Below are 72,089 nucleotides of genomic sequence, written 5' to 3'. Positions count from 1 at the left end.
TGTGCACTTACTCCTCTTGTAGGACCTCTGTCCTTAATGTACTGTGCAATGTGATTTAATGCTATAACTAGTACTCAAACAGTATTTTTCACTTTGTGTTTCTATGTGGGTGCAAACTGTTGAAATCTCTACTTAATATATACTAAACTGATCTTCTGTATATAAAGAGAATTGAAAATGAAGCTTGATGTGAATGGAAGGGGAGAAAGAGTGGGGTGTGGGAGGGAAGCTATGGGGGGAAGCCATTGTAATTCATAAGCTGTACTTTGGAAATTATATTCATTAAATAAAAGTTAAAAAAATAAAGCAGATTTGACAAAAAAAGGATTAAATCTAATGGTTAACAGATTAATGGTGGAGGTGATATAATTATGGCATCTAGAAGGTAGGCCCAGTGGGAAGTCATTAGATCACTGGGAGCTTTTCTTTGTAAGGCAGTTCTCATGAAAGAATTGATTATTTAAGCCACGTTTGGCCTACCTTCCCTCTCTTCCTGATTGACCATGCGACCCTCTCTCTACACATGTCATCAGACACCAGATTCATGAGGCTGTTTGATATTGGACTGTGAACTTCTGAAACTGTTAGCTGAAATAAACCTTCTTTCTTCCTAAGAAGCTCCTCTTATGTATTTTAGTAGTAATAGCAAAACACTAAGATACTTCCCATATTTATTATTTCTTTATGATGAGAACATTTAAGATCTATTCTTTTTTTTAACTTTTATTTAATGAATATAAATTTCCAGTATACAGCTTATGGATTACAATGGCTTCCACTTCCCATAATTTCCCTCCCACCCGCAACCCTCCCCTCTCCCGCTCCCTCTCCCTTTCCATTAGATCTATTCTTAACAATTTTTAAATATATAATACATTGCTATTTAATATGGCCACCATGCTCTACAATAGATCTCCAGCCCTTATTTCTCCTGTCTATTTAAAAATTTGTAGAGAATGACCAACATCACTCCATTTCCCTCTCTCCCTAACCCCAGTCCCTGGTAACCACCATTCTGCTTTCATTTCTATGAGTTTCAGTTTTTCAGAATCCACATATAAGTGAGATCACATAATATTTGTCCTCTGCCTGGCTTATTTCACTTAACAGAATGTCCTCCAGGTTCATCCATTTTGTTGCAAATGGCAAAATTTCCATCTTTTTGAAGGCTGAATAATAATATTCCCCTCTATCTACATACAATTCTTTAACTATTCATCTGTTGATGTATTCTTAGTTTGATTCCATGTCTTAGCTATTGTGAATAATGCTAATGTCATTCTTATTAAAATCTAAATATATAAGAACTCAAATATTTTTCATTTTCATATATCACAGTACAAATTAATGTGATTTTAGAGTATTTAACTTAATTTTAGAAGGAGAGAGAGCGGGAAAGAAATCCCATCAACTGTTTCATTCCCCAAATGCTTGCAACGGTTGGAGCTAGGCTGGAGCCAGAGACAGGATCCAGACCTACAATCCAGGTGTCCCACATAGATGGCAGGAACCAAATCACTTGAGATATAGCTATTACCTCCCAGGATCTGCACTGGTAGAAAGTTGGAGTCAGGAGTTGGAGCTGGAAAGTGAACCCAGCAACTCTGATGTGGAATGTGGCCTAAATGTCCATTCCCAAGGTGATGTTAATAGGAAGGAACACCCCTAAATTATTTACAGAGAAATTAGTTTAGTCCTTTGTAGACCTGCATGCTATAAACCATTTTATTGATACCCATACCCTAAAACTGGTATAGTTTTCTCATTTAAAGCTATAAAAATAGTTATCACTGACAAGAATTTTCTTTTTATTATTCCAAGAAATCTTTATTTAAGGAATACAAATTTCATGCATTTCATAAATACAACTTTACATAGTGATTTTTCCCACCCTACCCACCCTCCCACCCACACTCCAACCCTTTTTTCTCCTCCCTCTCCTATTCCCATTCTTATTTTTTACTAAGATCTATTGTCAATTAACTTTATACAAATATGATTGACTCTATAATATGTAAAGAGTTCAACAAATAGAATGAAAAAAAAACTGTTCCTCAATAGTCAAGACAAGGACTGTTCAAAATCATTGCATCCTAAAGTGTCAATTTTACTTCTATAGATTATTTACATACACTGTTATCACAGATCAGGGAGCACATACGGTATTTGTTCTTTTGTGACTGGCTTATTTCACTAAATATAATGTTTTCCAGTTTCATCCAATTTGCTGCAAATGACAGGATTTCATTTTTTTACCACTGTGTAGTATTCCATAGTGTACATATCTCATAATTTTTTTATCCATTCTTCAGTTGACAGACATTTGGGTTGATTTAATATCTTAGCTATTGTGAATTGAGCTGCAGTAAACATGGGGGTACAGCTAACTCTTTCATATACTGATTTCATTTCCTTTGGGTAAATTCAAAAAGTGGATGGCTGGGTCATATGGTAAGTCTATATTTGGGTTTCTGAGATATCTCCATAATGTCTTCCACAGTGGCTACACCAGCTTACATTCCCACCAACACTGGATTAAGGTAAATTTTTCCCCACATCCACACCAGCATTTGTTGTTTGTTGATTTTTGTATGAAAGCCATTCTAAATGGGATGAGGTGAAACCTCATTGTGGTTTTCATTTTCATTTCCATTACAGCTAGTGATCCTGAGCATTTTTTAATGTGTCTGTTGGCCATTTGGATTCTCCCTTTTGAAAAATGCCTGTTTAAATTATTTGCCCATTTCTTAACTGGGTTGATTGTTTTGTTGTAGTTGAGTTTCTTGATCTCTTTATATATTCTGATTATTAATTTTTTTCTTATGGTACAGTTTTTATTTGTTTCTTTCCTATTCCTTTATTTTTTTATTTAATGAATGCATTTTTTGACAAGCGGAGTGGACAGTGAGAGAGAGAGAGACAGAGAGAAAGGTCTTCCTTTACCATTGGTTCACCCTCCAACGGCCTCCGTGGCCAGCACACTGTGGCCGGTGCACCGCACTGATCCAAAGCCAGGAGCCAGGTGCTTCTCCTGGTCTCCCATGGGGTGCAGGGCCCAAGGACTTGGACCATCCTCCACTGCCCTCCCGGGCCACAGCAGAGAGCTGGCCTGGAAGAGGGGCAACTGGGACAGAATCCAGCACCCCGACTGGGACTAGAACCAGGTGTTCTGCTGATGCAGGTGGAGGATTAGCCTATTAAGCTGTGGCGCCGGCCTAATGAATGCATTTTTACATAGATATAACTTTAGGAATACAGTGGTCCTTTCCCCCATGCCCCCCATCCCGTTTCCATCCCACCTCTCATTCCCTCTCCTATCTCCTTCTTCATTATAGATAATTTTTAGTATGACTTTATATATAGAGGACCAACTCTATGCTAATCATAGATTTCAACAATTTGCCCCCATACCCACACACAACATATAGAGTACAGTTTGGGGAGAGAATTTGCAGTCAATTCTCATATTGCAATTCAATAGGGACAGAGGTCCTACCTGGGGAGCAAGTGCACAGTGACTACTGTTGTTCCTTTAACAATTACTGGTTATTAATTCTTTATCAGTTACATGGTTAGCAAATAATTTCTCCCATTTTGTTGGTTGCCTCTTCACTTTGCTGAGTGTTTCTTTTGCAGTGCAGAGGCTTTTCAATTTGTTATAATCCCATTTGTCAATTTTGGGTTGGTTGTCAGTGCCTCCAGGGTTTTTCCCAAGAATTCTTTGCCTATACCAATATCTTGCAGGGTTTCCACAATGTTTTCTAATAATTTTATGGTATTGAGTCATAGATTTAGGTTTTTGATCCATTTTGAGAGGATTTTTATGTAAGGTGTAAGGTAGAAGTCTTGCTTCATACTTCTGCATGTGGAGATCCAGTTTCCCCAGCACCATTTGTTGAAGATATTGTCCTTACTCCAGGGGTTGATTTTAGCTCCTTTGTCAAAGATAAGTTGGTTGTAGATGCATGGGTTGATTTCTGGAGTTTCTATTCTGTTCCATTGGTGTACCCATCTGTTTTTTTGTACCAGTACAAGCTGTTTTGATTATAACTGCCCTTTAGTAGGTCTTGAAATCTAGTATTGTGATGCCTCCAGCTTTGTTTTTGTTGTATAAGATTCCTTTAGCTATTTGAAGTCTTCTGTATTTCCATAAGAATTTCAGCATCCTTTTTCTATATCTGAGAAGACTGTTGTTGGTATTTTGATTGGGATTGCATTGAATCTATAAATTACTTTTGATAGTATGGACATTTTGATGATATTGATTCTTCCAATCTGTGAACCAGGAACATTTTTCCATTTTTGTATCTTCTTTTATTTTTTTTTTTAATGTTTTGTAATTCTCATCATGGAGCTCTTTGACATCCTTGGTTAAATTTACTCCAAGGTATTTGATTTTTTGTAGCTATTGTGAATTGGATTGATCTTAGAAGTTGCTTCTCAAGGTCAGCATTGTGGCTCAGCAGGTTAAAGCACCAGCCTGTAGTGCTGGTATCCCTATAGGCTCCAGTTCAAGTCCCAGCTGCTCCATTTCCCATCCTGCTCCCTGGTAATGCACCTGGGAAAGAAGTAGAGGATGGCCCAAATCTTTGGGCCCCTGAACCCATCTGAAAGACCTGGAAGAAGCTCTTGGCTCCTGGCTTCAGATTTGTTCACCTCCAGCCATTGCAGGCATGTGGGGAATGAACCAGTGTATGGAAGACCCTGCTCTCTCTCTCTCTCTCTCTCTCTCTCTGACTCTTGCTCTCTCTGTAACTCTGTCTTTCAAATAAATAAAATAAATGCTTAGAAATTCTTTCTCAGCCGTGGCATTGCTTCTGTATACCAAGGCTATTGATTTTTGTGTTGATTTTATACCCTACCACATTACCAAACTCTTCTATGAGTTCCGATAGTCTCTTAGTCGAGTATTTTGGATCCCCTATATATAGAATCATGTTATATACAAATTGGGATAGTTTGACTTCTTCCTTTCCAATTTGTATCTCTTTGATTTCTTTTTCTTGCCTAATGGCTCTGGCTAAAACTTCCAGAATTATATTGAATAACAATGGTGAGAGTGGGCATCCTCATCTGGTTCTGGATCTTAGTGGGAATGCTTCCAACTTTTCCCCATTCAATAGGATGCTGGATGTGGGTGCTAAGGTTTTTCATCCTCATGTCTGTGGGTCATGATTAGGAATTTTCCCCTTTGCAGAATTTCAAATGTGGAAATAGGTGAACCACATTACTTTCAACCAACTCATCTTCTACCTTGTGTTTTATCTGGACATTGTTGACAAATAGAATATGAGTTTCTTGAAAGAAATTGCATTTTTATAAGATATTATGACATTGGTTTTGAAAGTATTGAAGACAGTATTTTATTTTTTAAAATTTAAATGTATACTTATTTGAAATGAATTGGGAAAGAATGGAAGAAAGAATGAGAGCAAGAGTGAGAGAGAATTATCTTCTCTCCACTGGTTTACCCCCCAAGTACCCACAACAACCAGGGCTAGGCCAGGCCAAAGCCAGGAGCCAGGAACTCAATTCAGGTCTTGTACTGAAGATATCTTTTAAAAATTAATCATATTTTCCAATATAATTGGACAGTGTGGGTGCTCCCACAGAGGAAAGACCATATTAGAACACAGGCAGAAGGCAGGTATCTGCAAGCCAAGAAGAAAGGTGTCAAGGGAAACTAAACTTGTCAATACCTTGATCTTGAACACCTAACTTCCAGAATTATGAAAAAACACACTTCTGTTGTTTATGCAGTCTGTAGCATTTTGTTTTGGTAGCTTTAGCAAACTGTCTACACACAAAAATTGTTGTGGGCCTCCTTTTAATTCCTAATAGGAAAAAGGCACAGTTGTCAGAGCAAGCTGTGTAGAGAGAAGTCTAACTCTGATAAGCAACACACTGACTTCTGAGGTAAATGGCAGCCCCAATATTTCTTGTCTAGATAACTTTTATTGTCATCCCAAATGTGTAAGGCCTAAAATTATTGCTAAATGTTATGTGCTGCCTTGCTTTCTGTCAAAATTGGAGATCCTTGACTGGCCTAAACACAATTTCCTCTTCCACACTCTACTGCTGTATATAAGAACCCATAGACAAACCACCTCATTTATCCAGGGGATCAGACATTTCTACTATCTCTTCTGTTTAAGCCACACAGTCTTTCAGGTCTCCACCAGTCTGCAGATTTATTCAAATAAGCAAATCACTTTCTACCATGGGTGCCAGGGGCACCTCATCTCAGTGATAATATAAAACCTGCCTCCTATAGATGCTGCCTACTTACTTTGTTCCTCAATGTGGTCCTTTTTGGTATACCATGTCTTCATCACTAAGACTGTGAGTGTAGGTGATTAATAAGCCGCTGTTGCTCTCCTCTACCAACCCAACAACGTTTGACAATCCCCACAACTCTAAGATGTAAATCTCTCCCTAACAAATAATAGGAGGCTATTAGAACACCCACCACAAGAAGCTAGATCCAGCTCAGTTCAGCCTATGTAGCCAAAATTTGACCTGAGTCTCCTTTGGTACTTGAGATCTATGTACACTGGATGAGTCCCCAAAATATCAGGCTTGGCCAAAGGCCACCCAATCAGTTCAATTAAACAAGCAATTGCTGAACACCTACTAACTGCCAGCCTTATTTTACTAGGCACTGCCGTATAGGAATGAATGCCATCTTAAAAGAGACAGATATGTAGTCAGTTCTTTCAATTCACTAAATAAGGGCTCAGGAAGAGGTATGCTACAATAAGGTGGGGCTAGAAGATGGCTTTCTGGAGGAGTGAATATTTGAAGGATTTGAAGGACAAAAATACAAACAGAAACAGACTAAGTTTAGAGGGTGGTCCAGAGAAGGTTAGACTCTGGGGATCAAGTGATCAGGTGTAGTGTAGGACCTCTAAATATGATCTCAGAAACAACCTGGTAGACAGAATGCCTTCTCTCTGGTCCAGCCCTCTCTCCCATTTCTTCATTAATTTAAAGACGTTTGCTGAATACCCACTTGACCTATGCTAGTCAATATTCTAGTTTTCTAGTCAATATTCTAGTTGCTGGAGTATATATAGGGAGAAACACACAATAAAACATAAGAAAAGTTCAGACTGGGATTAATCTATGAAAGAATTTAATGATGCCATAGAGAGAAATTCACTTGAGGGACACAAATTTAAATAGATTGTTCATGGATGGAGTTCTGGTTAGTTATAGATATATAACAAACCAACCCAAACTTAGTTATAAAAATGAGAAAAATCACTATTGTTTTATACAGCTCTGGGGATTAGTTTGGCTTAGTGAGGGGTTTTTAATTAGGATCTCTTCATGTGGTTGCTGTCAGATGCCAGCTGGAGCCAGTCATCTTCAAGACTTCATCCATATGTCTGCCACTTATGTTGAAAGGCACAAACAGCTAGGGGCTCCTTCAGCATCTCCTGTTACTTCTATGTTGTCTCTCCATGTGGTATTTCTAGCATGGTGGCTTCAGATAGATTTAATTTTATGTGGTAGGATGGGGTTCCAAGGAGCATGTACCCAGAGAATGACACACAGAAGCTTTAAATTTTTTTAAAGATTTATTTATTTATTTATTTATTTGAAAGGCAGAGTTACAGAGAGGCAGAGGCAAAAAGAGAGAGAGGGACAAAGAGAGAGAGAGAGAGGCATTCCATCCACCAGTTCACACCTCACATGGCCTCAACAGCTGGAGCTGCACCTATCCAAAGCCAAGAGCCAGGAGCTTCTTCCGGGTCTCCCACGCAAGTGCAGGGGCCAAGGTTTTGGGTCATCTTCTACTGCTTTTCCATGTCATAGAAGAGAGCTGGATGGGAAGTGGAGCAGCTGGGACTCAAACCAGTGCACATATGGGATTCTGGCACTGCAGGAGGAGGCCCCTAAAAATTTTTATAACCTAACCATAGAAATCACACAATCTCACTTTTCCCACATTCTATACATTAAGGCAGTCACGAAAACCCTCCCAGTTTCAAGTGGATGGGATATAGAGTCCTGCAGTTGATTGCAAAGTGTCAAAGGATATGAATGAATTTTAAAAAAACACTTCAGCTGCCAGCGCTGTGTCTCAGCAGGTTAATGCTCTGGCCTTAGGCGCCGGCATCCCATATGGGCGCTGGTTCAAGACCCGGCTACTCCACTTCCGATTCAGCTCTCTGCTGTGGCCTGGGAAAGCAGTAGAAGATGGCCCAAGTCCTTGGGCCCCTGCACCCATGTGGGAGGGAAGAGGCTCCTGGTTCCTGGCTTCAGATCTGCGCAGCTCCATCTGTTGCGGCCAATTGGGGAGTGAACCATCGGATGGAAGACCTCTCTCTCTCTCTTTCTCTCTGCCTCTCTTCTCTCTGTGTAACTGACTTTCAAATAAATAAATTTAAAAAAACACTTCAGCAGGATTAATTAAAAAGATGGCATTTGAGCTGAGACTTGAAAAAAAAATTTTAAACTCTCCCCCGTTTTGCTTTATTATTTTATGTCTTGACACAGCTTTATAGCATACATTTTAAAAATTTGTTTATTTATATATTTGAAAGACAGAGAGAGACGGAAGCTTTCCATCCCTGGTTCACTCCCCAAATGCTGCAATGGCCAGGGTTAGGCCAGGCCAAAGTCAGGAGCCTGGAACTGCATGTGGTTCTCCCATGTGGGTGGCACAAGCACTTGGGCCACTTACAGGCTCATTAGCAAGGAACTGGATCAGAAGTGGAGCAGCCAGCACTTGTACCAGTGCTCATGATATGGGATGCCAGTATTGTAAGTGGTGGCTTAACCTGTTGAGCCACAATGCCATCTCCAAACATGATTGCATTTCATACATTTTTGTTCATGTATTATATACCATATTTTTATCTTCCCAGTATAATGAATTGATTTTTATTAACAATAAACATTTAAATAAAATACACACTTTCTCCCCAGTATATTTTAAATAAAGAAAATAAATGAATAGAATATACTTTACCTGTCCAATATGAAAATATATTACACAAGCAAAAATATATTACATGTAGTTCAATTTACCCAAATTCTCTTGCTCTTTTCTCATAAAAACAGAAACCATCAAAATTTCATGCAAGGTCAAGAAAATCATATTCCTACCCCCTACTTTATGTCTTTAAGATTTGAAAATATTATGTCTTGCTAGTCTGTACTTTGTACAACCACTTCTCAGGTTGTGAGCCATACCTACTGGCTTCTGAGGCCCACAGTCCCCCTAGTAACATGGGAATTACCACTGTCTCTGTAGCTACAGGCAAGCATTTTCTAACCACTTCTGATTTTTCTTGTCTAGCCCAATGTCATATAGACTCCTCAGGTCTTCTGATTCTCAGTTGAATCTATCTTTCTATATATTTGGTTGATTTTCCACTGATAATTGTTAGTTAATGATGCCATATGAAATTTAGTCAATACTACTTACTATTAGTCAATACTATTCACTACTGAAATTTTGTATATGTTTTGATTATTTCACTTTTTTAAAAAAATTGCCATTTCTTAAGATGTAGTTTGAACATTACTAGGTACAGGACATATATTTTGCCTTCCAGCTAGTCATGAAATGTATAAGAATATAAATGTAGGGTATTTAGTATTGATTTTCATAGTAAATATTGACTTCTTTTCCTCCTGAATAGGTCATTATCCAACTTTTAGAGGTGATGGATCATCTGCATAGAGGGGAATTGGTTGCTGCAATACTCCGTAACTGGTATATTCATGGAAACAATTTACTATATGTTCTCTAACATGTCTCACTACCTATTTATATACCTAACCTAGCAGGTACTTGGCAAATATTTGTTGAATACCTGGTGTCACATAAGAAATATTTTCTATGTGAGTGAATAAGAGACTAAGTGACAAACAAATAGAACAAAGCGGATGCTAGTCTATCCTGAGCTAATGAAAAAACAGAGACTATAATTAGAAAACACAATTGATATAAATTGAACACCTGGAATATAGTCAATGGTGATTTCTCTAGTATTAAAAGCATATCTGTGAATAAATACCGGTTTCCATAGCTTGAGTCCTGGTTGCTCCACTTCCAATTCAGCTCTCTGCTAATGTGTCTTGGAAAGCAGTGGAAGATGACCCAAGAGACTTGGATGAAGCTCCTGACTCCTGGTCTCAGCCTGGCCTAGCCCTGGCCATTGTGTCCATTTGGGGAGTGAACCAGCAGATGAAAGATCTCTCTCTCTCTCTCTCTCCCTCCCTCTCCCACATGCAGTGTGCCAGTGTCTGTGTGTGTGTGTGTCTCCTTCTCTCTGTGTATCTCTGACTTTCAAATTAAATGTTTAAAAAATTTCCATGATAATAATTCCTGAAATTTTGGCTAAGACTGTGCTGAATCTTCAGATCAATTTTTTAAAAATTTATCTTATTTATTTGAAAGACAGAGTTACAGAGAGAGGTAGGGACAGAGAGAGAGGTCTTCCATCTGCTGGTTCACTCCCCAGATGGCCGCAACAGCCGGAACTGTGCCAATCCAAAGCTAGGAGTCAAGAGCTTCCTCTAGGTCTCCCACGTAGATGCAGGGGCTCAAGTACTTGGACCATCTTCTCTTGCTTTCCCAGGCCACAGAAGAGAGCTGGATTGGAAGAGGAGCAGCCAGAACCCGGCGCCCATATGGGATGGTGGTGCTTCAGGCCAGGGCTTTAACCCACTGCGCCACAGCACCAGCCTCAATTTTTTTAAAGATCTATTTTTTAAAGATTTATTTTATTTATTTGACAGGCCCAATTTTGAGAAATTATTTTCTTAATAACATTGAGTCTTCTAATCCACAGATAAGGAATATTTCTTCACTTATTTTTTTCTCCTTGTATTTCTCTGAGCGAAGTTTTTTGTTTCCAGTTTGTGGGACTTGCATGTATTTATTTAAATTTACCCCTATATATTTGATGTTTTTCATGCCATTTTAAATGACCTTTGGAACACTTTAATTTACAGTGATTTATTGTTATATATCGAAATCCAGTTGAAGCTGAGTGTTGATCTTGTATTGTGTGACCTTCCTAAACTCACTCTTATTTTTGGTTGCTTTATCTTGCAGATATCTGAGGATGTTCTACATATACAGGTATGTCATTTGGAAATAAAGAGTTTTGCCTCTTTTTCCAACCTGTAAGCTTTTAGGTTTTTTTCCCACTATTTTTGTCTTTATTAGGTTGCTAGGATCTCTTGTATAATGTTAAACATGAGTGGTGGCAGTGGTCAACCTTGTCTTGTTCTTGATCTTAGGGTGGGGACAGGGGAATATTTAGTCTTTCAACATTAATCATGATGTTAACTGCATTTAAAAATGTATATGCTGGGTCCAGCATTGTGGTACAGCTAGTTAAGCCACATGCTTCTGACGCCAGTATCCTATATCAGAGTGCTGGTTTGAGTCTCAGTTGCTCCACTTCATATCCAGCTCCCTGCTGGTGTACCTGGGAAAGCAGCAGAAGATGGCCCAAATCTCTGGGCCCTTGAATACCCATGTGGGAGATTAGGACAGCTCCTGGCTTCAGCCTGGCTCAGCCATATGGCTCTTTTGACCATTTAAGGAGTGAAACAGCAGATGGAAGAGCTTTCTATTCTCTGTTTTTCATTCTCTCTCTCTCTCTCTCTCTCTCTCTCTCTTTCAAATAAATATTTTAAAAAATAGATGTCTTACTCTGGTAAAAAAAAAATGAGCTAAATGAAAGGTCTCTGTGAGTGAGATCCCAGTGGAAAGAACAGGTCATCAAAGAAGGAGGTACCTTTCTCTGAAGGGAGGAGAGAACTTCCACTTTGACTATGGCCTTGTCGAAATAAGATCAAAGTCAGCGATCTCAGGGGGCTTCCATGGCCTTGGCAACTCATGACTAGTGCCTGGGGAGATTGCTGACGCCTTAAACAAGAGTGTCAATTTGTTAAGTCAACAACAGGAGTCACTGTGCCCTTAGTCCCCATGTAGGATCTCTGTCCTTAATGTGTAGTTCAATGTGAATTAATGATATGACTAGTGCTCAAACAGTATTTGGCAATTTGTGTTCCATGTGGGGGCAAACTGATGAAATCTTTACTTAATATATACTAAATTGATCTTCTGTATATAAAAATAATTGAAAATGAATCTTGATGTGAATGGAATGGGAGAGGGAGCAAGAGATGGGAGGGTTGTGGGTGGGTGGGAAGTTATGGGGGGGAAGCCATTGTAATCCATAAACTGTACTTTGGAAATTTATATCTACTAAATAAAAGTTTTAAAAAAAAGTTCATCTTGGGGCCAAGCTTATGGCACAGCAGGTTGAAGCACAGCCTGTAGCTCCAGTATCCCATATGGGCATCAGTTCAAGTCCTGGCTGTTCTTCCAATCCAGCTCCCTGATGGTGTGCCTAGGAAACCAATAGAAGATGGTCCAGATCCTTGTGTCCCTGTACCCACTTGGGAGACCTGGAAGAACCTCCTAGATTCTGGTTTCAGACTGGTCCAGTCCAAGTTATTGTGGCCATTTGAGGAATGAATCAGCAGATGGAGGGTGTCTCTTTGTCTCTCCTTCTCTCAGGATATAATCTACCTTTCAAATAAATAAATAAATATTTAAAAAGCTGGAAAAAATAGATGTCTTCCCTTAGGTCAATAAATTTCTCCTTTAATTCTAGTTTACTGAGAGTTTTTTTCTTATCATTAATTAATGTTGAATTTTGCCAAATAATTTTTCTGCATCCCTTGAGATGACCAGAGATTTTCCCTTATGTTGTCTCATTATAGTAAATTGCAATATTTTTATGGTAAACTTATCTTGTAATCTTGAGATAAACCTCATTTAGTCATGGTGCTAATAATTTTTATATATTGCTGAATTTGCTTAGCTAAAATTTTTTTTAACTGTTGTGATCATGAAAAATATTGGTTGACCACTTTTTATCTGGTTTGGTATCAGCATAAGGCAGACCTCATGAAATGGAAGCTTGTATAGCGCTGATATAAATTCTCCTTTAAATATTTGATGGAATTCAGTGGTGAAACCTAGAGTTTTCTTTTGATAATGTTTTTTAAAGATTTATTTATTTATTTGAAAGGCAGAGTTACAGAGAGGCAGAGGGAGAGGGAGAGGGAGAAGGGGAGGGAGAGGGGGAGGGAGAGAGAGAGAGAGAGAGAGAAAGGGAGGGAGAAATCTTCCATTCACTGGTCCACTCCCCGAATGGCCATAACAGCCAGAGCTGGGGTGATCCAAAGCCAGGAGTCAGGAGCTTCTACTGGGTCTCCTATGCAGGTGCAAAGGTCCAAGGATCTGGGCCATCTTTCATTGCTTTCCCAGGCCATAGCAGAGAGCTTTATAGGAAGTGGAGCAGCCAGTCTCCAACCAGCATCCACATGGGAGGCCAGCGGTGCAGGTGGTAGCTTTACCTGCTACGCCACAGGGCCAGCCCCCCTTGATAATGTTTTAACATATGAATATAATTTCTTTTTTTAAGATTCATTTTATTTATTTGAAAGACAGGGTTACAGAGAGAGGTAGAGACAGAGAGAGAGGTCTTCCATCCACTGGTTCACTCCCCAGATGGCCGCAATGGCCAGAGCTGCGCCGATCAAAAGCCAGGAGTCAACAGCTTCTTCCGGGTCTTCCCATGTGGGTGCAGGAGCCCAAGGACTTGGGCCATCTTCTCCTGCTTTCCCAGGCCACAGCAGAGAGCTGGATTGGAAGAGGAACAGCCGGGACTAGAACCGGCGCCCATATGGGATGGTGGCACTTCAGGCCAGGGCTTTAACCCGTTACGCCACAGCGCCAGCCCCATATGAATATAATTTCTTTAGTAGTTGCAGGATTCTTTAAAATGTTTTATTTATTTAAAAACTAACAGAATTATTTATTGAAAAGCAGAGAGACAGGGACACACAGACAGAGATCTTCCATCTGCTGCTGGTTTGCTCTTCAATTTCCCACAACAGCTGGTGCTGGACCAGGTAGAGTCCAGGAACTCAATCTGAGTCTGCCGCGTGGGTATCAGGAACTCAACTACTTGATCCTTCATCTGCTGCCTTCCAAGATGCACATAAGCAGGAAGCTGGAATTGAGAGTGGAGCCTGGACTGGAATCCAGGTGCTCTAACATGGGATGTAAGTGTCCCAAGTGATGCCATAACTATTATGCCAAATGCTCAACCTTATTTATTTGAAAGGGAGGGAGGGAGGGAGAAAAAGAGAGAGAGAGAGAGAGGGAGAGATTCTCTTTCACTGGTTCACTCCTCAAAGTCCCACAACTGTCGGGGCCAGGCCTTCAATCCAGATCTCCCTGGCAGGTGGTAGGGACTCAACTACTTGAGCCATCAACTGCTGTCATACAAACCGTGCATTAGTAGAGTGACATTGGAACTCAAACCTAGTTACTTTGATGTGTCACATGGGTGTTTCAACTAAAGCATTACAGCTGCTGGGCCAACACCTATCCTAGAACTATTTGTTTGCTATTTCTTTCTTGGTCAGTTTTGGTAAATAATACTGTACCAAAAAAAGTCTAGTTCATTTAAATCATGGGATTTATTGACATATCATAGAATTTCCTTATGATTTTAATGTTGGTAGTACTATCAATGACACACTTGTATTCCTGATCTTGGAAATTGACATTTTTTTTCCTTTTCTTACTTGATCAGTCCAACTAGAAGTATATACATTTTATTTACCTTAAAATACTTAACTTTTGGTATTATTTGCTTTTCTGTTTTTTCATCATCTTTTATTTCTGCTCTTTTCGCTTTGTTATTTCCTTTCATTTACCACTTTTCATCCTCTTTTCCTAACTCATATGGTTGTCATTTCCTGTGGTTTTCATTCATTTGTGAAGATCAGTGATTTTCGGGGGTTGTGATATTGCCACCTGAAACAAATTTCATGTATTTCATATATTTGTCAATAGTACCATGGTATAGAACTCCTGATATAGACCAAAGATTATATTTGATGTTATTGCCCTTCTTCCCAAAGAAATCCCTTTAGCGTTCTTATAGTGTGATCTGCTGGTGATGAATTCTTTGTCTTTCTTTATCTGAAAAAGTAGACAAATTATTTATCATCCACATTTAAAGATATTTTTGCTAGTTACATGATTCCAAGTTAATTGCTAGCTTTTTCTATCAGAACTGTAAAAACATTATTTTACTGTTTTCTAGTGTGCATAGCTTCTGAAAGGAGGTCCATGATAATTATTAAATTCTTCCTTTGTTGGGGCTGGCATTATGGCATAGTGAATAAAGCCACCACCTGAGATGATGGCATCCCTGTGGCTCCCGCTAGTGTCCCAGCTGCTCCACTTCCAATCCAGCCTCCTGCTAATGCACCTGGGAAAGCAGTAGAAGGTCCGAGTACTTGGGTCCCTGCACCCACATAGGTGACCAGGAAAAAGTTCCTGGCTCTTGTCGGGCTCGCCCCTGGTCTTTGCAGTCATTTGGGTAGTTAACTAATGGATTGAATCTCTCTGTGTGTGTTTGTGTGTGTGTGTGTCTCCTTCAATCTCTGTAACTCTGCCTTTCAAAAAATTAAAAAATCTTTTTTTAAAAAAAAGGGAGAAAAAATTGTTCCTTTGTATATATTAAGTCTTTTTTCTCTGGTCATTTTTTTTTTTTGCCACGGTGTCTTGGCTTTCCATGCCTGAAATACTCTCATGGGCTTTTTAGCCGGATCCAAATGCCTTAAGGGCTGATTCTGAGGCCAGAGTGCTGTTTAGGACATCTGCCCTTCTATGAGTCTGCTGTGTATCCTGCTTCCCATGTTGAATCGTTCTCTCCTTTTTAATTCTATCAGTTAGTATTCACAGACACTAGTCTTGTTTGTGTGATCCCTTTGACTCTTAAGCCTATCATTATGATCAACTATGAACTGAAACTGATCACTTTGACTAGTGAAATGGCATTGGTACATGCCACCTTGATGGGATTGAATTGGAATCCCCTGGCACGTTTCTAACTCTACCGTTTGGGGCAAGTCCAATTGAGCATGTGCCAAACTGTACATCTCCTCCCTCTCTTATTCCCACTCTTATATTTAGCAGGGCTCACTTTTCAGTTAAATTTAAACACCTAAGGATAATTGTGTGTTAATTACAGAGTTCAACCAATAGTATTAAGTAGAACGAAAAAAAAAAATACTAAAAGGGATAAAGTATTAAGTTGTTCCTCGACAGTCAAGACAAGGGCTGATCAATGACCTAAATGAAAGATCTCTGCGAGTGAGATCTCAGCCGAAAGAACAGGCCATCAAGGAAGGAGGTACCTTTCTCTGAAGGGAGGAGAGAACTTCCACTTTGACTATGGTCTTGTCTAGATAAGATAGGAGTTGGCGAACTCAAGAGGCTTCCATAGCCTTGGCAGCTCATGACAAGAGCCTCGGGTGATTACTGACGTCATAAATAAGAGTTTCAATTGTTAAGTCAACAACAGGAGTCACTGTGCACCTACTCCCCATGTAGGATCTCTGTCCTTAATGTGTTGTACTATGTGAATTAATGGTATAACTAGTACTCAAACAGTACTTTATACTTTGTGTTTCTGTGTGGGTGCAAACTGTTGAAATCTTTACTTAGTATATACTAAATTGATCTTATGTATAAAAAAAGATAATTGAAAAATGAATCTTGATGTGAATGAGATGGGAGAGGGAGCGGGAGATGGGATGGTTGCGGGTGGGAAGAAGGTTATGGGGGGAAAAAGTCATTGTAATCCAAAAGCTGTACTTTTGATATTTATATTTATTAAATAAAAATTTTTAAAAAGCTCTTTTCATCTGGCTAAAAGGCCCATGAGAGTCTCACAGGCATGGAAAGCCAAGACACTGTGGCAGAAACAACCTGAATGAAAGATCCTGGTGAACAAGACCCCAGCAGAAAGAACGGTCCATCAAAGAAGGAGGCACCTTTCTCTGAAGGGAGGAAGGAACCTTCACTGTGATACGGCCTTGACTGAACAAGTTGAGTTGGTGAACTCAAGGAGCCTCCATAGCCTCGACAGCTCATGACAAGAGCCTCGGGTGATTAGTGACGTCATAAATAAGACTGTCATTGTTAAATCAACAACAGGAGTCACTGGGCACATGCTCCCCACGTAGGATCTCTGTCCTCATTGTGTTTTACTATAAGAGTTAACGATAACACTACTAGTCGAACAGTACTCTATATCTTGTGCGGTTGTGTGGGCGCTGTCTGTTGAAACCTTTGCTTAGTATATACTAAGTTGATCTTCTGTATATAAAGATAATTGAAAATGAAACTTGATGAAGAGTGGGATGGGAAAAGGAGTGGGAGATGGGAGGGTTGCGAGAGGGAGGGAGGTGGGGGGGTGAAGCCACAACAATGCAAAAGTTGCACTTTGTAAATTCACATTTATTAAATAAAAAAAATCCTTGGAGAGCTTTACTTGGGGGAACATTATTAACTTACTTACATTTTTAAAGATTATTTTGATGTCTATGGAGAAAATAGAGAGTAGTGGGTTGAGAAACAGAGAGAACAATGACAGGAACATTATCATAGTGAAGGTAGGGGATGCTTATGGCCTTGTCTAGAGTTTGGTTGTGGAGATGGAGCAAAGTGGTCAAACTGATACTATGTTCAGCAATGGGTCCAGAGACACATCCCACTGGCTTATATTTGCAGTATGAAGGAAATAAGAACAATAAGGAAATCATTCATTTCCTGTTATCCTTGCTCATCAGATCTAGAGGGAACACTGGGGATACAGCATCCTTGGGAATTGCCTAGATTTCTTAGCCTGTTTGTATCCCATGGACAGCTGAGAGCTCAGAGGTTGTTTTTTTTTTTTTAAGTCTCTTTTCTCTGAATTATTTTAAAATTTTAAAATTTTCTTTCTTTAATGCTGGTTTTCAGGAATTTTTAATGATATGATGTGCCTTGATATGGTTTGCATTTTTATATTACTTGGTGTTTGTGGATATTGGGATCATACACATCAAAAAATTTGGTTTTCAAGCTGCTTCCTCCAAATATGTTTCTTTTCCTCATTTTGTTCTGGGACTCCAATGACTTTTATCTTTGATTACTTGCGTCACTGAAGCTCTACTGTCCTACTTTTCAGTATTTTGCTCTTCTTGCTCCATTTTGGCTACTTTCTATTGCTGTTTCTTCAGGTTTACTGTTGTTTTCTTTAACCATGTCTAATATGCTCTTAACCCATCCAGTGAATTGATCTTTTCAAATATATTTTGTTACTAGAACTTCCATTTGTTTATATTTTCAATCTTTGAGTTTTCTCATCACTATATTCATGGTTTCCTTTCTGTTAAGTAATTTTTTTCCTTTTTGTAAGTTACTTTCTCATACCTTTGAGATTACTTAATAGATTTTCATAGGCTGTTGGACACTTGAAATTTCATTTTGTAGGATGTTTGGACGTTGATGTCTTCCTTCAAAGAATGCTGTGCTCTTTTTCTGGTAGTGGTTTAGTTATATGTTTAGTTTCATACTTGTTTGCTTTTAAGCTGTGCTAGCTCAAGTCTACAATAACCTTTACTCTAGTGATGGTTAACTCACATTATAAGGCACCATCCTACTGGATTCTCTGAGCAATCAATAAGGATTCTGTATTCTTGCTAGTCATATCTCAAATGTCTTCCAAACTTCGGTGAACTCTGGCAACTGTTCTGATTAGAGTTCTCATTTCTTCTTTGCCAATCTCTAGCAGATTCCTTCTTTGCATGCATGTGTTGATAGTCAACATAAACTTAAGAGGATCCCTACACAAATTTCTGCAGCTCATTTATTTGTGTAATTTTGACCCACAATTTGCAGTTGCATCAATACCCCTCTGGCCTCCCCTTCATCAACTCGGTCTTCAGGGCCTTACTTGACCCTTCCTAGTTTAAGGTCCAGAATACCAAGGCAATTTGAGGGTTCATCACATTTTAAAAATCTCAACTAGGGATCAAATTCCCATGCTGCCTCTTCTTTAATGTCTGAAAAATACTATTTTATATATTTTCTATTTACATATGATTAGGGTGGGGTATAGCCTGGTCCATGTTACTTTATCATGACTGAAGGTGGATATCCTCAACGTTATACCTTTGAAGTATATGTAACAGTAGTTCATTAATTTTACCACTGTATTCAAATGTATAAGTACATATATTCCAACTTTTTATTCATTCTTCTGTGGCTGGACATCATGGTTGTTTTCATATTTTTTGAAATTAAAAATAAGTCTGATATTCTCTCTTCTGCTTCGCCCATTCTGTTTTTAAGGCTCTCTAATGTGTTTGTCATTTGATCTATTGAACTCTTCATTTCATTATGATTTCTAGTCACTATCAGAGTTTCTTGTTCCAGTAGTTGTTTCATTTCATTTTGATTCCTCCTTAATATTTCACTTTCAAGAGAGAGATTTTCTATCTTGTCCATGAAGGATTTCTGTATTTCAAGAATTTGTTTTTGAGAACTTCTTAATGTTCTTATCAATTTTTTGAGATCCGTTTCTTGCATTTCTTCGATCTCATCATCTTCATAATCTTGAATTGGGGTGTCTTTTTCATTTGGGGGCGTCATAGTTTCTTCCTTGTTCTTGTTAGCTTGGTTTTTGCGTTTGTTGTTTGGCATGTTGGAGATATTTGGTTTCTTCACTGTGGTGTTTTTTCTTGTTACACTATGGCTCTATATTAAGTGGACTGTCTGCTTTCGGTGGAGCCTTAGAGGCTTGAGATGAGTGTGGACTGAGAGCTGTGTTTGGTTCCTCAGGGTTGAGGGTGTGTTAAGGATGAAATTAAAAATAAATTGTTTTTGATCATTTTAATAAATGCATCCTGGTGTGCATGTGAAAGAGATTGTCTGAATAGGCATTTCTAAAAGTGTTATTCATGGACTCTTGGGGCTTCCCAAGTTTCATTCAGGATGTCTTTAAGGTCAACACTATTTTTATAATAATATCAAGGTGGTATTTGTCTTTTTCTCCTGTTGACATTTGCACTGATATTTTGAAAGCATTGATGGGTGAAACTGGTGCTTAGCATGAATTAAGGCAATGGCTCCAAACTGTATTAAAAAGCATTTTATTCTTTACCACCACACACACATAGTGAAAAATAGTCTGTTTCATTTAAGCTTGTCTTTGATGAAGCAATAAAAGTTCTTAATTTTAGTACATTTCAACCCTTCAGTGTCTTTTTTAATATTCTGTGTGATGAAACAGGAAGTCTGTAGAGAGCACTTTTGTGTATTGAAATATAATGGCTATCTTGAGAAAAAAGCACTTGTGTGATTTTTTTTTTCAGTTGTGAGATGAACTAGAAACTTTTATTTTATTTTTTAAAGCTTGAGAAAATGCTGTACAGGCAAACTACGGTTATTCAAATTTGACTATTAGGAAGAAATTCTCTCAGATGAACAAAAATAGGTTTATTACTTAAAAAGAAAGACAATTGTTGGGAGTAGGTGTTTAGTCAAATGAGTAAGACATCCAAATCCTGCATGGCAGTGCTTGTGTTCTATGCCTGGCTCTGACTCCTGAATCCAGCTTCCTACCAATCCAGACCTTGGGATGTGGCAGTGATGGCTCAAGTAATTTAGTTCCTGCCACCGAAGTGGAAGACCTGGATTGAGTTTGCAGTTATGGCTCTGGACTTGGTCCAGCCCCAACCATTACAGGCATTAAGGGACTAAGTCAGCAAATGGGAGCCCTTTCTCCCTGTGTCTCAAATAACAAAAAGAGAAAAACAATTGTTAGTGTTTGATGATGATAATTATAAAATGTGAACTTCCAGGCAAAAGTAAAGTTTTTGAAATATTGTATCTGCCACTAGAACTTGACATCTTCCCAATATTTAAAGAGGTTTTCAATAAGAGAATGGTATAAACAACCTTTAATTGTTTTATTTATCTTAAGTTTCTTTAAAAACAGTTTAGTGAGTTATGATTTACATAACATACATTTCACTTCTTTTTAGTGTACAATTCAATATTTTTTCTCTATTTACAGAGTTCTGTAATTATCACAATACAACTTTAGAATGTGTTTAATACCACCAAAATATTCCTTATGCAGCAATACTCCATTTGTCCCAATGCCCCATCTCCACCATAGCCCTATGCAATCTCTAATATATATTTTTAAATATTTTCAGGTTTGTTTTTCTGGACATTTAATAAAAATGGAATCATATAGTATGTGATGTTTTGTGTCTGACTTGTTTTACTTAGCACAATGTATTTGAAGTTCATTCATGTTGTAGCACACAGCAGTGTTTCATTTCTTCTGATTGGGAACAGCATTCCATTGTATGGATATATTGTCTTTTGTTTTTCCATTCACCAGATTACAGACATTTGAATTATCTACAGTTTATACCCTTTTTTAGATGTTATGAATAGTGCTGCTATGGACATTCTGCTGCTAGTCTCCATGTTGACACATGTTTTTGTCTTGTATAGAAAACTAAGTGTAGAATTATCTTATTTTTATTGAAGAGGAAATGGAAGCCCAGTGAGGACAAATGCCTTGCTCCTGGTGACCTACCTTATTATTAGTTTACACAGAACCAGATCCTAGAACTATTGGTTCCATCATTCTCTCCGCAGGGATAGAATCACATTACCACTTTTTACTTGTGCTGTGGGACACTTTCCCAAAGGTCTTCAGGTAAATGATTTATGCCACTTGTACAGTTTATAATCATAGAACTCACTCTTTGATTCTACTTTTTAATAGTCACCTAAAGGCTGAGTGTCATAATGACATCTAAATGACTTCTGTTCATTACTACATGTACAGATTGAGGAAGAGTAAAAGACTGCCAAGGGCATTAGGGAAAAGTGAAACAGTGTGACAGGGGTGAGGAAAAGCCATCATAGCTTATAAAGCATCAGGAAGCATAATTCTAAGACCGCAGTGATTTTGATACAGTGAGAAAAATAAAGTCATTATGAATAGTGGTTTTAAAGGATGCTTGTGCCAAGATAGTCTAAGGTGAGGGTGAAGAATTTGATCAGGGTTAGATCCTGAAAGGCCTTATAAGCCATCATAGGGAGTTTGGATTGTAATCTGAAGAAAATGGAGAGCCACTAAGGGCTTAAAGAGGAATGTAGTAAAAAAAAAATGGGGTAGAATCTTTATTTTATGAAAAAATACAATAAAGTTTAGGCATAATGAGGGAGAAAGAAAAATAGGACAAGCCAATATAGCCAAAATAAACAAGCCTATATCTATACATTTATACACACACATACACACATGTACACATACGCACTCATATATATATATGCACATATATATATATATATATGAGCAGTTCAAAAAGTTCGTGGTAAATGGAATTAAATTTGAATTTATTTGGGGGCAAACATTTTTTAAATCAGGCATAGATTTTTCATAACACTTATTTTCTATGAACTTTTTGAGGACCCTTCACAATTAACAATAAAGATGAAAGACAGATGAAGCAATTATCTGCAGAATATATGGAAAAAATAAATTAACAATTGTTGAAAATTTTTAACATACTTTTTGTATTACTCAGCTTTTTCATTACTATAAAGAAAATGCATGAAGCAACTAACTTTTTAAAGAAAAGAGGTGGATTTTGGCTTGCGATTTTGGAAATTCACACAATTGGGTGAGCTCCATTGATTTGATCTCTGGTCATTTCTGCTGGCAAAGTCCCAAGGTTGCACAGAACATCACATGACAACTGGGAGCACAGGTATCTATTTATATGTCTACATGGTTTCTTATGAAGTCACCAGCATTTAATCATGGGAACTCTACCCTAACAACCCAATCCAATCCAGTCGCTTCCCAATGGTCCTACCTCCAAAAACCATAATTGGACTAAATTTCTACTGTCTTAGCACCATTTACATAAAATTTGGGGGACCAAACCTTTAACACGGGGGCCTTTGGGGAACACTTTCATTTTACATCTGAACTAATAACTAAATTACAGCACTCTCAAACACTAATTATTAAGCAGATTAAAAATTAAGAGGAAATAAGGACAAATCACATCACAGGACACAGGAGCCAACCTGAAAATGACTTCCAATGGTCAACTCAGCTTCCGCTAATGTGCATCCTGGGAAGCAACAAGTTATGTCTCAAGTACTTGAGCTCCTGTCACTCATGTGGAAAACCAAAATTGAGTTATTTGCTCCTGGATTCATCCTGGCCCATTCTCACCTATTGTGGGCATTTCAGAAGTGAACCGGCAATGGAAGATACCTTTCTTTATCTATGTCTCCCTGGCTTTTCAAGTAAAATTTTAAAATTAAAACAATAATAGGCCGGCGCCGCAGCTCACTAGGCTAATCCTCCGCCTGTGGCGCCGGCACCCCAGGTTCTAGTCCTGATCAGTGCTCCGGATTCTGTCCCGGTTGCCCCTCTTCCTGTCCAGCTCTCTACAGTGGCCTGGGAGTTCAGTGGAGGATGGCCCAAGTCCTTGGGCCCTGCACTCGCATGGGAGACCAGGAGAAGTACCTGGCTCCTTGCTTTGGATCAGCGCGGTGTGCCGGCAGCAGCGTGCCAGCCAGAGCGGCCATTAGGGGGTGAACCAACGTTTAGGCAGCAGTCTTTCAGTTCTTGCTTCGCATCTCATCCCAGCCCTCTTCCTTATAAATTCCTTATAAATTCCTGGAGGAATGGGGCCCACTAATGTATTAACAGTACCAACTGAGAGAAAGTATGGTTAACTGAGGTTACTAAAAACAAAAAGCAATTCAAATCAATTGGCAATCTACAAAAAGAGTTAAAGATTTTAAAAGCTATTATTAAAATTGCTATATTGGTCTACTATGTTATGTTATATGTGTGTACATATTGTATGTCCACATGGGGAAATTTTATTAAGAGTTTTATTTTAAATGGCTTATAGATAAGATTGTCCATAAATTTAAGCTGCTAAAATCAATCAAAGATACATTTTAATTTGTGTGACCTGAATCTGTGTATCATATGTTTTAAACTTGTTGGTAGAAGGAAACTAAAAACATTTTATATGGTTGTGCTTAAGTTTACTGGCTAAACAAACTACACCATGTTAGATATTTAAGAGGTGTTTTCAAATACATGATTCTTAAAATTTATAGAAGGCATTGGACCTTCTGGTAAATGTTTTCTTAAGTTGTTATCTAAAGGTAGAAACTGTTTGCTAAGTATTCATGTAATATTGCTATTGTCAGCAAGCGATCTAGGACTTGCTCCCTCATTTCTCTATTCTAAGCCCAACTTGTTCTTTCATTTCTCTATTCTCTTCAAGGTAGGAAACTAATTCTATTATGAAGGAATCTGTAGGATGCACAATTTAATCTTTAGACCTTATAAAAGAGATGGCTAACATTTTTCTGTAATAGCATAGCCAAAATAAGAACTTAAATAATAATCTCATAGCTAGATTCACTTCGCCATCAGCGAAGTATACAGTAAGTAGAAAAAATACCTCCCTTTCAGACCAAAGGGAAAGAAAGTTTTTAAGTGAGAATATAATTTTCCTCATGGGCATTGTCCACCTTAGAAAAACTACTACAGAACATGCCTGTGACTATAGACTTGTAGTTCAGGCCACCGAAGATTAGAGATGGGACACGGGCACTCCCTTGACTTGCATCCTCTGGTCTGCTTGAACACAAACCAGGAGGAAAAGAAAGCTAGGCATCAGAAGCAATGGGTGGCAGGCCTATTAATGGCTGATCTGTACAGTGATCTGCCCTCAAGGAGACCCAACAGGCCAGTCCACTGCAGTGGCTTTCAAAGTGGTAATCCTGGGCTTCAGCAGAAGTCAGCTTGTGAAGAGCCCTGGCAGCTCTGCCAAGAGTTGGATCACTGGAAATGGACCTGCCCTGGAGTCGAAGGATGCCCAGGTCAGAGCCACAGATCTTCTTGGCTCTAAGCTGAAAAGCCCTTCACTCAGCCCAACTTCCAAAGTGACCACTGCAGCTGAGGGGATGGCCAAGTAGGGTCAGCAACATTGCAGGCAGAACTGTAGATTTCTTGTTAGAGATGCCCTCTGCCTTGACCTGGCCAGCTCTCCTCCCAGGCCAGCCAAGTAATGAAAGTCAACAGAGTGCCTTCCCCTAGGAGGTTCACACCTCCCTTAGGACATACCCCATGTGAAGAGATAGGTAGGTCTGGGCCTGTTAACTTACAAGGCCTAAAGCCCACCAGATTATTATCAAGCCCCTTCTGTCAGGTTCTACTTGCCTCTCAATCAGAAAACTTAATTGTAGCTTAGACAGCACCTTTCTTAGCTCCTCTAACAATGACTCTGTCCTTTTTTCTAGACCCTGTCTAGCACACTTGGGTCTCATTCCTTTGTAATCATAACCTCTACTCTACCACCAATGGCTCTACTCCCAACCTGTGTGTACTGATGGTCCTCTTCCCCACTTAATGCTGTATAATTGTTCAAACCTGGTAAATGCCACTCTTAGGATCCTTGGTTACTATCCTCACTCTGTCTTTTATGACCTTGTCTAAATATGATCAGAGCCGGCAAACTTGGAAGGCTTCCATAGCCTTGGCAACTCATGACGACACCCTAGGGTGGTTACTGGGGCCATAAACTAGAGTGTCAATTTGTTGGGTCAACAACAGGAGTCACTGTGCACTTGCTCCTCATGTGGGATCTCTGTCCTTAATGTGCTGTACATTGTGATTTAATGCTATAACTAGTACTCAAACAGTATGTTTCACTTTGTGTTTCTATGTGGGTGCAAACTGTTGAAATCTTTATACTAAATTGATCTTCTGTATATAAAGAGAACTGAAAATGAATCTTGATGCAAATGGAAGGGGAGAGGGAGTGGGAGAGGGGAGGGTTGCGGGTGGGAGGGAAGTTATGGGAGGGGGAAGCCATTGTAATCCATAAGCTGTACACTGGAAATTTATATTCATTAAATAAAAGTTAAAAAAAAAGAATATATGCCTTATAGCTAAATAGATCTTTAATTGAATCCATGCTCTACCATTACTAGCTGTGTAATGTCTGCTGAGCCTTTCATTGCTCACATTTAAAAAGGGTATGATAGTTTCTTGTAGAATTCTTATGATTTAAATGTAATAACAGTCTGGAATTCAGTTTTCCTATTTATAAAGTTTACCAGATCTTTTTTTTTATTTTTTTTAACTTTTATTTAATGAATATAAATTTCCAAAGTACAGCTTATGGGTTACAATGGCTTCCCCCTCCCAAAACTTCCCTCCCACCCGCAACCCTCCCCTTTCCCGCTCCCTCTCCCCTTCCATTCACATCATGATTCATTTTCAATTCTCTTTATATACAGAAGATCAGTTTAGTATATATTAGGTAACGATTTCAACAGTTTGCCCCCACATAGCAACACATAGTGAAAAAAAAATACTGTTGGAGTACTAGTTATAGCATTAAATAAGAGTGTACAGCACATTAAAGACTGAGATCCTACATAATATTTTTTTAAAAAAATTAATTAATTTTCTATGCCATTTCCAATTTAAAACCAGGTTTTTTTTTCATTTTCAATTCTCTTTATATACAGAAGAACGATTCAGTATATAATTAGTAAAGATCTCATCAGTTTGTACCCACGCAGAAACACAAAGTGTAAAAATACTGTTTCAATACTAGTTATAGCATCACTGCACACTAGATAACACATTAAGGACAGATCCCACATGGGATGTAAGTACACAGTGACTCCTGTTGCTGACTTAACAATTTGACACTCCTGTTCATGGCGTCAGTAATCTCCCTAGGCTCTAGTCATGAGTTGCCAGGGCTATGGAAGCCTTTAGAGTTCGTTGACTTTGATCTTATTCCGACAGGGTCATAGTCAAAGTGGAAGTTCTCTAGCAGACACTTGTCTTGTTTGTGTGATCCCTTTGATTCTTAGACCTATCAGAGCCATCGGTTGTGAACTGAAATTAATCACTTGGACTACTGAGATGGCATTGAAAGTTTACCAGATCTTAGGAACTATCTTATGTCTTACTTTTGATGATTTTTTTGAGTGATTCTTTTTTTTCCCTGAACCTTTTTTTTTTTTTTTTTTTTGGACAGGCAGAGTGGATAGTGAGAGAGAGAGAGAGACAGAGAGAGAGAGTTAGGTCTTCCTTTTGCCATTGGTTCACCCAATGGGGGGCCGCCGCGCTGCAGCCGGCTCACTGCGCTGTTCCGAAGGCAGGAGCCAGGTGCTTCTCCTGGTCTCCCATGGGGTGCAGGGCCCAAGCACTTGGGCCACCCTCCACTGCACTCCCAGGCCACAGCAGAGAGCAGGCCTGGAAGAGGGGCAACCGGGACAGAATCCGGCGCCCCGACTGGGACTAGAACCCAGTGTGCCGGCGCCGCAAGGCAGAGGATTAGCCTGTTGAGCTATGGCGCCGGCTTCCCTGAACCTTTAAAATCCTCAGTTGCATCCTTTTTCTCTGCTTCAGTCAAGATTCCTAGGTGCCCTTGAGTTCTCTTCCTTCACTTCTCTAATCCTGTTCTGATGAAAAGCATGAGTGCAGTACATCCTGGGCTTTTTCATTCCTAGCCGTTTTTCTCATTGTGAATTTCAAAGGGCATAACCCTAAGGAAAGAATATTCATTCAAGCCTCAAGCAACCTGAAGTGTAGGGTTAGAAGATATTGCTAATGGCTCCTGAAAGTATACCATTAAGTTATCTATTTTGCCTACTTGTAAATGTTAGATTAGTGGGAAAAGGAAGAACAGAATTACAAAGGCATTCTGAGGACACAGAACAGTCACCAGCTCTGGCTAGAAATTGCAAGCTCAATTTAGCTCAATTCAAAATGAACTGAGCTAATTTTTCCCAACTATCTTGTTATCTGAAAGAAATTCACAATCTAGGAAGTTAATAAAGAACCTTCCCGTATCCCTCACTGTGCCACCTACCACCAGGCGGAGAGACAGCAGATAACAAATATCTACTGATTCCCAGCTGGAGGGGGAGCACCTGTAAATGGGGCCATGGAAAGTGGTGAAAGTCTCTCCTTGCAGGTGCAAATCAGAGCTATTAAGATAAAGTGGACCTGACTAGTTGTGGGCATAAGCTATGGGGCTCAATAGAGGGAAATGGAACTTGTCTCCTAACTAGAACCTCAAGAATTAGTCAAGTGAAGTGTACAGTAAGGCTACTGGAAATAACAGAGGGAAGACACATTGTTTTAAAAAAAATTGACTGCAACAATCTGCTTGCCAATATATACCCAGTTCAGATTCAAGTACAAGTCAATAATACAGAGGTCAGTTCCTTGAAGCATATCATGCCAGAAGTTTGAGTAGGGAGGAGCCGTCAGTGAAGCCAGAATCTGGCAGTAGTCATACAGGATGGAGGTCAGGCTGAGAGAGGCTGAGAAATCCAGAGCACCATGATGGAAAAACAAAGATTAAAAGGGAAGCCAAAACCCAAAGCCAGGTAATGGTTCACCAAGCAGGGAAGAGAGAGGCGTCAGCAATTTGGTCTGAATTTAATCATCTCTGAGACTTCTGTACTTTTTAAAATGACAAGACTTTGGGACCAATTCTGGGAGCAGCCTGAGAAATCTGGAGAATACAGCAGGGGCATAAGGCAGCGCCAAAGATACTAATTCTTGGAGAAGAAGAAACAAGGATGACCAGTAATGGGTTAGGAAAGTACACATAAGCAGCAGCAGTAGAGAAAAGAATTGGAAAGCTAGCAACTAAAAACATGCCTCAATATAATGGACACTTTACTTCACACACTGCTCTCAGGCTTTGTAAGTTTCTTAGAAATAAAATGGAAAAGGAGTAGAGAGAGGCAACTGATGGTATTCTATTTACCATCAACAATTTTCACAAGTGCCAAAGCTAGGAGTCCAAATGTTAAGAGGCTTATATGTCTACTTTTACAAATCTATTACTGGTTTTCACTTTTCAAGTGAATCTATTACTTTTCAAGACAAGGGCCAGGTGCTATAGAGAACAGCTGCCTACTAGCCACCTCTTCTAAACAGCTGTTGGAGTGTGGGGAGTGGCTGCTAGAGTCTTTCAGTCAACAGTCACGAGTGTTCCAGAAAGGGGTGTGAATGCAGGTGGAAGTAGGTCTGAGGTTGGCATGCTGCCTCTGTAGTCTCATGTTCCTACCTTATCAAATTACTTGTGGCTTCCCGAAAGCAGTATGCTCTTTTATCCTTCCATAGATTTGTATATTGTGTCCTATTCCTGGAATGCTATTTTCCACTGCTTGGACAAAGAGGCAAAATGTTATCTCTTCTGCAAAGCTTTCCATGCTTCCTTGACCTGTTCCCACTCACTCAACTCTGAGGACTTACAATGAGTTATTTATTTACATGTCTGTTCACTCCCCACCATTGATTATAACCTCTAAAACTATTTCGGGAACCTGAGAGAAACTAGATGTTTCATAGAAAATGCATAAGTACTCACATAATATCTTTCAGGTCTATGGACCTGTTCCTCCCTCCTATTCCATCCTTTAATTATTGAAAATCCATTTTACACTGTAAGCTCCATAAGGCTGCAGATCATGTCTTGTTCAAATTTGTATCTTCAATATGAGGAATCTTCAACAATTTCAGGGAAGATGCATGTTAGGAAAAACACTACAATGGATATGAAAAGCATTTGCACCAAAATAAATGCATCTTTCAATTCCACTTTAACAAACTTTTTCAAGTGCCCTCATACATAGCATAGACCCTAACAAAATAAATTAATGAAAGAGCAACTGAACTATTGAGTATTGGGTTCTATGAGAGAGCACAAAAGAAGTATTGAGTCATGGTTGCTGTCATGAAGAGGCTTAGAGCTTAATTGGAGGACCATATGTCTATATACGATATTGCAATTGTCAGTAAAATAGAATGTGTGATGAAGTGATGCAAACCCATGCTGGAAACTCAGAAGAATCCCTGCTCTTGTCCTTTTATTCGCCTTCCACCAGATAATCCAGGTTACTCCAATTTCCCCACTGCTCCGGTTTACGCTCACCATCCCTAGTCCTTTAAGTCCAGTCTAGATTTGAAACATGGCTCTGGTAAATTGCCTCAGACCCCCTTATTGGATGTTCTATTCGAACAAGCTCTTCTGTTTTGAGCTGAGCACTTGATAACGACATTATTATTTCTTCTTTTTATTTAAAAATATTTGATTAACATATAACATTTTTTTTGCTTCAGTGTAATATTTCACCACCTATATACACAATATAAAATTATTGCAGGGGCTGGCCCTGTGGCATAGTGGGTAAAGCCACCCCTGCAGTGCCAGCATCCCATATGGTTGCCAGTTCAAGTCCCTCCTGCTCCACTTCCGATTCAGCTCTCTGTTGTGGCCTGGGAAAGCAGTGGAAAATGGTCAAAGTCCTTGGGCCCCTGCACATGCATGAAAGACCTGGAGAAAACTCCTTTCTCCTGGTTTCGGATTGGCCCATCTCTGGCCATTGTGGCCATCTAGGGAGTGAAACAGTGGATGGAAGACTTTGTCTCTCTCTCTCTCTCTCTCACTGACTCTGCCTCTCTGTAACACTCCGCCTTTCAAATAAATAAATAAACCTTTTTTTAACAAAAAAAGTATTGCAAAAGGGTATGATTTTTGTTGTTTTCCCTCTTAGCACATACTCTGAAATTCTGGTTAACCTTCTCATCCTCCAACCCAACTTTACCACTACACCTGTTTTAGCCTCATAAGTCTAATTGTTCAAGACCTATCCTTCCCTATCTTTGCCCTTATATGCTTATATGGGGGGAAGTGTCAAGCATATTTTTATGATAAAGTGCACAGGTTTACCTTCGAGTTGTGATTTTGGTACTTGCTAGCTCTGTGACCTTAGGGAAGATACTAACATTTCTAAATTTCAGTTTCTCATTAAAATAGGAGTAATCACTGAAACTCTTTAAGAAGAAATAAATTTAAATAGCAGGATTCCATCAGCATATTAATGAAAATATAAACTCATTGCAATTTTAGTATGCTGAGAATTTTGGAGTTTTATTTCTGATGGTTAAGACTGAGAGACTCAATGTGGACTCTTAGAAATGGTGCAATCATTTAGGTCTTCTTTTTTTTTCCTTTTCCATGGTATCTTGGCTTTCCATGCCTACAATACTCTCATGGGCTCTTCAGCCAGATCCGAATGCCTTAAGGGGTGATTCTGAGGCCAGAGTGTTGTTTAGGATATCTGCCATTCTATGAGTCTGCTGTGTGTCCCGCTTCCCATGTTGGATAGTTCTCTCCCTTTTTGATTCTATCAGTTACTATTAGCAGACACTTGTCTTGTTTGTGTGATCCCTTTGACTCTTAGACCTATCAGAGCCATCAATTGTGAACAGAAATTGATCACTTGGACTAGTGAGATAGCATTGGTACATGCCACCTTCATGGGATTGTATTGCAATCCCCTGGCACATTTCTAACTCCACCATTTGGGGCAACTCCGATTGAGCATGTCAAAAATTGTACATCTCCTCCCTCTCTTTTTCCACTTTTATATTTAACAGGGATCACTTTTCAGTTAAAATTTAAACACCTAAGAATAATTGTGTGTTAATTACAGAGTTCAACCACTAGTACTAGAACAACAACAACAACAACAAATACTAAAAAGGATAAAGTATTACATTGTACATCTAGAGTCAGGACAAGAGCTGATCAGGTCATTGTTTCTTATAGTGTCCATTTCACTTCAACAGGTTTCCCCTTTGGTGCTCAGTTGTCACCGATCAGGGAAAACATATGATATTTGTCTCTTTGGGACTGGCTTAATTCACTCAGCATGATGTTTTCCAGATTCCTCCATCTTGTTGCAAATGACCGGGTTTCATTGTTTCTTACTGCTGTATAGTATTCTATGGAGTACATGTCCCATAATTTCTTTATCCAGTCTACTGTTGATGGGCATTTGGGTTGGTTCCAGGTCTTAGCTATTGTGAATTGAGCTGCAATAAACATTAATGTGCAGATGGCTTTTTTATTAGCCAAATTAATTTCCTTTGGGTAAATTCCAAGGAGTGGGATGGCTGGGTTGGATGGTAGGGTTATGTTCAGGTTCTGAGGAATCTCCAGACTGACTTCCATAGTGGCTTAACCAGTTTGCATTCCCACCAACAGTGGGTTAGTGTCCCTTTTTCCCCACATCCTCTCCAGCATCTGTTGTTGGTAGATTTCTGAATGTGAGCCATTCTCACCGGGGTGAGGAGAAACCTCATTGTGGTTTTGATTTGCATTTCTCTGATTGCTAGTGATCTTGAACATTTTTTCATGTGTCTGTTGGCCATTTGGATTTCCTCTTTCAAAAAATGTCTATTGAGGTCCTTGGCCCATCTCTTAAGTGGCTTGTTTGTTTTGTTGTTGTGGATTTTCTTGATTTCTTTGTAGATTCTGGTTATCAACCCTGTGTCTGTAGTATAGTTTGCAAATATTTTTTCCCATTCCCATTCTGTCGGTTGCCTCTTCACTTTCCTGACTGTTTCTTTTGAAGTACAGAAACTTCTCAATTTGATGCAATCCCAAATGTTAATTTTGGTTTTGACTGCCTGTGCTTCTGGGGTCTTTTCCAAGAAGTCTTTGCCTGTACCTATATCTTGCAGGGTTTCTCCAATGCTCTCTAATAATTTGATGGTTTCGGGTCATAGATTTAAGTCTTTAATCCATGTTGAGTGAATTTTTGTGTAAGGTGAAAGGTAGGGGTCTTGCTTCAAGCTTCTGCATGTGGAAATCCAATTTTCCCAGCACCATTTATTGAATAGACTGACCTAAATGAAAGATCTCTGTGAGTGAGATCCCAGTGGAAAGAACGGGGCCATCAAAGAAGGAGGTACCTTTCTCTGAAGGGAGGGGAGAACTTCCACTTTGACTATGACCCTGTCGGAATAAGATCAAAGTCAGCGAACTCTAAAGGCTTCCATAGCCCTAGCAACTCATGACTAGAGCCTAGGGAGATTACTGACGCCATGAACAGGAGTGTCAAATTGTTAAGTCAGCAACAGGAGTCACTGTGTACTTACATCCCATGTGGGATCTGTCCTTAATGTGTTGTCTAATGTGCAGTGATGCTATAACTAGTACTGAAACAGTATTTTTACACTTTGTGTTTCTGTGTGGGTACAAACTGATGATATCTTTACTAATTATATACTGAATCGATCTTCTGTATATAAAGAGAATTGAAAATGAAAAAAAAAACCTGGTGTTAAATTGGAAATGGCATAGAAAATTAATTAATTTTTTAAAAAAATGTTGTGTAGGATCTCTGTCTTTAATGTGCTGTACACTGTTACTTAATGCTATAACTAGTACTCCAACAGTATTTTTTTCACTATGTGTTGCTATGTGGGGGCAAACTGTTGAAATCTTTACCTAATATATACTAAACTGATCTTCTGTATATAAAGAGAATTGAAAATGAATCTTGATGTGAATGGAAGGGGAGAGGGAGCGGGAAAGGGGAGGGTTGCGGGTGGCAGTGAAGTTATGGGAGGGGGAAGCCATTGTAACCCATAAGCTGTACTTTGGAAATTTGTATCCATTAAATAAAAGTTTAATAAATGAAAAAAAAGAGAAATGGTGCAATCACTTGACAAAGGATAGATATAAAGAAGTCCTTGCCAAATCTTGGAAGGCTTTCTTGTAGCAAAGAGTATTTGCAGAGTGTTGCCAATGAGAATGAAGGTTCTTGGTAGATAGAGGGCAACATAAAAGTTTGTAGTAAAAGTGGAGGGGTGAACTTTCCAAAATTGATAGTGGGCTCTTCTGTCTCAATCTTCTTTGAATGAAAACTAATATTTCCTGAAGGCAGAATGGCCTAGAGTGGTTCTTCCACCACTGTGTGCATCAGAATCATCTGGAATGATTCTTTAATTTAATAGTGTGGAGAGAGATGGAGAGAGAGAGAGAGAAAGGTCTTCCATCTGCTGGTTCACTCCCCAATTGGCCGTAACAGTCGGAGCTGAGCTGATCCGAAGGCAGGAGCCAGGAGTTTCTTTGGGGTCTCCCACTTGGGTTCAGGGGCCCAAGCACTTGGGCCATCTTCTACTGATTTCCCAGGCCATAGCAGAGAGCTGGATTGCAAGTGGAGCAGCCAGGACTGGAATAGGCGCCCATATGGGATGCCGGCACTGCAGGTGGTGGCTTTACCCGCTACACCACAGCAGCAGTCCCCTAAGAATGAACTTTGACAAGGAGAGGAAGTTTTCAAGCCTACATATGTGCATCAGTAATTATCCATGACCACAGTCAAAATATCTCTCATAACTCCTGCATCATCCTTACTTAACATGCACACACTAGACCAGCAGTTTTCAATAAAGGGTACATAATGGAATCACAGGTAGTACTTATGAACAATGATTTCTGACACCAATCCCAAACTGACACAATAAGACTAAGAGGTACTTTTAAAATATTTGTAGAAAATGAAATGAAAGAAAAGTTTAGTTTTGTGCAACAAATTTTTAATTCCATGTGTAGTTTCTTCATAATATGTGTTTATCATGAACTTTTCTTCATTTTATAAAAAAAACTAAGCATGGTTTTCAAAAATTCATTGCACTAAAGTAAACTCATGCCATTTTTTCATGCATATTTTGAATTACTCTTCTATTTGGTGATAAAGCCAGAGAGCATTTGATGGAGGCCAATTTTTTGGTGCACACCAAAATTTGAGGAGAGTCATGATAGCTAGAAAAGCTTTGGGAAAAGTTTTTTTTCTCCTTTAAAACTATTTTTGATGTGGTTCCAAGTCATATTGAAACTATAAAAAGTCAAGAGAGTGACAGCTATGGTGAGAAGATTAAGAAATAACGACCCATCTCTGCATTAGAAGGAGATGAGAGTGCTTAGAGAAATCCTGGTGTCCTACTTATCGACAATGTGGGTGGTGTTTTGCAATGGTCATACAAGCGACTGAACTGGAATTGGTAACTATTCCAGGAATACAGGCCTGAAAAATTTATGGCCTTTGAGATTGATTGAGCTTAACACCTGGAGTTGTACTCCAAAGCAAACAGGCGGCTGCTTCAGATATTGTAGAGAACAGGAGTCACATGCTCGGAACAGCCTAATTCCCAGAGAATATAAAGGAGGAAATGCACTGGGGGCTGGTGAGGGAAAATCCCTGTCTGGAGAGATTATTTCCTTCCCAAAGCCGAGGGCTTCCACCTGCATCTCTATAACCTATTCCAACCACCTACACAAAAGGAGACCCTAAGTGTGACATTTTTGACATAGTATGTAATTTAGATTTTAGGGACATTGCATCTAAACAAGCTTTCCTGAAACACTCTAACCTTAGTATTTAGGAGATATACAACCTTCACTTTTGCTGGAAGAGCAACATAGCACAATAGAAAGAACACTGATTTGGGAATTAGGATGCCTATGTATTAGCCAGGACATTTTATTAATAAACTCTCTGTCTCTAAGCAAGATGTTTTTCATCTTTTACTCCTCAGTTGCCCATTTACTGATCAGAGGGTTTAGAAAGTTGGTATAGAGGGCCTCTGAGTGATGATGCTCTGGTTTAGTAGCTACCCAGATATTAAGGATCAAATGGTATAGTGCTTAAGAGCACAGACCCTGTTGTCATGGTGCTTGGGTTCAAATCCAAGCTTTACTATTTACCTGATCCTGGGAAAACCTTTTAGACTCTTTGAGCCTCAGTGTTATCATCCATAAAATGGGAATAACTAATACTGACAGAATTATAAAGCAACTAGGAAAATGTCTGTCATAGAGCAAGCTCTCAATGAGATCACTATTTAGGTTATTATTCTGACTTTTATTATTTACTCTCTTGAATTTCCTTACCTATAAGATTTAAATAGATGTTAAAAATGTGGTATTTTGATCACCCGGAGAGTCAAGATGGAAGAATAGAGAAAGGACATATTGCTAGGAGCAAATAGCAGCAAAAAAGTGGAGGAAGAGCATTCCCAGGGGAGAGTCGGAGAGAAATCTGCAGTGGAAACATTACAGAAGGAAGAGTGAAGCCATGAATCATTGTAGAAGTCACAGATGCACAGCAACAAGTGCAGACACAGCACATGACCTCCATAGCCAAGACCTGGAGGAAGTGCCAGCTTTGGAGAGCAAGCTAAGACCAGACTGTAACAGCCCATGCCACTGGCAATATAGCCAGAGGGAGAGCTTGGTGGAGTACACTGTCTTTGAATCCAGCCTGGAGTCCTAACGGGGACAAGGTACCAGCGAAATCCAATGAACAAAAAGAATATTTCTCTCTCCCCATCACCCTACAATGGCACCCAGGAGAGGGTGCCATTTTAACATTAGTATTGGCTGTGTTGGCTCTTATGCATGTGCCCAGCAACTGGCAGGGACAAGGCACCATCTTGACAACAGCAGCAGCTGCAGGAGCTCGGGTGATGCACCTGGCAATGGGTAAGGAGAAGGCATCATTTTGAAATCAGTAGTGGTTACAGCAGCTCTTGTATGTATCCTGCAACTGACAGGGAGAAGCTGCCATATTGAAGCAAGTGGTAGCTGCAGTGACTTGTGCACACGTGTGATTCAGGGATTTTACCAGAAGGAAAACTCTGTATTCCCCACTAACTTTGAGTCTGGCTTGGAGGATTGACAGGAGACTAGGTACCCATGTAGGACTATGAGGTGCTTCCATCCCCTCAACATATCACAGGCTCTGGGACTCAAACATCCAATGCAGAGTACGCACAGGCATATGGCTCTGGAAACATCTCTGTCTCTCTGTGGATGGGCTGGGATAGTGGGTTGGAGTGGATCCTCTGCACCACGTGACTGTGGGAACTTTGTGTGCTGAGATGGTGGGAATATTGTTACTAAATGATAGGTTGCAGGATGTAGCCGGCTTTCTGGGGGAATCACTGTGTGTAGGGCCAAAGGCTCAGAACTCCCTTATTTCCTGGCGGGGATCACTGTAGGGAGATCCGTGGTCACACTATGAATTCACAGATGCTGGTGTGGTTCATGTTGCAGTGTGGTGAGTGTTGGACCCACTGTGGGCTAACCCAGGGCATTGATCTCCTTGAAGAAGAGGAGGGTGTGATTATAACAACAGAGGTGATCATACCCTCTTCCCTGATGACAATAGAGGAGATCTACCATGCCCAACTTGGGTGTCACCCTGGAAAATCGCCCCACCCTGGATCATTGAACAGAACCCACTGGCCACACCCAGAACACACCTCTGGGTATTCACTGAAAGAGCAGACACTCCACTAAGGCACAGAGGCATAGTTCAAAGACAAAGTGCATCAGAAGAGAAAACCAACAAGTATTTCCACAAGTGCTTAAAAATAAATGCAGAAATTCTAGAAACAAGAATAAGGAAGACAGTATGACTCCCCCAAAGGAACACAACAATTTTTCAATATTAGAATGTGAAGACAAAGAGATTGATGAAATTCTTGAAGAGGAGTTCAAAAGATTAATCCTAGGCTTACTCAGAAGCACTTAGAAGCAAGTTCATGAGTTAAAGAAATCCATACATGACATGGAAGAAAAATTCTCCCATGAGACTGAAATTTTGAATATAAAGCAATCTGAAATATTAGATACAAATAATTCAATACGTCAAATAAGGAATAGAGTGAAAAGTCTTAACAGCAGTCATGGTGAGGCAGAAGAAAGATATAAAATTTGGAAGACAAATCTTTGGATATTCCTCAGTCAGAACAAAAAAGAAGAAATTAGAAAAATTAAAAACAGTGTTGGAGATTTATGGGATACTATGAAATGACCCAACGTATGGGTCCTGGGAGATCCTGAAGGTGTAGAGAGAATGGATTAGAAGGCCTATTCAGTGATAGTTACAAAAAACTTTACTAATCTGTAGAAAGAAAGGGATGTCCAAGTAAATGAGGCACATAGAATTCCTGGTAGATAATTCCAGAAAAGATCTTCACCATGACACATTGTAGTTAAACTCTGAACATGGCAATATAAAGAACTGATTCTAAAATGTGCACAAGAGAAATGCCAGATAACTTTCAGAGGATCTCTCATTAGACTCACAGATGACTTCTCATTAGACACCCTAAGGGCTAGGAGAGAATAGAGTTGAGAGAGAGAGAGAGAGAGAGAGAGAGAGAGAGAGAGAGAGAATCTTCCATCCACTAATTCACTCACCTAAATGGCTGCAATGGGTGCAGCTAGGCTGATCCGAAGCCAGGAGCCAGGAGATTCCTCCAGGTCTCCCACATGGGTGCAGGGGACCAAGGACTTGGGCCATCCTCTACTGCTTTTCCTGGGCCACAGCAGAGAGCTGGATTGGAAGTGGAGCAGCCAGGACTTGAACCAGCACCCATATGGGGTACCGGCATCACAGGTGGAGGATTAACTTACTGCACCACAGCACCGGCCCCAGTCTAAGTCTTAAGAGAAAAAAGATGTCAACCCAGAATATGTACCCTGCAAAGCACTCATTTATGAATGAATGTGAAATAAAGACCTTCCATAATAAACAGAAATTGAAAAAACTTGTCACCACTTGTCCACCCTTACAAATGATGCTTAAGGATGTGTTAACACACAGAAACACAGAAGGATAATCACCATTATGAAAGACACATGAAAAAATGCTCAGGATCACTAGCCATCAGGGAAATGCAAATCAAAACCACAATGAGGTTTCACCTCACCCCAGTTAGAATGGCTTTCATACAAAAATCAACAAACAACAATTGCTGGCAAACATGTGGGGGAAAAGGCACCCTAATCCACTGTTGGTGGGAATGTAAACTGGTAAATCCACTGTCAAAGATGGTATGCAGATATCTCAGAAATTTTAATATAGACCTAACATATGACCCAGCCATCCCACTCCTGGGAATTTACCCAAATGAAAGGAAATCAACATATGAAAGAGTGATCTGCACCCTCATGTTTGCTGCAGCTCAGTTCACCATACCTAAAATATGGAATCAATGCAGATGTCCCTCAACTGAATACTGCATATTGAAATTATGTATATATATACACTATGGAATACTACACAGTGGTTAAAAATGAAATCCTGTCATTTGCAATGAAATGGATGCAACTGGAAGCCATTATACTTAGTGAAATAAGCCAGTCCCAAAGAGACAAATATCATATGTTCTCCCTGATCTGTGGTAACTAATAGAGCACCTAAACAGTAATCTATAGAAGTGAAATTGACACTTTGAGATGTCATGATTTTGAATAGATCTTGTCTCAACTGTTGAGGAACGGTGTTTTGTTTTGTTTTTTTTTTTCTTCATAGTATTTGTTGAAAACTTTACTTAGTGAAGGGGTAATCTTATGATTATAAAGTTAACTGAAAATAGATATTTGTAAAAAATAAGAATGGGAATAGGAGAGGGAGGAGGAAGAAGGGTTGGGATGTCGGGGGGACAGTGGTTGGGGTGGGAAGAATTACTGTGTTCCTAAATTTGTGTATATGCAATGCATGAAGTTTGTATACCTTAAATAAAATTTTCTGGGTAAAAAATAATCGAATAACATGTTAACTAAAAGCTGATGATAAAATATCTGCATGGGGCATAATTCTTCATTTCTTTAATGTAAGCTTCTCATATTAACTTCCAAAGAGTACTATATGGAAAACATAATAAAAAGAATAATTTTACAATGGGGAAACCTGACAAATAATATCTCAGCTAGATAATCAAGGTCAAACTCAACTGTAATAAATCTTGTTGATAGTATGTATTATTTATACAACCTGAGGAGAATGACTACTTACCTCCATGATCTACTCCCCAAAGCCAATAACACCAGTCTAATCATGAAAAAAATCACACAAATCCAAATAGAGGCTTATTATTCAAAATTCTTGACCAATACTCCTCAAAACGGTCAAGGTCATAAAAAGCAAGTAAAGTTTGAGAAATTGTCACAGAGTCTAAGGAGACATGATGACTAATGAGGTATCCTATGTGAAATATTGGAATACAAAAAGGACATTAGCTAAAAATAAGGAAAAGTAAGTATACATTTTAGTTTATAATAATTTATCAATATCAGTTCATTTGTTATAAAATTTACTGTTTGGAAAGAACGGGCCATCAAAGAAGGAGGTACCTTTCTCTGAAGGGAGGAGAGAACTTCCACTTTGACTATGACTTTGTCTAAATAAGATTGGAGTTGGCGAACTCAAGAGGCTTCCATAGCCTTGGCAACTCATGACAAGAGCCTAGGGTGATTACTGACACCATAAACAAGTGTCAATTGTTAAGTCAACAACAGGAGTCACTGTGCACTTACTCCCCATGTGGGATCTCTGTCCTTAATGTGTTGTACTATGTGAATTAATGCTATAACTAGTACTCAACAGTATTTTACACTTTGTGATTCTGTGTGGGTGCAAACTGTTGAAATCTTTACTTAATATATACTAAATTGATCTTCTGTATATAAAGAGAATTGAAAATGAATCTTGATGTGAATGGAAGGGGAGAGGGAGCGGGAGATGGGAGGGTTGCGGGTGGGAGGGAAGTTATTGGGGAGAAAAAGCCACTATAATCCAAAAGCTGTACTTTGGAAATTTATATTCATTAAATAAAAGTTTAAAAAACTGTAAAAAAGAAATTTACTGTTCAATGTAAGAAGTCCATAAGTAGGATCAACCTGGTGATGATTATATGGGAACTCTTACATTTGCAAATCTTTTGATAAATAAGATCATTATAAAAATAAATTTTATAAAAAGCCATTGATGTCTTTCTTTTTAAAAATTATTATTTTGAGAGGTGGGGCATTCTCATTCACAGGCTTGCTCCTCAGCAGACTAATTGCTACATCTGGACTGGGGTTAGAATTGGGATCTGAGAACTCAATCCAGGTCTCCCTCATTGATGGCAACAACCCAATACTTGAGACTTTACTGCTGCCTCCAATGATCTGTATTAGCAGGAAGCTGGAGTCAGGAGCTGGAGCTTGGAATCCAATATGGGTACTCCAATGTGGGACATGGGTATCTTAATCAGTGTCATACCTGCCAGGCAAAATGTCCATACTCCCCTGATACCTTTTAAGTAGGGATAGGGAATGAGAGTGATGTAATCACATTTGTGTTTTGAGAGGATCATTCTGATTGTTGGATTCAAGAACTCTTGAGGAGTGTGGAAATAACAAAATCCAATCAAATGGGAGCTAGCAAAAGCTGTTACTCAGAGCTTCCTACAAAAAGGAAGTCAGCCACCATCATTAGCATTGTGAGAGAGACTCCAAGGAAAGCAGAATGAGAAAGTTTTATAATTACCAACAACAAAAAAAGGGCCAGCACCGCGGCTCACTAGGCTAATCCTCTGCCTGCGGCGCTGGCACCCTGGGTTCTAGTCCCGGTTGGGGCGCCGGATTCTGTCCTGGTTGCTCCTCTTCCAGTCCAGCTCTCTGCTGTGGCCCTGGAGTACAGTGGAGGATGGCCCAAGTGCTTGGGCCCTGCACCTGCATGGGAGACCAGGAGGAAGCAGCTGGCTCCTGGCTTCAGATCAGCGTGGTGCACCGGCCACAGCACATCAGCTGCAGCGGCCATTAGGGGGTGAACCAACGGTGAAGGAAGACCTTTCTCTCTGTCTCTCTCTCTCTCTCTCTCTCTCACTATCCACTCTACCTGTCAAAAAAATTAAAAAAATAATTAAAAAAAAAAAGGCTACAGAACTATAGATATGCCCTGATTGGAAACTGTTGTCATGGGGAAGCTGAAGGTGGACTATCCAGAATCAGAATATTCTATGTGATTGATTAGAGATGTATATGAACTTTCTCTGTTTGATCCTAAGTTGGAAACATTTCCCAAATTGGGGAAGTTGTCTCTTACTAATCAAGTTCTAGCCATTTGGGGCCAACGGCTTCACGGGTAATTGTTTGGCTTCCTGAATCCGTTAATAGATATAGCAGTGTGACTTTCTATAGATTTGACTTATAGACAGTTGGCTTTCTGGGTTGGTTACTATAGATGATGGATTGGTTTCCTAGGCAGGTTCTGCAGGCTGTGGGTCAGAGTTCTATTTTTTTATATTGCATGGGAACATCAGAAAAGTATACAGTTGTAAGAGTTCTAGTTTTATATATGAGCTAGCCATTATCTGTTCCTATACTTAGTCTTTCAGTAGTAATCATGAGCTCTTTGAGTGTTTGGAGTTTACACAGAGTTGCAAAGAACAGGTAATGGTGAAGAAGGGAGTAGTATCTAAAACTATGTTGAACATGGCTCTACCCTGGACTTTGGAAAGGTATCTGACCTGCAATGATGACGGAACAAGTATTGAAGTATGTGACTTTATATTTTGGGTTCTCTTGGCTTTTTGATTTTCCAGACTTTTTTGGTGGTTCTTGCATTTTTGAGCATCTCCATATCTCAGGTGCCTCATCATTCATGGGACATTCTCCCCAGTTCTGTTGATGCTGCTCTTAGAAATTCAGGACTCCTGAACTCCCTATGCTCCCTTCTGTCTTTCTCATTCCCTCCCCTCAGTCAAGAAGGCAGACTTATCAGGATGATCAAATAGTAAAAATGCTATACTCACAATGTGCGTTTAGAAGAAGACTTCCAAGAGTTCTCTTTCAGTAATGTGTTGCACATTCATCTGGAAGCAGGCTTCTTTATTTTCTGATGCAGCAAAATGATTTAAATTTTGGGGGTTTGAGCTGAGTAGGAGAAGAGAATAGGATATAATCATTGAGGAAGATATGTAGTGGCACTTAGGGAGCTGTGGGCTTCAAATCAGATTTCATAGGTAGATTCCTATTGTGCTTACATTTATGATGGCTTCATGATTCAGGTAGTCTGAGTTAAGCACTTTCCTGAATTTGCTCAAACTTCAAAATGTGATTTTAGGACTTCAAATTACACACTACATTTCCAGGAATGTAATGGCGTATTTGAGACTTTGTTCATACCCAATCACCTTGGTATCTATAGAACTTCTCTTACCAGTTTAGTGGCGTCTTTATTTTCTGTTTCCATTATTCCCTAGCTGTTGAATCGATCTTTCTTCTTCTCCATCATTTCCATCAGAAGAAAGCAAGCAGCAAGGTGGTTTACACCCTGACAGAAATCCAGAACTACAGCTGACCTGACCAATTAATGTTCTTCCTTGCTATTTCTCCCTTATATCATAACACTCCTATTTCAAGTCCCATGGAGTGGGCATAAGGGAAAGATGATTTTCATTTGAAGCTAATGAAACTAATCTACTGAGACTGCCTCAGAAATGGGCCCAAGCTAGGACAAAACAATGGGCTCAGGTCAAAGACCTTAAAGTCAAGCTCAACAATTTTGCAAGTGGAGGAAATAATATCAATATTTAGAGAGGCCCCTGGGTGTTTCACTGACATACTCTGGTTGCTTCAAGGTACCACTTATGGACCCATTTGAGAGCATCCCAGTTTGGGAGTCCAGAGTTAAAAGGAAGTTGGTGACATTTTGCCTGCTATCGAAGGCCACCAAGTGGATCTCATCAGAAATATGATGAATTTTAAATATAGCAGCAGAGAGACATAAAGCAAAGTTAACTACTGTGAAGGGATTTCCCTCAAAGCAGATGCTGCCTTTTCTTTCAAGCCATGAAGCAGTGACTCATTTTATTTTTGAAATTTTAGCTAATGAGCTAGACAGGGAAAAGAAAAGATGAAATCCAAACAGTCCAAACTCATCTGGGAAGAAATAAACTCCATTTATCATTAGGCTTTGGAGCTCAACCACACACACACTTTATGACTTGAACTTTTATGAGTCATTATAAGGACTGTTATTGAACAGCAACAGCACTGCCATTATGTTTTATGGAGACGCTCCCTTACTCATTTCCCTTCCAAAAATTTTTGTTTGCCTGTGCATTCCCAGAAGGCATTTTTTTCTGTGAAAAAGTCAAGTAGAAACATTGATGCAAGTCCAGTTTACGGCAATTTGGGGTGCTTTCCAACATTTGCACGGGAATGCAGTTGTAACTCAAATATGCTTTCCTCTAAGGGGACACTATTAATCAAAATATGTTTTCTCATCCTTCCAGGGAACAAATATAGATATTGCTGGATAATTTGAGACTGTTGCTTATGTATGAGAAAAGGGGAAAAGGGATGGTGGGAGCTGCAGGGAGATGCAGAGTAGGGCTGGTGGAGGAGGGAGTAAAACTAAACTCACTACAACAAAAGGGCTTTCTCGTTGGTTGTTCCTTCACATTCACATGCACAAGGACAGAAGCCCCATAACTGTCTCCATAAACCACATACGACATACTTGTCTATTTCCATAGTCCCAAAAGTACTTGGCAGGTGATTTACATAAAGTAGTTTGTTTGCATGGACATCACAGAAAGTCTTGGGAAACTGAAATTGGCATTGATTTTAGCTGGAGGCTAGGGGGATCAAGTCAGTAGAGTTTATTTGGTAATATTGAGGTTATTTGCAGACATTTTCTTTTAAAAAAAGATTTGAAAATCAGTTACTAAGAGAGAGAAAAAGAGAGAGATCTTCCATCCGCTCATTCACTCCCCGGATGGGAGTAATGCCCAGGGCTGAGCCAGGAGGCAGTAGCTACATCCAGGTCTCCCACATGGGTGGCAGGGGCCCAAACACTTGGGCCATCTTCCGCTGCTTTTCCCAGGCGATTAGCAGGGAGCTGGATCGGAAGCCAGAATATGAACTGACGCCCGTATGGGATGCCGGCATTATAGGCGGCAGCTTTGCCCACTACACCACAAGGGCAGCCCCTGCAGACACTTTCTGAAAAGACTAGTTAGCTTAAAATTCAAAGTCCTCACAAGGAATCTCCTGCTATTTCCAAGCTTGCATGAATACTCTTTTAAAGCCAGCTCTTCTACTCCTTGTCGAAACACATCATGTCCACACCTGCTTTCACACTTTTACTTGTTATATCCACTTCATGACTTGGATTTCTCTTATTTCCACTATCCTCTCCATATAACTGCATGCTCTTCAAAGTTCAAGGCTCACACCACACCACACCTTCTCCACATCTTTTTTCTAATATTTAAACTACCATCAGTCCATTGCGGCAACATCTTCTGACCTCATCATAGTCTGTACCACTGACTTTGTTCTTAGCTACACTGGTAAGAAGTGACCTCTTGCTTACCTTCCAGACACTGAGCATTTTCTATGGTTAACACAATCTAAGTGTCTGATTTGAGCAACACATATGTTTTCTTTGGCTTGTGCAGGTTTTAAAATTCAGCCAATATTTTTTTTTAAATTGGGAGATTCAACATTTAAAAAAATCAACATTTCTTCCTTTTGAAAACCAAAAGATTTGGAATCCTGGGCTTGCATTCCCATATGATAGCAATGGTCTGGAACTAAGTAGCAGCTGCCCTCCTTACACTGGGCATTTGCCCTTTTCCTGGCTTGCTTTATTCATCTATATTACCTCCTTAGTGCCTGTGTTTTTCGGTTTACAGCTTGTACTCTTAGACCGATGGAACTACTTGCATTTGCCTACTTTAACTGACTTCACAGGCCTTTAATTCTCAAATTTTCTTGAGACATGGTTGACAAAAACTGAAACATTTAAGGTTTACAATGTGATTATTTATTATATGTACACATTGTGAAATTATTACCATGATCAAGCTAATTAACATATAAATCACCTCACATAGTTTTTAGTTACTCAGATGTTCACTATCATAATAAGCTACTCCAGGCAGGCTATCTTTATAAAGAAACAGAAAGTTTATATAGCTAACAGTTCTGGAGGCTGAAAGTCCAAGCAGCATAGTGCCACCTCTGGTGAGGGCTCCATAATATATGCCAGGAGCACATGAGTGTGGAGGAGATCACATCTTGAAAAAATCAAGCCAGAGGAGAGCGGCAAGATGGCGGAATAGGAAGGGAGCACATTGATAGTTCGGAAAGACACAGTTTCATAACAGTGGAGATACTGCAGGGTCAAGGAAGAGTAGGGGAAGAAACAGCAGATGAAACTCTTCCGGAACTAGTGATTCACAGTGGATCTGCGTGGAGAGCGTGGGAGCCCAGGTTCGGGACACCAGCGGCAGAATCAACGCACCAGCGCTGGAACGCGAGGTGAGCCGAACCTCCATAGCCCGAGACACCAGCGGGCAAGCGGAAAGAGGAGACTAGGGGAACGAGGCTTGAAACCCCGTGGGGAAGAGTTCACCAGGCTAACTAGAAGAGAGAGAGGAAAAAAAAAAGTGACCGATATGGACACGAGTTTCTCTCTCTCCGCTCACCCCTCAAAGGCGAGCAAGACAAAGAGCAGTCGCCATTTTGGAGATACGTCATAAGCAGGGCGACCTCAGGTCTGCACCGGCCCTGAGCCTAGCAGAAAAACCTGACTCTGGGGGGAGGGGTGAAATAACAGGAGATTAGCATCTAACTTGGCAACCCAGTGGGAGACTGCAGGAGAATTGGAGCCCACACCTAGGGCAGCAGAGATTCCCTGTGTGGTTCTTGGGAAAGAGCTTCTGATCTCTGCCTCCTGTGGGTATATCATTCACCTGCTAAATACCTCCAATTACGTTCAGCTGTGCGGAATTACTTCCCTTTTGGATAAAGAAAGAAAGAAAGAAAGAAAGAAAGAAAGAAAGAAAGAAAGAAAGAAAGAAAGAAAGAAAGAGAGAGATTTACCACGCCTAACCTGGGAGTGTCCTCTTTGACACACCCTCAACCCTGAGGAACCAAACACAGCTCTCAGGCCACACTCATTTCAACCCTCTAAGGCTCCACCGAAAGCAGACAGTCCACTTAATATAGAGCCATAGTGTAACAAGAAAAAGCAACACAGTGAAGAAACCAAATATCTCCAATATGCCAAACAACAAACCCAAAAACCGAGGTAACAAGAACAAGGAAGACACTATGATGCTCCCAAATGAAAAAGACACCCCAATTCAAGATTATGAAGATGATGAGATAGAAGAAATGCAAGAAACAGATCTCAAAAAATTGATAAGAACATTAAGAAGTTCTCAAAAACAAATTCTTGAACTACAGAAATCCTTAATGGACAAGATAGAAAATCTCTCTCATGAAAATGAAATATTAAGGAGGAATAAAAATGAAATGAAACAACTAGTAGAACAAGAAACTGTGATAGTGACTAGAAATCATAATGAAATGAAGAATTCAATAGATGAAATGACAAACACATTAGAGAGCCTTAAAAACAGAATGGGCAAAGCAGAAGAGAGAATATCAGACTCAGAAGACAGAGCACAGGAAAGGAAACAGGCAAACCAAAGAAAAGAAGAAGAAATTAGAAATCTAAAAAATATTGTCGGGAATCTACAGGATACTATTAAAAAACCTAACATTCGGGTTCTAGGAATTCCTGAAGGCATGGAGAGGGAGAAAGGATTAGAAGGCACTTTCAGTGAGATACTAGCAGAAAATTTCCCAGGTTTGGAGAAGGAAAGAGGCATCTTAGTACAGGAAGCTTATAGAACCCCTAATAAACATGACCAAAAGAGATCCTCACCACGACATGTTGTAATCAAACTCACCACAGTGAAACATAAAGAAAAGATTCTAAAAGGTGCAAGAGAGAAATGTCAGATTACTCTCAGAGGATCTCCAATTACACTCACAGCAGACTTCTCATCAGAAACCCTACAAGCTAGAAGGGAATGGCGAGACATAGCCCAGGTACTAAGAGGGAAAAACTGCCAGCCCAGAATATTATATCCTGCAAAGCTCTCATTTGTGAATGAAGGTGAAATTAAGACCTTTCATAGCAAACAGAAATTGAAACAATTTGTTGCCACTCAGCCTGCCCTGCAAAAGATGCTTAAAGATGTGTTACATACAGAAACACAGAAACATGGTCATCAATATGAAAGAAGATAAAGGAAGGAAACCTCACAGCAAAAGATCACAGGAAGCTCAATTTCTCTTTGACATAGAATTAAACTCTGATGCTCTGTTAAAGCAATGTGTTAAAGTAATCTATTATGTTCTCTTGATGTCTGTTAAATTCTAATTGTTCAAAAACAGCTGAATTTTTACCAAGAGCTATGGGTTATTTAAATATGTGCTTATTTTCAAAGATTTGAATAATCACCTTGTAACAATGATCAAATTTGGTCTATGTTATATCATGATTTTAAGGAATCTTATTTCAACCAGATATTTTGGATTTTGAGCCTTCTTGGCATTCTTGACAGGCATTCAAAAAATCAAAGTTTCAAACAATCTGGACTCTAAAATCTCCAGTAAATCTTGGACTTTGTTTTTTCCAGTTTGGGCCCAACTGAAAAAATCGAAGGACCTATGTCTCTCATCATATAGAGACACCAACTAATCAGGCTATTTGGATTATATTAGAAGTACTGTCAAGATGTGCTGTGGTACCAAACTTTAAGTTTCTATAATGGAAAATGCTATTAATACAAATGATTGAGAATTAAAAAGTCTAATGATCTTGTGTTACTAGACATGATAGTTATCTTAATGAGAAAGCCTCAGAGGCCTAAAGGGTTAAATACTTGTAAAATCCTACAGGTGCTTTCAAAAATACTGTGAAGTAAGCAAGTGCCTCTTGTTGGCTGATGAGTTTATAATTTTAAACATGGCGACTTAAAGTCTTTTGTCATCCACAGTTATATATGATTTGCTGCTCATAAAACTAAAGCGTTGTTGGTTCTGTGTTTAGCTGTCCTCCTATAGGTTCCTATGGACTTTTTCCAGCCACTTCTATTGTATTCAGTACTTTGGGATGGCTCTGTAAACAGATGAAGCCAATAATGTATTGAGAGTACCAACTGAGAGAAAGTATGGTTAACTGAGGTTACTAAAAACAAAAAGCAATTCAAATCAATTGGCAATCTACAAAAAGAGTTAAAGATTTTAAAAACTATTATAAAAATTGCTATATTGGACTATTATGCTATGTTATATGTATGTATATATTGTATGTCCACATGGGGAAATTTTATTAAGAGTTTATTTTAATTGGCTTATGATTAGATCGTCCATAAATTTAAGCTGCTAAATTTAATCAAATACATTTCTATTTGTGTGACCTGAATCTCTCTATCATATGTTTTAAACTAGTTAGTAGAAAGAAACTAAAAACATTTTATATGGTTGTGCTTAAGTTTACTGGTTAAACAAACTACACCATGTTAGATATTTAAGTGGTGTTTCCAAATACATGATTCTTAAAATTTATAGAAGGCATTGGACCTTCTGGTAAATGTTTTCTTAAGTTGTTATCTAATGGTTGAAACGGTTTGCTAAGTATTCATGTAATATTGCTATTGTCAGCAAGCGATCTAGGACTTGCTCCCTCATTTCTCTATCCTAAGCCCAACTTGTTCTTTCATTTCTCTATTCTCAAGGTAGGAAACTAATTCTATTATGAAGGAATCTGTAGGATGCACAATTTAATCTTTAGACCTTATAAAAGAGATGGCTAACATTTTTCTGTAATAGCATAGCCAAAATAAGAGCTTAAATTATAATTTCATAGCTAGATTTACTTCGCCATCAGTGAAGTATACAGTAAGTAGAAAAAAAACCTCCCTTTCAGACCAAAGGGAAAGAAAGTTTTTAAGTGAGAATATAATTTTCCTCATGGGCATTGTCTACCTTAGAGAAACTACTACAGAACATGCCTGTGACTATAGACTTGTAGTTCAGGCCACTGAAGATTAGAGATGGGACTTGGGCACTCCCTTGACTTGCATCCTCTGGTCTGCTTTAACATAAACCAGGAGGAAAAGAAAGCTCGGTATCAGATGCAATGGGTGGCAGGCCTATTAGTGGCTGATCTGTACAGTGATCTGCCCTCAAGGAGACCCAACAGGCCAGTCCACTGCAGTGGCTTTCAATGCGGTAAGCCTGGGCATCAGCAGAAGTCAGCTTGTGAAGAGCCCTGGCAGCTCTGCCAAGAGTTGGATCACTGGAAATGGACCTGCCCTGGAGTCGAAGGATGCCCAGGTCAGAGCCACAGATCTTATTGGCTCTAAGCTGAAAAGCCCTTCACTCAGCCCAACTTCCATAGTGACCACTGCAGCTGAGGGGACAGCCAAGTAGGGTCAGCAACATTGAAGGCAGAACTGTAAATTTCTTGTTAGAGATGCCACCTGCCTTTACCTGGCCAGCTCTCCTCCCAGGCCAGCCAAGTAATGAAAGTCAACAGAGTGCCTTCCCCTAGGAGGTTCACACCTCCCTTAGGATATACCCCATGTGAAGAGATAGATAGGTCTGGGCCTCTGAATTTACAAGGCCTGAAGCCCAACAGATTATTATCAAGCCCCTTCTATCAGGTTCTACTTGCCTCTCAATCAGAAAACTTAATTGTAGCTTAGACAGCACCTTTCTTAGCTCCTCTAATAATGACTCTGTCCTTTGTTCTAGACCCTGTCTATCGCACTTGGGCCTCATTCCTTTGTAATCATAACCTCTACTCTACCACCAATGGCTCTACTCCCAACCTGTGTGTACTGATGGTCCTCTTCCCCACTTAATGCTGTATAATTGTTCAAACCTGGTAAATGCCACTCTTAGGATCATTGGTTACTATCCTCACTCTGTCTTTTATGACCTTGTCTAAATATGATCAGAGTCGGCAAACTTGGAAGGCTCCCATAGCCTTGGCAACTCATGACAAGAGCCTAGGGTGGTTACTGGCACCATAAACTAGAGTGTCAATTTGTTGGGTTAACAACAGGAGTCACTGTGCACTTGCTCCTCATGTGGGATCTCTGTCCTTAATGTGCTGTACATTTTGATTTAATGCTATAACTAGTTCTCAAACAGTATGTTTCACTTTGTGTTTCTATGTGGGTGCAAACTGTTGAAATCTTTATACTAAATTGATCTTCTGTATATAAAGAGAATTGAAAATGAATCTTGATGTGAATGGAAGGGGAGAGGGAGCGGGAAATGGGAGGGTTGCGGGTGGGAGGGAAGTTATGGGAGGGGGAAGCCATTGTAATCCAAAAGCTGTACATTGGAAATTTATATTCATTAAATAAAAGTTAAAAAAAAAGAAAAATCAAGCCAGAAAGAGGCTGGGAGGGACAAGGCTCAGGCTTTTATAGCAATTTGCTCTCATCAGAGCTTGCAAAGAAATCACTTAATTTTTTTTAATGGTATGCCCTCAATTAATTAAAGACGTCTTGTCTGTTAAATGTTCCACACTTCCTTCCAATATTTCTAGCCCTTAAAGGTTCCACACATATGAACTTTTTGAGGGGACAAACAACATCCAAACCATAGAAGCTACTGTTTGATTTTGGTTTTTGTTTCACTGGTAAGAATACTTAAGATCTACTCTCTCAGCAAATATCAAGTATATAGTAGATTATTATCAACTATATAGTCACCATGGTTTACATTAAGCCTTCAGAACATACATATGAGTGAAAGTTTGTCCTTTTTGACCAATATTTTTCCATTACTCTCACCCCCACCCTCGGCCCTTTATAGTTATGGTTCTACTCTCTGTTTCTATGAATTTGACGTTTTTAGATTTCATGTATAAGTGAGATCATGCAGTATTTGTCTTCCTCTTTCCAGCTTATTTCACTTAGCATAATATTCTCTGGATTCATTTGTGTTGTCACAAAGGGCAGATTTTCCTTCTTGTTTAGGACTGAATAATATTCATAAATATATAATAATATATATTTATAAATAAATATATATATTTCTACATTCCTCCCTTAAGATGTTTCGTATCTTGGTTATTATGAATAATGCTGTTGACAGTGCAGATATGTCTTTTTAAAAGTTTATTTCAGGGGCTTTCATTGTGGCATGGTGGAGTAAGCCACTGCTTGCAATTATACCATCCCACAATGAGCACTAGTTTGAATCCCAGCTGCTCCACTTCTGATCCAGCAGTAGAAGATTATGAGTACTTGGGCCCCTGGTGCCCATGTGGGAGACCTAGGTGGAGTTCCTGGCTCTTGGCTTTGGCCTGGCCCAACCCCAAATGTCATAACCATCTGGGAGAATGAACCAGAACATAAAAGATCTGTTTCTCTCCCTCTGCCTCTCCCTCTCTCTCTGCCTTTCAAATAAATAAATCTTTAAAAAGGAAAAAAATATTTGAAATGCAGAGCATTAAATTGATACAGAGAGATATCTTAACATCTGCTGATGTACTTCTTTTTTTGATATTTCAAAGAATAATTTTAATATAAATTTCTGAGGAAATTCATGAAGAACTCAAACTATAAAATCAATCCTCTATGATCATACTGAAAATACTAACCTAGGATGAAGAATATTGTACTAGACCATCATGTAGCTTTCTTGGCAAAAAAAAAAAGCCCACTGAAATCATTCTTTGTTCATTTTAAGAATTAGTGGAAATAGTTACAGGTGTGTGTTGTATATGTTGTTGATGTAAGATAAAATAAATGTGTGTCACAATGTTAATCATTTTTAAAGATAATGTTCTTTTTTTTCCTTTTTTCCTTTTTTTAAAACTTTTATTTAATGAATATAAATTTCCAAAGTACAGCTTTTGGATTACAATGGCTTCCCCCCCCCCCATAACTTCCCTCCCACCTGCAACCCTCCCCTTTCCCGCTCCCTCTACCCTTCCATTCACATCAAGATTCATTTTCAATTCTCTTTATATACAGAAGATCAGTTTAGTATATATTAAGTAAAGATTTCAACAGTTTGCACCCACATAGCAACACAAAGTGAAAAATACTGTTGGAATACGAGTTATAGCATTAAATCACAATGTACAGAACATTAAGGACAGAGATCCCACATGAGGAGTAAGTGCACAGTGACTCCTGTTGTTGATTTAACAATTGACACTCTTATTTATGACGTCAGTAACCACCCGAGACTCTTGTCATGAGCTCCCAAGGCTATGTAAGCCTCTTGAGTTCGCCTGTCTTATCTAGACAAGGCCATAGTCAAAGTGGAAGTTCTCTCCTCCCTTCAGAGAAAGGTACCTCCTTCTTTGACGGCCCGTTATTTCCGCTGGGATCTCACTCTCAGAGATCTTCCATTTAGGTCATTTTTTTTTTTTTTGCCACAGTGTCTTAGCTTTCCATGCCCGAAATACTCTCATGGGCTCTTCAGCCAGATCCGAGTGCCTTAAGGGGTGATTCTGAAGCCAGAGTGCTGTTTAAGACATTTGCCATTCTATGAGTCTGCTGTGTACCCCACTTCCCATGTAGGATCATTCTCTCCTTTTTAATTCTACCAGTTAGTATTAGCAGACACTAGTCTTGTTTATGTGATCCCTTTGACTCTTAATCCTATCATTATGATCAATTATGAACTGAAACTGATCACTTTGACTAATGAGATGGCATTGTACATGCCACCTTGATGGGATTGAATTGGAATCTCCTGGCACGTTTCTAACTCTACCATTAAGGGTAAGTCCGAGTGAACATGTGCTGAACTGTACATCTCCTCCCTCTCTTATTCCCACTCTTATATTTAACAGGGATCACTTTTCAGTTAAATTTAAACACCTAAGAATAATTGTGTATTAATTAAAGAATGCAAACTGGTAAAACCACTATGGAAGTCAGTTTGGAGATTCCTCAGAAACCTGAATATAACCCTGCGATACAACCCAGCCATCCCACTCCTTGGAATTTACCCAAAGGAAATTAATTTGGCAAATAAAATAGCTGTCTGCACATTAATGTTTATTGCAGCTCAGTTCACAATAGCTGAGACATAGAATCAACCTAAATGCCCATCAACAGAAGACTGGATAAAGAAATTATGGGATATGTACTCTATAGAATACTATAAAGCAGTAAAAACAATGAAATCTGGCCATTTGCAACAAAATGGAGGAATCTGGAAAACATCATGCTGAGTGAAATAAGCCAGTCCCAAAGGGGCAAATATCATATGTTCTCCCTGATCAGTGACAACTAACTGAGCACCTAAAAGGAAACCTGTTAAAGTGAAATGGACACTATGAGAAACAATGACTTGATCAGCCCTTGCCCTGACTGTTGATGAACAACTTACTACTTTATCCCTTTTAGTATTTTCTTACTCTATTTAATACCATTGGTTGAACTCTTTAATTAGTTTCTATTTCTGTTATTTCTGTTCTGTTCATTGTTATTTCCTTCCTTCTGCTGTTTGTGGGAATTTTGTTCTTCTTATAGTTCCTTGAGGTATAAAGTTAAATTGCTTGTTTAAAATATTTCTTTATTATTCATATTGATGTTTATGATTGTAAGTTTTCTTATTTGAACTATTTTTTCCTACAACCTGTAAGTCCACTAAATCTCTTTATTGCATTTATTGCATTTTGAAAACTTCATTCATTGTATTATTCAGCTCTACAATTTCTAGTTGGTTCTTTGAAAATGTTCTCTATCTTTTTGTCTCATTTCTCATTTTGTTGTTCAATGGTTTTTCTGATTTCATTGAGTTGCCTACGTTCTTGTAGTCCACAGAATATGCTTAAAACCATTACTTTTAATTCTTTTTCAAATAAAACATAGATTTTCACTTCTTTTGATCAGTTACTTGAAAATTATTATGTTCTTTTGGTGGTATAATGTGTTTATAATTTTTCTTATTCCTTGAAGTCTTGCATTGCTATTTTTTGTGCTTGCAGAAGCAGTTACCTCCTTTATTCTTTACTAACTTCTTCAGTGCATCATTCTTATATTATTTTTGCTCCAAGAGTGTGCTTGAACTTCTTTTCTTGATTCCACACTCCACAATGATAGTCTCATTTATTAACAATTGTCAAAATTTGTACACTGTGGGGAGATGATATTAAAAAAAAAAAAGCTGTTCCTCCATCCTACACAGGAGTACTTTTCTGCCCAACATACTTCCTTAATAATAATAGCTTTATCCCCTCTATTATAAATCAAGCTGTTTGTTGCTTTCTAGATTGATATTACTTGTTAATTCTTCCCATAGATCTAGTGCAGATCTAAATTTGCACTCTTATAGAGTGTCTACTAGTCACATGTGGATATTTCAATTAAAATTAAATAAAATTATAAAAATTTGTTCCTTTGGCCACACTAGCAAGATTTCCAGTGCCCATTAACCACATATGGATAGTGACCACTATATTGGATGGAACAAATATAGAGCAGTTCCATCATTACAAAAAGATCTGTTGGACAATATTATTTTAGATCTTATCTTTACCTAGTCAGTCTCCCTAGCACCCACACAAGTCAAAAATTGATCTTGCAGGATTATAGGCATTTGGCTATAAATGGTATGCTTTTAATCATCTCCATGATGCCCACAAAACAATTCATGCTAGCCATACTAGGATAATAACAAATGGTTCAACAATAAATTTGCATAGCAGCTGCATTCTCTTCCTATTGTGACTCTTAACAAGATGAATGGATGTTCTCCAATGTCTGTATTGAATATTTACATCATGTCTATATGATTACAAAGAACAGATTGGAGGCCAATATGCTAATTTTGGTTAAAAACCTAATTATCATGATATGAATAATATTAATTATTTTAGTTAATTAGGTTTTTGTAAGATTTATTTATTTACTTGAAAAGCAGAGTTAGAGAAAGAGAGACAGAGACACAGACAGAGACAAGGGAGATCTGTTTGCTGGTTCACTCCCCAAATGGCCACAATGGCCAGGGCTGGACCAGGTTGAAGCCAGGGGCCAGAAGCCAGGAGCTTCCAGGTTTCCCATGTGAGTGGCAGAGGTCCAAGTTGTTGGGTCACTTTTTGGCTATTTTTTCAGGTCATTTGCAGGGAGTGCAATCAGAAGTGGAGCAACTGGGCTATGAACTGGCATCCATATGGGATTATCAGCAGTGCAAGCAGCAGCTTAATCTGCTATGCCACAATGCCAGCCTCGTTTAATTTTAATTGTGATTAAAACACGTAACAAAATTTATCATCATACATATTTTTAAGTGTCAAGTTCAGTAGTGTTAAATATAATCAGATTGTTGTATAACAGACCTCTAGGTCTTTTTCATTTTGCAAAATTGAAATTCTGTATCATTGAATAACAAATCTCTTTCCCCTCCCCCAGCCTCTGGAAACCACAATTATCTTCTGTATTTCTCTGAGTATGACTATTTTAGAACCTCATATAAGTGAAATCACACAGTATTATTTTTTGGGTGTGTTTAATTTCACTTATCATAATGTCCTCAAGGTTCATTGATGTTGTAGAATAACCATTAGTTATTGAGCAGCTATCTTGTGCAATGAAATTTCTTCAAATTATACCATTTAATCCTCACAATATCACTTTGAAATTGAAATTAGTTTTATTTCTCAATTTAACAGTTGGGTTAGGGAGAGGGAGCAGGAGATGGGAGGGTTGCGGGTGCGAGGGAAGTGATGGGGGGGAAAGCCACTGTAATCTATAAGCTGTACTTTGGAAATTTATATTTATTAAATACAAGTTAAAAAGATTTAAAACCATGAAAAAACAGTTGGGTTAAATAAAGATCAAATCAGTTAATTACATTTCCTAAGAGTCATCCCACCAAATGTGATTTACAACACTCAAGTATTTTTCCATTAGAGCACTGCATAGCAGTTATGGTGGGTTGATGAATATCCTTTGGGAAGACAACAAAATCAAATAAACTTGTTGAGCCAATTTTCATTTTTTCTCTATATCACTTTCTTTTTTTCTTAGTTATAAGCTTCATACATTTCATAATTACAACTTTAGGAACATGGTGATTCTTTCCACTATGTCTGCCCTCCCACCCGCTTCCTCCTCCCTCTCTTATTGTCATTCTTATTTTTTACTAAGATCTATTTTCAATTAACTTTATACTCATATGATTAACTCTATGTTAAATAAAGAGTTCAACAAATAGTATGATTTAAAAAAATGTTCCTCAGCCGGCGCCGTAGCTTAACAGGCTAATCCTCCGCCTTGTGGTGCCGGCACACCGGGTTCTGGTCCCAGTTGGGGCGCCGGATTCTGTCCCAGTTGCTCCTCTTCCAGGCCAGCTCTCTGCTATGGCCCGGGAAGGCAGTGGAGGATGTCCCAAGTCCTTGGGCCCTGCACCCGCCTGGGAGACCAGGAGAAGCACCTGGCTCCTGGCTTCAAATCAGCACGATGCGCCGGCCGCAGCGGCCATTGGAGGGTGAACCAACGGCAAAGGAAGACCTTTCTCTCTGTCTCTCTCTCTCTCTCTCTCACTATCCACTCTGCCTGTCAAAAAAATTTTAAAAAAATGTTCCTCAACAGTCAAGACAAGGACTGTTCTATGTCATTGCTTCTCAAAGTGTCAATTTCACTACTATGGGTTACCTTTTAGGTGTTCTATTAGTTATCACAGTTCAGGGAGGACATTTGGTGTTTGTCCCTCTGAGTCTAGCTTACTTTACTAAGTATTATATTTTCTAGTTTCATCCATTTTGTTGCAAATGACCGGATTTCATTTCTTCCCTTTTTTACCACTCTGTAGTATTCCATGGTGTACATATCCTATAATTTCTTTATCCCATCTTCAGTTAACAGGAATATGGATTGATTACATGTCTTACTTATTGTGAACTGAGCTACAATAAACATGGGGGTACAAATAACGTTTTCATATGCTGATTTCATTTCCCCTGGGCAAATTCCCGGGAGTGGGTTGTCTGGGTCATATTCTATATTCAGGTTTCTGAGGTATCTCCACTTGTTGAAGAATCTCTCTGTGCTCCATGGATTGATTTTTAGCTCCTTTGTCAAACATAAGTTGGTTGTAGCTGTATGGATTGATTTCTTGCATTTCTGTTCTGTTCTATTGGTCTATGCAAGTGTTTTTATACCAGTACCAGGCTGTTTTGAATATAACTTCATTGCACTATGTCTTGAAATTTAGTATCATGATGCCTCCAGCTTTGTTTTTGTTGTATAAGATTGCTTTAGCTATTTAGGGTCTCCTGTGTTTCCTTGTGAATTTCAGCATTATTTTTTCTGTATCTGAGAATGTTCTTGGTATTTTGATTGTTATCACATTGCATCTGTAAGTTTCTTTCGGTAGTATAGACATTTTGATGATATTGATTCTGCCAATCCATGAACATGGAAGATTTTTCCACTTTTTGTGTCTTCTTATATTTCTTTCTTTAATGTTCTATAATTCTTATTGTAGAGATCTTTGACATCCTTGATTAAATTTATTCCAAGGTATTTCATTTTTTGTAGCTATTTTGAATAGGATTGATATTAGAAGTTCTTTTTCAGCCATAGCATTTTCTGTGTATACAAAGGCTGTTGATGTTTGTGTGTTGATTTTTATATCCTGCTATTTTACCAAACTCTTCTATGAATTTCAATGCTCCCTTATCCCCTATATATAGAATCATGTCATCTGCAAATAGGGATAATTTGACTTCTCCTATCCAATTCATATCCCTTTGACTCCTTTTTCTTGCCTAATGGCTCTAAAACTTCCAGAACTACACTGAATATCAATGGTGAGAGTGGCATCCCTTTCTGGTACTGGATCTCAGTGGGAATGCTTTGAACTTTTCTCCATTCAATAGGATGTGGCCGTGGGTTTGTCATAAATTGCCTTGATTGTGTGGAGGTTCCTTCTATACCCAATTTGCTTAGAGTTTTCATCATGAAAACTCTGCATATTTGCATATTTTGAGATAATCATATGGTTTTTCCTCTTCAATTTGTTAATGTGATGTATCACATTGATTGATTTGCAAATGTTGAACCATTCTTGTATACCCGAGTTGCTGATTTCCAACTTCATTCCATTATGATCAGAGAATATCCATGGTATGATTTCCATTTTTTTGAAATTGATGAGACTTGCATTACGGTCTAGCATATCATGTGTCCTAAAGAAAGTTCTGTGCACTGGTGAAATATCGTGTATTATGTGGCTGTTGGATGGAAAGTTCTGTAGATATCTGTTAGGTCCATTTAGTCAACAGTGTCATTTAACTCTGTAGTTTCTTTTCTGATTTTCTGTCTGGTTGATCTGTCCTTTGCTGAAAGTGGGGTATTGAAGTCCCCCATTACTATTGTATTGGAGTATATGTTTCCTTTTAGATACATTAAAATTTCTTTTAAGTAGCCATGAGCCCTGTAATTACGTGCAAATATGTTTATAACAGTCACATCTTCCTGTTGAATTTATCCCTTAATCATTACATAGTGCCCTTCTTTGTCCCTTTTAGCAGTTTTTGTATTAAAGTCCATTTTGTCTGATATTATGATGGCCACACCAGCTCCTTTTTGGTTTCTATTAGCATGGATTATCTTTTTCCATCCTTTCACTTTCAGTCAGCTTGTTACAGGACACCAGTGCAGGGTGGTTGGGGAAAGAGAAACGAGCCCCCCTTTTTTTCTCTTCTAGTTTGGTAGGTACACTGTCCCCAACAGGGCTCCAAGCTGGATTCCTATGAGGCTCTTCTTGCAGCTTTATTGTCAGTGGCTTGGAATGCTGCAGACTGGTCTCACCTCACTCCAGAGCTGGTGCTGAGGTTCTCGGCTGCTGGGGTCCTGAGTTGTGCATGTCCACACCATCCATGTAGGTTCATAGTATCCCTTTAATTTGTGTGGAGTTTCATCTGCCATTTTTTTCCCCTAACTCTTCCCTGGGACTGCTCTCTCTCCACTTTTTTTAAACTATCTTCTAGACTAGAGAAGTAAGCACCTTCCCTCTTCTGCTGTCTTAATCCCTGTGAGTCAATTTTCTGCCCCTTTAATGCCCAATATTATTTGTTTTGTTGTAATTTAGGAGAGTATGGGAGTATTCATGTTGGATTTTTCTATGAGATTTTGATAAGAAACCGAACAAATTTCCAGGACAATATAAACCTGGAATGTTCGTAATAAATCTTTAAAATCCCACATTTATGTAGACAGAGTATCAGGAAATATTTTGTTATAATTGCAGATACTGCAGCACTGAGAATTACAGGTGTAACAAAGAGGTTGTCAAAGACGTTTGTCCTGGTGTTCATGAAAAATTATAATCTGATATTTCAAAATCCTAAAGAATACAATAAGCAAAGTCTTTGCTTCTACTTAGTAAATAAGATGAATGATCTAAAGTTCTAATTGCTCATTTCTTTTGCCTATTTCTGAGCTCACAACTCTGTCTTCTCTTTGGTAGAATTTGCTATTGGGCACAGTTCTTATTTTCTTGGCTTCCTGGCCATTTGCCTCCCTATGTTTGCATCCTAGTTAGTAAACAGAAGAGAGCATTTTTAGGAGTAGAAGCATTATGTGCCAAGATTCTGGACTTGGTTGTGCATTGGTGTTAATAAAATTAACTACGGTGCTCCAAGATGGCAGAATAGGGAGGGAGCTCACTGAAAGTCCAGGAAAAGATAGTTTAATAAAAGTGGAGATAGTGTCATCTCAGGGAAGAGTTAGGGGAAAAAACAGCAGAGGAAACTCTTCTGGAATTAGAGACACAGTGGATCTACGTGGAGAGCACAGGCACCCACAGCTCAGGACAGCTGCCGAGAGTCTCCTCCGCACCAGCACTGGAAAGAGAGTTGAGGCGAAACTGCAGTAGCCCAAGACACTGGCAGAAAAGCAGCAGGAAGAGCCTAGAGGGAATGAGGCTTGAAATCCCATGGGGGAAAGTACACCAGCCTCACTAGAGGATAGAAAAAAATAAAAGGGATGGTACAGACATGATTCTCTTTCCACTCACCTTACAAAAGTGTGCAAGACAATAGATCAGACGCCATTTTGGACATACGTAACAGCTGCGCCAGCTCGGGGCTGCACCCACCCTCAGCTAAACAGAAAAACCTGACTTTGGTGGGGAGTAATAATAGGAGACTAAGTGTAAGATCATCACAAAACACACCATACACCAGAGTAAGGGAAAGGGTTTATTGGGGAAAACCCAGCAGACCAAAGGAAAGGGGTGAAGAAGGAAAAAGAGAGAGAAGGAGAGTGTAAGAGAGAGAGAGACAGAGAGGAGAGGAGCTAGCGAGGAGAGAAGAGAGAGTGAGCAAGAGAGAGCAAGCAGGAGAGAGGAGAGAGCAGGCAAGAGAGAACCAAGATAGAGAGCCACATGTTCAGGAACAGGTCCTTTAAAACTTTGCCAGAGGGTGGGGGCAGGGAAGTGGGAGCAGTGAATCCCATTAGGATGAGGGTGGAGCTTGACATGGGTGGTTGGGCCATGTGGTCACCTGGCTTCCAGCAATGGCGGCAGGGGCTAGATCCTAGGATAGTGTCAGGTGTAGATCACGCCACAGATAAAACTGCACCATTTTCCTAACATTCCCTCCTTTTGTTTTTTACAAAGCAGGAATTGTGTGGGATTACATTAGTCCCATAAGTCCAGAAAGGGTAGAGGGATGATGATCTGTCTTTAGAGCTACTTCCTGCTGACATGGGGCGACGAGGTACTCTTTGTTGGTATGGGGCGATGTCTCAAGCTTCTGTCTCCTGGGTGGGGAGCTGAGTATATCCCTTTAGCAGCATTTGGTTGACTGCCTAGTTGCTGAAGGCCTTGGTTCGTTCCATTATCACCTGCTGTAAACACTTAGACACTGCAGTATAAAATACAGGGTGAGAATAGCAACAAATGATCCTAAGAGTGGCATTAACTGGGTAATTAGAGGATTTCATAGAGGAGAGAAAATGAGGGGGACCCTTGTGAGGATTGTGTGATGGATGTGGTTTAAAGATGATCCCAACTGAGCTGGGAGAAAGGCCACTCAACTTTTGTAGGTAGAGGGGTTTGTCTGTAGAGAAATTTTGAACAATCATACAACATTAAGTGTGGGAGAGGTTCATCAATACACACAGGTTGGGAGTAGAGCCATCGATGTTAGAGTAGAAGCTATGATTACAAAGGAATGAGACCCAAGTGGGCTAGATACAAAGGACAGAGTCATTATTAGAGGACCTAAGAAAGGTGCTATCTAAACCATGCCTAAGTTCTCTGAGAGTCAAATAGAACCTGACCAGAAGGGGCTTGATAATAATCAGGTGGATGGGGTACATCCTAAGGGAGATGTGAACCTCCTTGGGGAAAGCACCCTGTTGACTTCCATTACCTAGCTGTCCTGCAAGGAAAACTGGCCAGGTAAAGGCAGGTGGCAGCTCTAACAGGAAATTTATAGTTCTGCCTGCAATGTTACTGACCCTACTTGTCCATCCCCTCAGCATCAGTGGTCACCTTGGAAACTGGGCCGAGTGAAGAACTTTTCAGCTTAGAGACAGCAAGGTCTTTGGCTCTGACCTGAAGTCCTTTGGCTCCAGGGCAGTTCCATTTCCAGTGATCCAACTCTTGGCTGGCAGAGCTGTCAGGGCTCTTCATGAGCTGACTTCTGCTGAAGCCCTGGCTTTCCACTTTGAATGCCACTGCAGTGGACTGGCCTGTTGGGTCTCCTTGAGGGAAGATCACTGTGCAGAGCTGCCTTTAATAGGCCTGCCTTCTATCTTTACAAATTTTCTGATGCCCAACTTTCTTTTCCTCATGGTTTTTGTTAAAGCAGACCAGAGGATTCAAGTCAAGGGGGTGCTCAAGTCCCATCTCTAATCTTTGTGGCCTAAACTAGAAGTCTGTAGTCACAGGCATGTTCTGGTAGTGGTTTTTCTGATGTAGACAATGCCCATGAGGAAAACTATATTCTCACTTTAAGACTTTCTTTCCCTTTGGTCTGAAAGAGAGATTTTGCCTGTTTACTGTGCCAATGGTGAAGTAAATCTAGCTGTGAAATTATAATTTAAGCTTTCATTTTGACTATGCTATTACAGAAAATGTTAGTCATCCCTTTTATAAGATCTAAAAATCAAATTTTGCATTTTGGAGAGTCCTTCAGAATAGAATTAGTTTCCTACCTCGAGGAGAATAGAGAAATGAGAGAAAAAGTCAGCCTTAGAATAGAGAAATGAGGGAGAAAATCCCAGATCTCTTACTGACAATAGCAATATCAAATGAAAACTTAGCAAACGATTTCAATAATTAAATAACAACTTAGGAAAACATTTACCAGACGGTCCAATGCCTTCCATAAATTTTAAGAATACATGTTTTTGGAAACACCTTTTAAATATCTAACATGGTGTAGATTGTTTAACCAGCAAATTGAAGCAAAAACATATAAAATGTTTTTAGTTTCCACCAACAGATTTAAAACATCTGATACAGAGACTCAGGTCACATGAATTAAAATGTATCTTTGAATAATTTTAGCTGTTTAAATTTATGAGCAATCTTTATCTACAAGCCAATTAAAACAAACTCAATAAATTTTCCCATGTAGACATACAATATGTATACACATATAACATAACATAATAGAACAATATAGCAATTTCAATAATAGCTTTTTAAACTCTTTAACTGCTTTTTAATTTACCAATTGACTCAAATTACTTCCTGCTCTTAGTAACCTCAGTTACCCATACTTCCTCTCAGTTGGTACCTATAATACATTATTGGCTTCATCTGTTTACAGAGCCATCCCAAAGTACTGAATACAATAGAAGTGGCTGGAAAAAAGTCCATCGGAACCTAAACACAACTGTGGATGACAAAAGACTTTAAATAGCCACATTTAAAATTATTAACTCACTAATCAACAAGAGGCACTTGCTTACTTCACACAGTATTTTTGACAGCACCTGTAGGATTTTACAAAGCATTTAACTCTTTTAGGCCTCTGGGGCTTTCTCATTAAGATAACCATCATGTTTAGTAACACAAGATCATTAGACTTTTTTAATTTTCAGATATTTGTAGCAGTAGCATCTTATATTATCAAAACTTAAAATTTAGCATCATTTCACATCTTGACAGTACTTCTAATATAGTCCAAATATCCTGAGTAGTTGGTGTCTCTACAAGATAAGAGACATATATATGTCCTTCAATTTTTTCCAGTTGGGCCCAAACTGGAAAGACTGAAGTTTAAAATTTACTGGAAATTTCAGAGTCCAAATTCTTTGGAAATTTGATTTTTGATTTTTTGAATGCCTGTCAAGGATGCCAAGAAGGCTTGAAGTATCTGGTTGAAATAAGATCCCTTAACATCATGACATAATATGGACCAAATTTGATCATTGTTACAAGGTGATAAACAATTAGAATTTAACAGACATCAAGAGAACATAATAGATTAACAGAGGATCAGATTTTAATTTTATGTCATAGGGAAATAGATTAAAAGCTTTTATATCCAAGATTTCTTTCTTTCATAACCTTCTGTAACTTCCACACACCCTCCTCAACTTGAGATATTCCATCATTTCCATTGTAGTAGAGAGTAAACTAGCCATCAGGATGAAGTCATTCTTATAAACCGTGTCCTATCTTTATTCAAAAGAACTCTTTTCTTCTTAACCTTCCTTACCAAGCACTCATTTCTATACTTGTGATGTTTTCCATCTGCCAATGTACTTGATTTACATTTTGAAATAACCTGTTAAAAATCTCCAAATTAAGACATTTTTAAATAAGGGAACAAATCAAATTTCAGCCTGAGTTACTTTAAGCAGTGTTAAACTATTTTTCATGGTTAGTTTATGAAAACATGTTTGCTAAACCAACCCAAATAGTTTTTCTATAGAATACAACATACTGAGAGTACCAAAGTTTACATTTAGACGCATTTATTTCATTTACCTGTACCCAATTTAAATTAGCAGTTACACTTAAGTGACTTAAGATGCTGATATTATACTATATCTGAATTTGATTAAAATTAAAATTTCATTCATCTAAACCAAGCACTACTTACCCATTGCTGTTTCATTGAGTACTGATTACCTGAAAACCTGTTAAAATAGATTGCAAAATAAGTTCAGCAAGTTACAAAGCAATATTTTTAAAGGTAGTGATCTTTGTAGATTCAAGAGAAAAATTCCTTCAAATTCAGTATCTAGTTACAGTTGCCTTTTTCCTAAGAACACCTTAGGCCCATGACATCATAGTTAACAGTCAGCCACATGGACCACTTCTGAAACAAAAGTTCACACAGCTGCCAGACAGTTCCCAAAGGTGACAATGGGTCAGAGTTCAATGTACCAAGGACAAGAAGTGGAGGTCAGAAGACCTGACTTTCCTGTCTGGCTTGCTCATGATAAAACAAAAGAGCCATCAGAAGGGTGGGATACCTAATTTGTTTCAATAGGCTGGGAGCTCAGAAGGATGCAATTACCACACCTTTGCTATTATGGTAATACCGGAATAAGAGAGGGAGGGGCAAAAGACCAATTAGAGGACAAGGGCTGGAGAGTGAAAGTATGGAGACAGCCATTCCCAAACTTGCCAGAGGATCATTGATAAGGCAGGGAGAGTAGACTTTGGACCAGGAGAGTAGACTTTGGACCAGGCCTGGTTCTAAGATAAAGTCTAAATTCCTGGGTGGGAGAGAGAGGTACAGTGAGCCAAGACAGTGAAGAGTTGGGGCTGCAAATGTGAAAGGCAGAGGTTTTGCTTAGGCCCTTGACCTCTAGTGGAAACTTTGGAGGCCAATCAGACCTAGGCCAGAGAGAAGTACACACAGAAGATTTAGATCAAAGATAGGAAAAAGCTTGAACATATGAGATCTCCTTCCATTTTCTCTAATACTCACAGAAGTGATAAAGATCTTGAATGATATCAGGTTCAAAGGTACCATGGAGGGGCCATTTCAATTGACTGTCAAGGTCATACCTGGGCCACGCTCAATTACAGAGAAAGATGAGGGGTCGAGGTAGCCTTTAGGTAGGAGTTGTGGGTAGTGCCTAGTACTATGACTTTTATGAGAGTAGAAAAGCCTCAGACAAGCAGATGACAGTAGACCACAACTAAAAGTAGGAGTTGCAGTGAGAATTTCCCATTCCATGTCTTACCTCAGAATTTGGAAGGTCAATGTACAGATGGGGATCACAGAGCATTCAGTGGCTTGGAAGGACTTCTGGGGACGTGTTTTGTGAATGGCAGAAATCCAGGACCCCAGAGCAGCTCAGAGATCACCAAAGGGAGAGCAAAGTCACTAGTGGAGACCTGGATCAGAGTCATGGCACCAGTGTAAGATAGACACAAAACACACCAAACAACGGAGTAAGGGAAAGGGTTTCTTGAGGGAAAACCCAGCAGACCAAAGGAAAGGGGTGAAGAAGGAAAAAGAGAGAGAAGGAGAGTGTAAGAGAGAGAGAGACAGAGAGGAGAGGAGCTAGCGAGGAGAGAAGAGAGAGTGAGCAAGAGAGAGCAAGCAGGAGAGAGGAGAGAGCAGGCAAGAGAGAACCAAGATAGAGAGCCACATGTTCAGGAACAGGTCCTTTAAAACTTTGCCAGAGGGTGGGGGCAGGGAAGTGGGAGCAGTGAATCCCATTAGGATGAGGGTGGAGCTTGACATGGGTGGTTGGGCCATGTGGTCACCTGGCTTCCAGCAATGGCGGCAGGGGCTAGATCCTAGGATAGTGTCAGGGTGTAGATCACGCCACAGATAAAAATGCACCATTTTCCTAACACTAAGGCCAAGTAAATGTGTGGAGCTTATGAACTGGGACTGTGAAAAAAAAAAAAACTGAGGGTATGTGGGAGAACTCATGGTGTGGGTGAGACGTGAGTAGTCTCAGTGGAAGAAGCCACAAGCTCGGGCAGCCTTGGCTACTTGGTGAGAGACATAGCAAGGGAATCCGAGCTTACACTGAGGACTGCACAGATCCTTTGTGTAGTCCTTGGGACAGAGCAGCCGAATACTATACCCACTGGGGCTAGCGATCAGGCAGTGCTCGCCATTGAGAAGAGCTCAGCTGAGTGGAATTACTTCCCTTTTGAAAAAAAAAAAAAGGAGAGAGAGAAAAGATTTACCATGACAGCATCCTATTGAATGGGGGAAAGTTGGAAGCATTTCCACTAAGATCTGGTACCAGATAGGGATGCCCACTCTCACCATTCTTATTCAATATAGTACTGGAAGTTTTAGCCAGAGCTATTAGGCAAGAAAAAGAAATTAAAGGGATACAAATTGGGAAGGAAGACGTCAAACTATCCCTCTTGGCAGATGATATAATTCTTTATTTAGGTGATCCAAAGAACTCTATTAAGAGACTACTGGAACTAATACAAGAGTTTGGCAAAGTAGCAGGATATAAAATCAATGCACAAAAATCAATAGCCTTTGGATACACAGGCAATGCCATGGCCGAGAAAGAACTTCTAAGATCAATCCCATTCACAATAGCCACAAAAACAATCAAATAACTTGGAATAAACTTAACCAAGGACGTTAAAGATCTCTAAGATGAACATTACAAAATCTTAAAGAAAGAAATAGAAGAGGTTATCAAAAAATGGAAAAATCTGCCATGCTCATGGGTTGGAAGACTCAATATCATCAAAATGTCCATTCTCCCAAAAGCAATCTATAGATTCAATGCGATACCAATCAAAATACCAAAGACATTCTTCTCAGATCTGGAAATAAGGATGCTGAAATTCACATGCAGGCACAGGAGACATCGAATAGCTAAAGCAATCTTGTACAACAAAAACAAAGGCAGAGGCATCACAGTACCAGATTTTATGACATACCTCAGTTATAATCAAAGCAGCATGGTACTGGTACAGAAACAGATGGATAGACCAATGGAACAGAATAGAAACACCAGAAATCAATCCAAACATCTACAGCCAATTTCTTGGAAAAGACCCCAGAGGCACAGGCAGTCAAAGCCAAAATTAACAATTGGGATGACATCAAATTGAGAAGTTTCTGTACAGCAGAAGGCACAGTCAGGAAAGTGAAGAGGCAACCAACAGAATGGGAAAAAAATATTTGCAAATTATGCAACAGATAAAGGGTTGATAACCAGAATCTACTAAGAGATCAAGACTCCACAACAACAAAACAAACAACCCACCTAAGAGGTGGGCCAAGGACCTCAATAGACATTTTTCAAAAGAGGAAATCCAAATGGCCAACAGACACATGAAAAAATGCTCAGGATCACTAGCAATCAGGGAAATGCAAATCAAAACCACAATGAGGTTTCATCTCATCTCAGTTAGAATGGCTCACATACAGAAATCAACTAACAACAGATGCTGGCGAGGATGTGGGGAAAAAGGGACACAAACCCACTGTTGGTGTGAATGCAAACTGGTAAAGCCACTATGGAAGTCAGTCTGGAGATTCCTCAGAAACCTGAATATAACCCTACCACACAACCCAGCCATCCCACTCCTTGGAATTTACCCAAAGGAAATTAAATGGGCAAATAAAAGAGCTGTCTACACCTCAATGTTTATTGCAGCTCAGTTCACAATAGCTAAGACATGGAATCAACCTAAATGCCGATCAACAGAAGACTAGATAAAGAAATTATGGGATATGTACTCTATAGAATACTATACAGCAATAAAAAATGAAATCCAGTCATTTGCATCAAAATGGAGGAATCTGGAAAACATCATGCTGAGTGAAATAAGCCAGTCCCAAAGGGGCAAATATCATATGTTCTCCCTGATCAGTGACAACTAACTGAGCAACTAAAAGGCAACCTGCTGAAGTGAAATGGACACTATGAGAAACAATGACTTGATCAGCCCTCTTCCTGACTGTCAAGGAACAACTTACTATTTTATTCCTTTCAGTATTTTTGTTCTAGTTAATACCATTGGTTGAACTCTTTAATTAACATACAATTATTCTTAGGTGTTTAAAATTAACTGAAAAGTGATCTCAAATATAAGAATGGGATAAGAAAGGGAGGAGATGTACAGTTCGGCACATGCTCAGTCTTACCCCTAATGGTAGAGCTAGAAACCTGCCAGGGGATTCCAATTCAATCCCATCAAGGTGGCATGTACCAATGCCATCTTTCTTGTTAAACTGACCAGTTTCAGTTCATAATTGATCAAAGAGATAGGATTAAGTGTCAAAGGGATTACATAAACAAGACTAGTGTCTGCAAATAATAATTGATAGAATTAAAAAGGAGAGAATGATCCTACATGGGAAGTGGATGCACAGCAGACTCATGGAATGGCAATATCCGGAAACAGCACTCTGGGCTCAGAATCAGCCCTTAAGGCATTCGGATCTGGCTAAAAAGCCCATGAGAGTTTTGCAGCCATGGAAAGCCAAGACACTGTGTCAAAAAAAAAACAAGACCTAAATGAAAGATCTCTGTGAGTGAGATCCCAGCAGAAAGAATGGGCCATCAAAGAAGGAAAACCCTTTTCTGAAGGGAGGAGAGAACTTCCACTTTGACTATGGCCTTGTCTAAATAAAATCAGAGTTTGTGAACTCAAGAGGCTTACATAGCCTTGGGAGCTCATGACAAGAGCCTTGGGTGATTACTGACATCATAAATAAGAGTGTCAATTGCTAAATCAACAATGGGCATCGCTGTGCACCTACTCCCCAGGTAAGGTCTCTGTCCTTAATATGTTATACTATGTGAAATATCAGTAAAACTACTACTCAAACAGTACTCTATGCTTTGTGTGTCTGTGTTGGTACAGTCTGTTGAAACTTGATCTTCTGTATATAAAGATAATTGAATATGAATCTTGATGAAGAATGGGATGGGAGAGGTAGCAGGAGATGGGATGGGAAGATGTGGGTGGGAAGGAGGTTTCGGATGGGAAGAGCCGCTATAATCCAAAAGTTGTACTTTGGAAATTTATATTTATTAAATAATAGTTGAAAAAAATAAAACTAACCCCATTTTAACACAAATAAATGTTGGCTGAATGAAACTTAATTCATTATGTCAAAACATGAGCCTGATAAATTTCTTAAGTGCTGGGGGGGGGGGTGTAAAATTGTGGATATTTTCTAAGTTGTTATGTCCTTAAATTTCACAGCCAAAATTTAGTAGTTTACTAAAATTTTCAAAATTCTCATTTCTGTGGATGTTTCTCTTCATCACATATTGAACTATAACTGAAGAGTAGTAGTATAGTTTCTTATGGTTAATATCAACTATTATTGTGAACCTAAAGGGCAAAACATATATCAGTATAAGACATTAAGTAGCTTATACATTTCATTGGTTGAGCAGTATATCATTGAAAATTAAGTCTAGGCCGGCGCCGTGGCTCAATAGGCTAATCCTCCGCCTGCAGCAGCAGCACACCGGGGTCCAGTCCCAGTCGGGGCGCCGGATTCTGTCCCGGTTGCCCCTCTCCCAGGCCTGCTCTCTGCTGTGGCCTGGGAGTGCAGTGGAGGATGGCCAAGTCCTTGGGCCCTGCACCCGCATAGGAGACCAGCAGAAGCACCTGGCCCTGGCTTCGGATCAGCGCAATGCGCTGGCTGCAGCGTGCCAGCCATGGCAGCCATTGGAGGGTGAACCAATGGCAAAAGGAAGACTTTTCTCTCTGTCTCTCTCTCTCTCACTGTCCACTCTGCCTGTCAAAAAAAAAAAGAAAAGAAAAGAAAAGAAAATTAAGTCTAGAATACTATCTATCAATGAAAGGAAAGCCAATTTAATTCTTTGTTGACCTGTAACAGCTTTTATTGAGTTTGTCAAGGGATTAATTTCTTTAGTTATATAAAAGAACATTTTACAATGATGAAGTATAAAGAATTCTGGAAAAGAAGTCTCTAAGTGGTTGACAATGACTTGCAATCATTTCTCCAAATTATGCCTTTTTTGAATTCACATCAAAAGAAACTGCTTCTTCATTCCAGTCAGTCCAATTTTGGACACACAAAAAAAATCTCTTTTCCTTGTCACCTTTAACACTTAAGAAATACTCCGAGTAAGGTCTATAATTCACTTAAGTGCAAAGAAGATGTCCGACCTCAATGTCACAGGACTTAGAAACTTCCCAAATGGACTGAAGCAAGTATTCCAACACATATGCGGACCTTCTAATCTTATATACCAGAGGGAAGGAAGGGTAAAACATGGGGGACTTAGGTGCTTTAGGTGCCTTAGGTGTAATTCAAGATAAAACAAGATAAAATTCCTGATGCAGGAGTTTTATTTCGTCCGATTCCCCAACATTATTTTATTTACTACCATGTGTTCTGGTATCACCTCATGTTTAAGTTACTCTTAACGTATCCTTGGTGCACAGAAGTATCTGAGTACAATAAAAATGTGAACTTAAATGTCCAGGATGTAACATAGCAGAGAAGCAAAAATTTTTAAGTTCCTGACCCAGTAAATATTTCAGCTTCCCTCAATAAAAAAATTATGTTACATTCCCAGAAGTTCAAAGAATTTCACAATCTTTGGGTGATAATTGATATTGGGGTGAGGATTCAAAGTGGAAGGCACTGAGACTAAAAAAGTCAGGTAGAAAGATGATAGCTGATTTTCTGATAAGAGAGTGACAGAGGCAATGCAAAGGAAGTCATGTGGAAACCTAGACACAGCTTGCAGTGTTTGGGAGCAAGCATAAAGTTCATCAAAATAAATGGCTTCTAGTAGGGTACTCAATACAAAGGCTTAAATAAAAGTAAACACTGAGATGACAAGGAAGAAAGTTACCATTCTCTAAAACATTTTGCTATCAATTTCCCTCATCATTTAAATGCATTTTTAAACACTTCAGTGTCAGGGAATTCCAATACATAGCACAGATGAAAGAATATTGAGTCTTGTTTAAAAGCAAGTTAGGAGATCTAGGGCATTGTTGATTGATTTCTCCCTAATATACATTTATTTCACTTACACTGCCCCTGAAATACCTCTGCAGAACCACAGAATTCTGAAAAACGGATTTTGAAGAAATCTGGATCAGTGAAACCTACTAATTTTATATATGGAAAAGTTAAATACCATATACAAAACAGGACCAGTATAACCAAGTTTATACAGGTTGTTTAGCAAAGGATAATATTGTTGTTGCAACTACATGCTCTGGAGTCAAATTACCTGGACTTGGACCTCATTCTTCCACTTAATAATGGAGCAACTAAAAAAATGAAGTCAAATTATCCCTATTTGTAGATGACATTATTCTATATATAGGGTAACCAAAAGACTTCACTAAAAGACTATTGGAACCCATAGAACAGTTTGATAAAGTTGCAGGATACCAAATCAAAACACACAGATCAATAGCCTTTGGATATACTTGCAATGGCATGGTTGAGAAAGAACTTGCTGGTCTAGTCCCAATCACAATATTTACAAAAAAATTTAAATACCTTGGAATAAATTTATCCAAGGAAGTGAAAGATCTCTATGATGAAAATTACAAAACATTAGAGAAAGAAATATAAGAAAACACAAAAAATGGAAAAATCTTTCATGTTCGTGGGTTGGAAAAACTAATATAATCAAAATGTCTGTACTACTGAAAGCAACTTACAG

Source organism: Lepus europaeus, chromosome X, assembly GCF_033115175.1.
Source record: "Lepus europaeus isolate LE1 chromosome X, mLepTim1.pri, whole genome shotgun sequence".
NCBI lineage: Eukaryota > Metazoa > Chordata > Mammalia > Lagomorpha > Leporidae > Lepus > Lepus europaeus.
Note: the sequence above shows the minus strand (reverse complement) of the source record.